The sequence below is a fragment of the Lactuca virosa genome, chromosome 1 (assembly GCF_052849685.1).
Source record: "Lactuca virosa cultivar CGN04683 chromosome 1, Lactuca_virosa_CGN04683_v6, whole genome shotgun sequence".
Lineage (NCBI taxonomy): Eukaryota > Viridiplantae > Streptophyta > Magnoliopsida > Asterales > Asteraceae > Lactuca > Lactuca virosa.
The window spans coordinates 253301461-253373549 of record NC_136426.1 but is presented as its reverse complement, the minus strand read 5'-3'; the positions used below and the strand labels follow the sequence as shown (position 1 = coordinate 253373549).

At 38.5% G+C, this 72089-nt stretch overlaps 2 protein-coding genes and 1 non-coding gene across 3 annotated transcripts; 1 reads left to right on the top strand and 2 right to left on the bottom strand.

Annotated features, from left to right (window-relative positions):
* Window positions 1–29092: 29092 nt before the first annotated feature.
* On the bottom strand, window positions 29093–31039 carry LOC145166111 (two-component response regulator ORR3-like). Its single transcript, XM_079085049.1, has 5 exons — window positions 30836–31039; window positions 30646–30740; window positions 30203–30280; window positions 29745–29815; window positions 29093–29528 (listed from the first exon to the last, which is right to left on the bottom strand). Exons 1-5 carry the CDS (start codon window positions 30942–30944, stop codon window positions 29318–29320), a joined length of 564 nt encoding a protein of 187 aa, XP_078941175.1. The 5' UTR covers window positions 30945–31039; the 3' UTR covers window positions 29093–29317.
* Window positions 31040–37804: 6765 nt separating this feature from the next.
* LOC145151794 (small nucleolar RNA R71) lies at window positions 37805–37911 on the bottom strand. Its single transcript, XR_013732348.1, has one exon. It is a non-coding gene; the product is annotated as a small nucleolar RNA R71 (small nucleolar RNA).
* A 925-nt stretch (window positions 37912–38836) lies between these two features.
* Window positions 38837–55633, top strand: LOC145129134 (uncharacterized). Its single transcript, XM_079063874.1, has 5 exons — window positions 38837–40081; window positions 41272–41474; window positions 41598–42672; window positions 54776–54903; window positions 55285–55633. The coding sequence occupies exons 1-5, from the start codon at window positions 38837–38839 to the stop codon at window positions 55631–55633; spliced, it is 3000 nt and encodes a 999-aa protein (XP_078920000.1).
* Window positions 55634–72089: the final 16456 nt, after the last annotated feature.

Sequence of the window (72089 nt, the reverse complement as noted above, 5' to 3'; positions counted from 1 at the left end):
TGAGAGTGGACACCCATTAAACTGCCATTTTATAGGCAGTAACCTTATACCCCCTTATAGACCGTCTTTGTGAATGAGGCCTACTAACGGTAAGACTGACTTTACTCTTATACATATATATAAATATTAAACCTATAATATTATAATAGTATAAGGGTTGGATTTTAAACTTTTAAAATTCTAGGGTTTGGAACTAAATGTGTCAAAAGAAGACTCTACATTTACAAATTCCAAAACTTGAGGGCAAGTTTTGAACTATTCAAAAACTTTTGGAATCCATAACATATGAGTTTAATATAGGCTTTAATGAAAAGACTCTTGAAAATCCCTTACTTGAGGACAAGTTATGGAGTTCATAAAAATATTTATGAAAAAAAAAAACTCTTCAAGACCATAACCTATGAGTTTAATAAAGTCTTTAAAAGAAAAAACTTTCATTTTTCCATAACTTGAGGACAAGTTATGGAGTACATTAAAGGACATAAAGATCATCAAATAAACTAACAAGCATGTCAAATAATGTCCATGATCTAGATTAAACTCATATGAACAAGATAATTCAGATCAAACAAATTTCATGTAATTAGCATAATCATATAAATTAATACAAAACATGAAACTTTGACAATTATCTTATAAATTGGATAAGCATGATCATTACCACATCAAAAATAGGTTTATAAGTTCAAAAATAGCTTAGGGTAATGATCCTAGTCCAATTCTAGCCAAAAACATCAAAAATATGCATTCTGGAGCACCAACTCGTCGAGTGCAAGAACAAACTCGGCGAGTTGGTCAGAATTGTGCTGGGACTCGGCGAGTCCCCCAGTGGACTCGGTGAGTCCACTGTCCAGAATAGCAGAAAATCGATTTTTCAAGCTTAAACAACAAGTAGCATCAAGTGTAATTGAAAACAACCCTAGGCTCTGATACCATTGAAGGGTTTTGAGCATTTTAACACTCCTATGGTGTACAGTACATGCAACGCTAGATGCTTTGGATCTATGTTTTCTGTATTATACATGCATACGTTCAATATTCCAAAGCATCATCCTAACTAGCATACAATGAAGCATAAACAACATGAAATACAAGTTAGATGACATACCTTTTAGTGTAGTTGGAACCTTGGACCTTTAAGAACTTAGTTCCCCAAGTTTTGCACCTAAAATGGAATCACACAACACCACCAGCAATTTAGGAACTTGAGAAGAGGTCACTTGCACTCATAAAATCGGCTTTCCCTCTTGTGTTTCCACTAGTGTCAATTTCATGAGCTAGAGGGGTTCTTATATAGTGTGGCTTAATTAGGGTTACACCATGCAAACCCTAATGTGCATGACCTTCCATATTCCTCATGCTCCATGGCTTTAAACCTCCATGGATCATCCATGGGTTACCACATGGGTTTAGCCCAACATAAGGATCTATGGATCACAAGCCCACATTATAAGAATGAATGATTTACATAATCAATCCCCATATATTTAATTAGTCTTTTTTTATCACGAAATTAATTCCAAACTAATTCTTGATCAATACTAATTAAATAATATGATTTAATATTAACATATTAGAACTTATAATATATTAATAAACCATACATAACCTCTTCTCGATTATCCATCCTTCAGATTGTTCCGGTGCCATGCAATCCAAATGGACCATGCTATTCTCGGGTCAAGTACATACCAATTATAGTTATGGACTTAGACACTAATCCAACAGTTATGATCTTGCATATGGACCTTTTTGGTCAATGGATTGTCGGCTCATGTTCTTTTTTATTCGGGGGCTACCCGATCATTTGTATCTCTTGCACTCAGCAAGAAGTTTCGAGATGCTCCGGGGACTTTGGATTCCCCTCTTTGAGGTGGAGATTACAGATGACCACATTATGAGTGTTGCGAGGGTATTTTGGAGGAGTATCCTGAACATGTTCGGCGAGAGGTTTCCTATCGATTTGGTACCAATTCCTTTGAGGGGATTGAAAGTAATCAGTGGGATGGACTGGTTGGGGTCCAATGGGGCCGTAATTTATTGTGAGCGACAGCTGATGAGAGTTCAAACCCCAAGTGGGAGAGAACTGATTATTCATGGAGAGAGGGCCTCGTATGGGTCAGCTCTCTGTTCGGCTGTGAGGGATAGGACGCTTCTTCAGCAGGGTTGTGTCGGGTTTTTGGCTTATGTTTCAGATTTGAGAGTGGAGACCGCGGCAGAGTTGAGCGGGATGCCTATAGTGCAAGACTTTCTTGGTGTTTTTCCTGAGGAATAGCCTTAGAATGATCGACTTGGCCTTACTTCCTGTTCCTTGTTTGGTTGTGGACTTAGGGCAGAGTCGATTATTCGACAGTCTATCTAATCTCGTATTATGTACAACAAGCATGCACAAAAGCAACCGGTGGTGCGAGAGCGAGGATAATCCTAGGAAGAGTGCCTAGGAAGTTAGTTGTAGCTCGTAGCTGAAGTGGTGTTAGCACACCTAGGAGTGGTCTACTGCAGAGACTTAAGACCTTGGGATGAATTCTAAATCGACTACGGATAGGTGTGGAAGGTAGTATGGGCCCGTACTGTTGAAAGTACATGATCCGTATGAGATTCAGGAGGAATTTAAAGGCTACTGAGTAACTAATAGGAGTAGGGCCTGGTGTGTTGAGCACTGTGTTGTGATGTCTGATCTTTTCTTTGTATATTTCAGTATTGTCACACCCCAAAACCGGAACGGTGGAAACGTTCGGGGGTGGAGGACGTCATGTTCAGTATCACAACAATGCAAAGTAGTAAACAAGCAACAACATCATCCATTGCATTAATAATATAATTTCATACAAGTGTGTTCTGTCAAGTTATATAGACACCAAAAATATACATCAAAAATAAAAGATGAGTCTTGAACGAGCTCCATCTTCTCAAAACCTGGCACCGGTACCTGTCTACTGGTGACCTGAGAATACAAGTTATTTTGAAAGAGTTTATCAGCTTTAAAGCTGGTGAGATCATAAGTATATTAGTGTATGTATTTGTATGAAAGTGTTTGTAAGTATGTAATGTATAAGTTTTGTAAAAGTTTGTAATTGTTTGAACTCTCCTAGAAAACCCTATGTTTCCTACTAAAAGTAGCCTTCTACCAAGGCATCTAGTGTCTGTGTGTGTGTCTCTTGTAAGAGTATGTATTTTCCCAAATCTGACTATCATTAACCAGTAATATAGTTTCTACATTATTGTTTATTGTGTGAATAACACAAAGTAAATGTAAAGGGAAAATGATATAGTACTGTAGTGTTGTATTAAGTAACTACTGCTGTACTAATTACTTTAAACTAATTGTTATTTTAAAGTACCATGTGATCGGCCTGTATCCTGCTACCGACTCTATAGAAAAACGACGATGTAAGACGTCGTAAGAAATGACGTTTGGCACCCGTAGACTTGCAAGTCCCACTGTAGCGAGCAGCAAGGTGTAGGATAGTCAATCCAGTATAGATCTATACACAAACTCATACGCTCTACACTTAAGGAGATTCTGGATACAAAAACGGGTCATGACAGGTAGTGCCATGCCCCCGTTAAGTGGCTCACATAACTGTAAGTAATGTATATGTATATGTATATGTATGTGCCAACTGTATTGTGTGTTCTTTCTCTGTCTAGCCTATATGTTTTGTTTCTCATCACTGTGTATTATGTTTGTTTCTCATCACTATGTATTATGTTTGTTTCTCATCACTATGTATTATGTTTGTTTCTCATCACTATGTATTATGTTTGTTTCTCATCACTATGTATTACTCATGAATGAACTGACTCCTTGTATGTTTCATTGTTCTAGTAATAGTATCTTCCTAAACTATACCTATTATAGTTTACTAGTAATGTTGTTTGTGTATATGAACATGTTTCTATACCTTTGCTACCCAAAGGCATTGAACTGAATGAAAGAAGTAACCTTTTATATCTATACACATATACATGATATATAACTAGGATTCAAACGACCTTCGGACAAATAACCCGAATACCCTAAGTCCACAACCAAACAAGGAACAGGAAGTAAGGTGAGCTATCAGTCCTAAGTCCTTTCAATCCTACTTATATAATTATATCCATATAGATACACAGAATATAAGTTAAAAGAGTTTAATAAAAGTATTTGATATGTAAAAGAGTTTGTAAAACAGTTTGAAGTAAAACAGTTTGATAACACAGTTTGAAAAGTAAGAAATCCACTTGTTTGGTAGTGATTAATCACATGTGATTGATATAATAACTATAATAGTTCAACTTGTATTCCCCCCCCCCCCCCATAAAAGCATTTAAAAACATTTAAAAACATTTAAAAGGTTAATTAAGGGGTATGAACTCACCTGTAGTGAGTGGTTTGGATGAACAGAATGTATAAGATGCTAGGTGTCAAGTGAAGACTTGTACACACACGATGATCCTAGTTAACATATAATATCACATATATGTATCCAATTAGTCTTTAAACAACTAATTAACAAAGTTAAGACATCCTAGGACATGTAAAACACCTTATTTAAGTGCTATAAGTCCTAAGGATTGCATCTAAGTGTTGTAGGACATTGCTATTGAGTTTAGGGTTCAAGGGAACCCTTTAATGGAGTTTACGGTTTTGTGACCATAACTCATTGAGTTTACGGTCGTAAACCCATGATTTTATGGCCGTAAACTCATGTTTCTTTGACCATTTTGTGTTTTGAAGCCTTAAAGATCACAAGAAGCATTCCTACTTCATGTTTAAGCCTTAGGAAGAGATTAGGGCACCATTTCACTCCTTTTAGGAGTTTACGGTCCTTGGACCATTTCTCTTTGGGTTTACGGTCGTAAACCCAAATGATTTATGGTCTTTTGATGTTTTCAAGTACTAATCACATCAAGGAATGGATCTAGGCTAGTTTCCAAGGCTTAGAAGGGACTAGGGCACACTTTGGCACCCTTTTTGGGGTTTACGGTCCAAGAACATCTTGGACCGTAAACACCCTTGATCCTTGGTTTCTTGGGTGTTTTCTTGATGTTTAGAAGTGTAACAAGCTCTATAATACTCTAAGATAGAAGTACTTACTAGGTAGAAGCTTGAAAAAGGTGATAAAAGTCCAAGAACACTAGTGTGTGTTCTTGGTGTTCTTGGTGAAACTTGAAGATCTACACTTTTGGAATGATTTCACGGATGGAATCACGTTAGATCACTAGATTAAGTAAGATATCAACTTTTTAGGGCTAGAAACACTTACAATGTTGAAGATCAAGAAGAAAAGTCGATGATACTTGAGAGAGAATTGAGTTTTGGATCTTGAAATTGTGAAAAGTGATAAATAATGACTAAGTGTCATATTCATACCCTCTTTTAGGGTTTACGGCCGTAAACACCTTTGTTTAGGCCGTAAACTCCAAACACTTGGAGTTTTGGAATAATATTGTTGCACAACAAACCCTAGGGCATCCTCTCTCCTGTTATCTCCTGAAGTAATAATCTTAAAATACTCAAACTTATTCCAAAAAGCTTGAAAATTAGCAGAAACAATTTTGACTCCTATTGAAGTGAATGGTTGTACAGAATAGAAATTTCGGGTTGTCACAAGTATGATAACTACTGGAGGTTCAGGATCAGGAGCCGGAGCAGGTGGCCAGGATGGTCCAGGATTGACTGAGGACCGGGTTAGGGAGATCATTCGTATGGAGGTTGTTTCTATATTTCGGGATCAGATACCAGAGATGTTTTGGTCTATCAATACCACTATGATGGAGTTCTTCGATGACCGATACACTACACTTTTTGAGACTGTCGCTGCTGCAACTACCGTGGCCGCCGTTGCGGTCGGGATTGGCGCTGGGAGAGTTTCCACTACCGGGACTTCGACAATACGAGGCCCCCGGTGTTTGATGGGGTTCAGGATTCGATCATTCTCATGAGGTGGCTATCAGATGTTGAGGGATGTTTCTTTACTTTCTCTTGCCTAGCTGACCAGAAGGTCAAGTGCACTCTGAACCTTCTTCGGTCTGGAGCGAAGGATTGGTGGACGTTGGTTGCTAGTTCATACACCCCAGAACAGCGACCTGCAGTATCATGGGAGCAGTTCTCTGAGATGTTCCGCTCGAGATATGCCCTATTGGTGGAGCGGGGGAGGTTGGCCCAGGAGTATTTGGATCTGAGACAAGGGACCGAGTCAGTGATGGGGATCACCAAGATGTTCACAAAGAGAGCTATGTTTTGCCCTGAGTTTGCTGCTTCTGAGAAAGCTTAGATGACTCGGTATTTAGGCATTCTCAATATGGATATTCGGAAATTCGTATCCACCCAACGTTATGCTTCTCTCGCTGAGCTTCAGGATGTCGCGAGGAGGTGAGAGATTGAGATAGAGACACGGGCAAGAGAGAAGTGTCAGGCTCCAGATCAATTCCAGCGTACATCGAAGTGGTTCAAGCCCGCCGGCCAGAGTTCGAGATCAGTTGGAGGGAGGCATTCTAACGCCCGTGTTTCTAGGCTAGGCACTAATGATGATGTAATAGTCTAGGTTAACCTTTGTAGCCCGTTTCGAAATAATAGAAATGTATTATTGGGTATTATGTGTTTTGTGCTTAATTGTGTGACTTAAATGAATTAAGGGTAAAAATAAGTGTCATAATAAAATGTAAGATAAACCCGATATCTGTACATAAAGAGGTAGTGGTCGAGACAAGGATTTCGGGTATGTAAAGAATGCCGAAATCCGAGTTATAACGAAGAAGTTATGACCTGTCGAAGTTTCACGACAGAACCGACACGACACTGTGCGACGTAAAAAGTGAATTTACGATAGAGCGATATTTGGCCTTAGCGATCTAAATAAAAGTCGTAGAATACGTTAAACCGAGAGTGTGCATAAAAGAACGTCCAAATCTGACTTCGTATGAGGAAGTTATGATTTTTCTAAGTTTCAGCTTAGTAGTATGCAGCCCAAAACTCGATATTTAGATCGAGTGATTTCTAGCCGAAACAATCTAAACGAGAATCTAAGATCTCGTTAATAGTATTGCAACGATAAAAAGACAGACGAAAACGGACGTCAGATGAAGAAGTTATGAATTTATAACGGACTTTTCCTGTCCCGACCTACTAAAAATATAATATTAAAAATGAATTCAAAATTAGCCGACGGAGTCTAATGAAAGTTGTAGAGCATAATCTCACCTATGCGTGGATATAAAGAACGTCGAAAACGAAGCTCGTATGCGAAAGATATGAATTTCTGAATTTCGGGGCACGAACTTCAACCTGTGTCAGAACTCACGACGTGAACATAGAGTTCACGACGTGAACTCAGTGATTGACACCTTCAGAGCCTAACAGACTGATGTCGCGACAACGCACCTGATGACGACCAAGTTCACGACGTGAACAAGCCTGGTTCACGACGTGAATAGCGAAATTCAGCCCTATAAATAGAAATCGAAGGCAGCCGGTTTTGGTTGCTAATTTCTCAACCTCTCTCCTACTTTTCTCATCATTAAGCCTACTTTTAGCCCCCCGAAGTCCCGATATCATCCCCGATACCCGAAGCAAGTCCCGAAGCCCCGAAGATCCCGAGAAAAAGAGTTTTCGAGCCGAAACTCTGCCCGCGAGAAGCCTGGTTTCATCGAAGAATATTACTTTAAGAGCCGTAGTGCTGTCCGACCATTGTCTTATCAAGTGAGTGTATAGTCACTTTCATCTTACACATAGATATGAAGTATTTTATAAAATATGTGCTATGTGTATATATATTGTTTGTTTATTAAGATGGATCAGACATACCCAATCCGGGAATATGGATTAGGTAAAGAGGTAAATTTTAGATCTGGGAGTACGGACTATGTATTTTTGAACTATGTGTTCATTAGGTGATTTTGAACTAGGTGTTCATCAGATATTTTTGAACTATGTGTTCATCCGATAAGGTATCAAGTGCGTAGTCCCTTTCATGAACATGATTTTAATACAAGTATTGATTAAAGTATTAAATATATATGTGTGTGAAATATTTGTTATTGCTCGAAATATGTGTTAGATATATATTTGATGATATACAACGTGCGAACCAGTTATGGTCCAATATGTGTTAAGATGTGTATATATGATATTATTACTTAAAACTTTGTGTTAAGTATACACTAGTTAGCGTTGCCTAAACGGAGATAGTATCGAAAATTGATTATAAGCATTGTAGGTTTGCCTAGTGATGGGTTAAGACTTAAAAAGGGATGTTTAGTTCAATTAAGTTTGGACATTAGGTAGCCTCTTATTAAGAGTACGTGTGTGGTGAGATTGATGATCGGTGGAGTACGTCCTACGTACAGAAGTACATTTTATGTACGAAGTCCTTTTCAAAGCTCTGTCTCTTAGGTGCTGCTTGTTTCGGGGTATTATTATGTTCTCGGGTACGAGTCTTACGCATAACAGAGTACTATAATGTACCAGAAGTACTATCATGTACAAAGTCTTTTTTTGACACTATTGTATGTCAGGTTACGGGAGTGTACGGGAGTACTTTATTAGTATTTCCCTATACTTTTTATTTTGGAGAGCTTTGGAGTCTTCGTTTCTTTTATGAAGTAATCGGACGAGCTTCATGTGTTAGCGTTTTCTTTCACGAAGTAATTGAGGGAACTTCGTAGACTGCCTAATAAAGCGTGTCCGTAATAGACCACTACCAGGTATGTCTGATGTTGTATTGCCGGATAGGATGAGTCTGGGGGTAAAATACCTCACGATATTCAGACCACTGCTAGGCACAGTTATCTAGATAACCACCACTGATTTAATTGTCTTGTGGTCTTTTTTACGAACGGAGGTTCATGGTGAAACTTATTCCATTCCCCTCATTTGATGTCTTTATTGATCCTCGTTTGCTGCCAGGGAATTTCCGAAGCAGCTTCGTCAGTTTGTTGTTCATATCGATTCCTTAGGCTATATCTCGTAAGATCATTGTATAGAGTCAGTATGTGGGGATCGACGGGATGGGATAGATTGTTTTAGAAATATGATATATATGTGTTAATAATAATAGTGGTCTTGCAGGATTTAGATATACATTATTATCACATTGTTTGAACTAGGTGTTCATTAAGTATTTTCAAACGGAATGTTTACCAAGTATTTTGATTTAAGTGTTCACTAGTTGTAATCTAAATATCCTGGCAGCTGCGCCTAAAGGATTATATTGGCAGCTATAGATTTATTGCCTTATAGATGTACGTTGGAAGTTATGGATTTAGTACCTTAGAGATGTACGTTGAGAGTATGGATTTAGTATTGTATAGATGAATATTGGTAGCTATGGAATTAGTGCCTGTTGTATAAACCCTGGCGACGATGTACTTCATGCCTATTTGACATAAATTGCAGAGGAAAGCAATGTTGTCACCCCTTTGGTTGTCTATTCGACATAAATTGTTGGGGAAAGCAATGTTGTCACTCCGATGGTTGTCCTATTTGACATAAATTGCTAAGGAAACCCCGAAGCAGAGCTGTCGCCCCATTGAAAAATCCTTAGACTAGGTCCCTTATAAATAGATACTTTAGGGACGTAAAGTGAGGAATACGGGAACGGGTAATCGCCTTAGGAGAATCCTTAGGAATGAATGAATGGAGGACAGATGATTATTAAGATCTTTAAGAATAAAGAAGATAATGGGGATGGGAAAATTTGGTTAGATGTTTGATGTTTAAACATAATAAATTACTTATTGTGGGTTGAAAACCTTATATGCTCACCAGGCTCCCAAGCCTGAGCCACTTAGTTTTTCTGTATTATAGGTAGTGGAACAGGATCATAGTTGGACGATGACGAGGGATTTTGGATTATAGGCTAGTAGATATAACTAAATGTTGTAAGGCCTCTATGGTACTGTTTATGCTTTTGGTCTGTATCGGAACATGACACCCCGCGGTTTTATAATATAATGAAAATTCATTTCTTTAAGAAATGCTTTGATAAACTTTTATCATATTTTGTTTTGGGAACAAATTCCGCAACTCTTTTAATCAAAGGATTACTCTGATTTTATTTTAAAAGCATAAATTAAATCGGTCTTTTCTGGACGTGAAATTGGGGATATCACAAGCACATATCTCTTATATGTCGCAGGTGTGGCGGGGATGGCCATTTTGGTAGAGATTGCAGGCAAATTGCGCGAGTTTTTTTCCACTGTAGCCAGGAAGGCCACATTAGGGCTCATTGCCCTTTTCTCGTTTTTGGTGAGGTGTTGTATCCCACACCCTTAGCTTGGTAGTTGCCCAACAGTTGTCATGGGACGGCCGAAGTCCCGAAGACCGAGAGTTGAGTTGGCAGTTCTTCTTTTTAGCAATTGTGGTGGTATTGGTAGTTAGCTATAATTTTTGTTTGTGTTTCAAAATGCAGTTGTAAACTCGGATGATCAGTTAAATGGAAGTATCTTAGTTGGCCTTGATTAATTTAATTTATTGTATGAATGGATTAATTATCTTTGTCATCAGATTGTATGTGTATTGGGATTTATGAATGTTTTGTGGGTTCAGATTCTCCTGTGTGTTTGGATATCAGTGGTTGGGGATCAAGTAGTAGGGTTCAAGATAGTCTGAGTATCTAAGGATTGGAAAGTCATTAAACTCTAGTATATCTCAAGTGGGTGATAATGGTACCTCGCAGTAGGAAGGCCTTGTGCGAAGGTTCAGTTCTCAGTTGGATTTCTCCAAGTTCAAGACTTCTGCGGAGCTGCTGAATCTTTTGGTTTCGCATCAAAATCATCGTCAACCAAGGTGTTTCTGACAATTTTTGAGTTAATACAACTACATGGTGGTTGATTGGCGGTGCGCTTGTTCGCGACCCGTTATTAGGGGTTTGGATACCAAGGCTGGGTATCAATTATGGAGTCTCGAGTCATGAAGTTCTTGGTGAATGTCTCGAGTGTTTTGCTAGGTGGGGGTACACCTGAGCTGATAAGGGTTGGATACAATGTGAAAAATTTTGAATTGGTCATCTTTGCTCGTAGGAACAGTGGTTGGTAATGGCGTGTCACGGAGTCAAGGGTTTATTTTAGGTTTCTGGTTCTACCGAAGGTTTCACCCTGGAGGGGTGTGATACGCTTCAGGAAGAGAGGGAAAATTTAGGCCCCAAGTATATTGAACTGTTTCGTGTGATCGCCACGGTAGGCAGGGTGGCCTACGTGTTGGATTTTCCGAGTGAGCTCATCCAGATCCACAACACTTTCCATGTCTCTCAATTGCGGAGGTGTGGGTTGAACGGTGAGTCAGTAGTCAATTTGGATGATATTCAAGTTGATGGCCGCCTGGATCATATTGGGAAGCCAGTGGCTATATCAGAGAGAAAGATTAAGGTCTCGCGCAACAAGGACATACCTTTGGTAAAGGTTCAGTGGCAACATCGGAGAGGCTCCGAGTGGACCTGAGAGCAGGAGGCTGAGATGCGGAAGCATTGTCCTGAGTTGTTCGTGATGGCCGACTTCGAGGGCGAAGTCTAGTTCAAGTTGGGGATAATTGTAACATCTTGTTTTGAGGTACTTTTTCACTTTTGGCCGTTATATTGAGATCTATTTCATTTTGGTCCTTAAAATGTAAGATTTGTGGCTGGGAGGGGCTAATATTGTCATTTTTGGAAGTGTGGGGCGGAGCCACGTACGTTGGGTGTACGTTTGCGTACGTTGGGCGTACGGGGTGAAGTCCCAAACCCTAATATTTAGGTTTTGGACCCTAATTATTCTTCATTAACTCTCAAACCTGGTTCCTTTCATCAGCCTCCATCCTCTCAAAACGTCTTTGCCAACCCTAACCCACCTTATGAGAATTTTGAGCTTGTGTGTGTGTGTTTTGTGCCTTGGAAGAAGAAAGAAGGAAGTATGGACCATCTTGGAGGAGTGAAGCACTTTGTATCCATGATTCCACCACCTTTTGACACCCTTTGGAGGTATAAAGTTATGAACTTGATGTTGATTTCATTTAGATCTTGTTAACCTTGAATTTGTGGTTATTTTGGTCCCATAAGCTTGGTATTAAGAGTATGAGGTACTCTAATCCTTTTAAGCTGTCCTTTTTAGACACTTTTCCACGTATAGAGTCATAAAAATATGATCTTGGCCCCTTAGTTCCCCCAGGCAAGTTGTTAAGAACTTTAGTGTTTAAGAAAGTTAGGGTTTTTGTTGTTGGGCTTGATTTAGACATGTAGAACCATAAAGTTGGAAACTTTATGGTTTGGAGTGTCATTTGGGAGTATATCTGAGAATGGGGCGAAGTGGCTTAAGGGATTAAGTCCTTAAAAGTAAGGTTGGAAAGACGTCGCGTACGCTGGGCGTACCTGGTTGTATGTTGGGCGTACGCTGGAAGGAGCCCCGATCTGGATCGCGAGTACACGAGGCGTACGTGCCGAGTATGCTGGGCGTACTCAGTCTGAGTTGACTTTCTGACAATTGACTTCTTGACCGTTGACTTTTTTACCAAGTTTGACTTTAGGTCAAACTTGAGGGTTTGTGTAACATCCTGTTTCAGATCATTTGTGATTTAGGGTTCGTGGGCTGCAACCCGGGCATGAGGAAGCCTTGAGGATGCGACGAGTTACTAGAAGCGTAGGGCTTCTCGTCGCCTTTCCGTGGATATGAGGTTCTTTAGAAACGGACTTATAACGAAGAAGCTATGATAGTTTGAAGTTTTGGCAAGTTTAGTCCTTATTGATAAATGGGTGGCAAATGAGTACGCAGGGCGTAAGTATGTGTACGCGTAGCGTACTTATGTACGTAGCATGGACGCGGAGACCACCTAGTACGATGGGCGTACCAGAGTGTACGTTGGGCATACTAGGCAGAGAATGTAAACCCTAATATTTTGAGGTGACCCTATTTAAGGAACATGATGGCCTCATTTTCAGCCACCATTTCCAGCCTCCAACTCCTCTCAAAACCCTAATCTTGTTTCCATGGCTTGTGTGAGTGTGGTGGCTTATTTGAGTGTTTTTGGTGAAGCTCTTGGTGAAGAAGGAGTCTTGAAAGAGGATATCTTGTGCTTCTAGCATGTGGATCTGAGTTCTACCCTTGTTGGTGCATCTTTCAGAGGTATAAAGTTCGAAACTTGCTCATTGTTGTGCTAGATCTTGTTCTAGGTCCATTTTTAGGATTTTATGTCCCAAGATTGGAACTTTGTGAGTTTGGTGAACTCCAGAGCAAATCTCCTGTCCTTTTAAGTGTATTGGGTTGCCTTGATTCATAAAAATGAGAACTTGGTCGTCTAGACTTCTTCATGCATGTGTTAAGAGAATTTAAGAGAGTCTTAATGGTTATTTTGGAAGTTGGGTCCCATTAAGACATGCAAACTGATAAAGTCGCCAACTTTATCAGTTAGGAGCTTGTAACAAAGCTTCCCTGAGGTTTGGATGCTTTGGGCTGAAGTGGTTAAGTCGAAAATGGAGTTTCTAGACCTGAGCATTACGCCCCACGTAGTCCTAGTACACCCCGCGTACTGGTCTAGTTTCCCCGATCAGGATTCATGTGTACGCTGAGCGTACCAAGGGAGGTACGTCCCGCGTAATCTCGCTATGGGCTTTTTGGGCTAAATCTCGTATTGGGCCTTAAGTGTTGGGCCTAGATTTTGGGCTTGCTGTATTGGAGATTTTGGATCAGAGGAATATATATATATGTCTTGGGCCCTTGTGTTGGGCTTGCCATTTGGACTTAAGTTAAGGGTTGGGCCTTGGGAGAGCCCATTTAGTATTGGGCCTTGGTGGGCCCAATGGGCTTGGGTTATTTATGGGTCGGTTAGTGGACTATCTTTAGACCTAATGAGTGATGGTTTGGTCTTAGATCCTAATTGGGTTAATTGTGGGTTTGGCTCAGAGTTAGAGGCCGGTGCGCAACAGCAACATTTATAGGAGCTGTTCGTCATCCGAGGTGAGTCTTCTCACTATACTTACCTGAGTGGTAATCTCGTGCGACCGGAGGGTCTTATATGCTTATATTGAGTATATGATATTATGCATTTTGTCTTCGTGATATATGCTATATTATTTTGTGCCTTACTGAGTTAGGACCGGAGGGTCCAAACCGAGCTGTGAGACTGGAGGGTCTTCACTGAGACACATAACCGGAGGGTCCACACCGAGCCATGGGACCGGAGGGTCCTCACCGAGACGCATGGCCGGAGGGTCCATGCCGAGCTATAGCCATGAGAGGCTTATTATTTGTGTATGTGGTATTTTGGAGAATTCGTTAAGCTTTGTGCTTACCGTGTTGTGTGATATGTGTTTCAGGTACTTCTCAGGATCGCGGGAAGGCGTCGGCTTGATTGTACACACATGTTCGAGATTATCTGTGAGGATTCGGGGATATTATCGGTCATTTTGTTAATTGTGTTTTGATAACTGATACATTGTGGTTTTGAGAAATGTGATATTGAGTTTTATGTGATTTAAAAATGAAAATTTTGTTTTGAAAATTTACAGTGTTACAGTTTGATTGGTGATTAAGATTTTATATGGTTCTGATGAAAGTGGATCCGCGAGAGTAAAAACTGTAGTAGGGAGCGTATCGCGGTGTTCTCCGATTTCTTCATTTCAAGTGAGTTTCGCTTCAATTTACCGTGGGTCGAAGAATATCGGCCCACTAGTTTTGGTTATCGGTTAGTAGAGGGATGCCTTCGGGCTGTATGTGGTCACGTAGGATAGACTGAGGAGTCTTGATCTAGGCTCTCTTACCTATTCCTTGTTTGGTTGTGGTTCTAGAGTAGGATCACATGTCCGGGTGTCAATCTCACCTCTGATTATATACGGTCATGCATGTAACATCCCATTTAAATAGAATAACTCAATAATAAATCCGGAACCCCGATATGTAATTTTATTATTATTTTATATTATTATTGTCAAAAAATTAAATAATAATTAGTGGGATATTGGTTTCGGGGAGCCAATGATATAATTTAGATTTCCGAGGGTTAAAGTGTAAATTCGGTTCTTATTTTCAAAGGGATTTCACAAGTAAGGGCTGATTGGTAAGATTTCGGATTTCATTTGTAAGTATTTTCAGAAGGAGGGTTTAATTGGTAAATTAGGGATTTATTCTGAAAGAGATAATACAAGGAGGGACCAATGGTGTTATTATGGGAAAAGTTTGTGGAACCGGGTATATATATATCACATTACCCGTCAAACCCTAACCCTAAATGCTCCTCATCCTCCAGCCGCCACACTAGCCTCGCCCATCTCCGGCGCCACTACCACCCCGACCACCTAGCATCGCCGAACGCCCCTGTCGCCGGCAGTATCGAACGACGATGGAATCCAGGAAAAACGAGTGCATGCGTATTGATGTCGTTCGCTCGTTGGTTGCTCTCCAGTCGCCACCGCCATCTCCTCCACTGTTGCATTACCCTCCATCCTTATCCCTCCATCTTCCAGCCGCCGCCAACCCCTTCGTCACCGTCATGAGCCACGAACGACCATCTCGTGTCCAACTTCGCTGTCGGGCGTCATGAATGGCCGAGAGGGAACCGCTGAAGATCATTGGAGTTGTTGCCGCCGCAGGTGCTGTTGATGAAGACGAGGACCTCCGACGAGTCCATTCCTCTTCCGTTATTGCTGTCGTTCGAAGCAACCATCGACGTGGGGGAGTTCTGCCGCCAAGGGCCGCCGTTGCTGCCGTTTTCTTGAGCTACTGCCATCGCCACCCACTTCAGTGGGTGTTGGGTTTATTTTTCCGGGCATGTATGTGTGTTAACTGCTGCCGTATGGTGGCAATTTTGTTTCGTATGTGTGGGTGGCTGACTTAGCCGGAATCACAAAAGGGGCCACCGCCACCACCGTGGGAAGGGTGTATTTTAGTGGGTATGTGTGGGTACATTTGATATTTACATTGTAATTTGTAACAAAAAAATGAAATAATGGAAAGAAAGTCAAAACCACCACCTCACGGTGGTGGCTGCCGCCACCGGCCGCCGTGTCGGGTGGCGGTGTGCTTCGCCTTGGTGTGTTTGATTCGTCTGGGATGCATGAAACCCTAGTGGGCCCAATGAAGCCCTAATGGGCCCAAGGAAACCCTAATCGAGCTAATAAAACCCTAATGGGCCCAATGAAGCCCAAAGTGACCTAAGAACCCAACCATTTGATTAATGGGCTAGTATTGGGTTGGAAACCCTAATTAGGGTTTGGAAAACCCTAATGCCATGAAACCCTAATTTTGGGAATTGATCGGGACACACACGGGAATTATTTAATAACTTGAAATATTAAATAATAATCATTGGCAAATTAACCTAAGTCAATATTAGACTTATTGGATTAAGTCCTTAATGGGTTTAGTAAGAAACACTTAACCCTAATCATCATTTCATGTGAAAACCCTAATTTTGGGATTATGGGCTTGGACTTATCGGGACCCACATTTGGGCCATTGGAATGGAATTGTGTATTAAGCCCAATCACACCATATGACTTATTTAGTAAAGTGAGAGACTTAATGGATTAAGTCCTTAATGGGTTAAGTGAGAAACACTTAACCCTAATTGTCACCTTATATGAAACCCTAATTTCTTTTGGGCCTTTCTATTGGGCTTTGGTAATTGGATTATTAATGGGCCATCCAAGAATAATCATAAGGACTAGAATATGTTGATGGGCTTAGGGTAAGGCCCATATGAGGGTGTGGGCCCAATTTGGAAAATTGGGCCATATGTTGGGCTTGGGCCCATTACTTGACTTTTGAGCTTTTGGAGTATGAGTTGGACTTTGAACTTGGAACCCAATTATTAATTGGGTATTGTTTGATGTTGACAGTTCGGGAATCTGTCAATCAGCAACTGGAGTGTATCTGCAGGACCTCAGCAGTGCCAGGTGAGTTCTCCTCACTATATCAACAGGGTCTAAGGCACCAAGGCCGGCCCTTTATGGATTGTATTCGGATTATTGCATGTTATGCTTACTGATTTATATCCTGGTAGTTAGGATGGTGATATGCTATGCTTTAGTGACCCGTTTGGGTCGGTATCCTGGTATATAGGATGATGCTATGTTAGTGACCTGTTAGGTCGATATCCTGGTTATAGGATTGTTGCTATGCTTTTTGATCTGTTAGATCGGTTTGACTGTTATATATATACATGCTAGTGTTATATGATGTCTATGTGCACATGATTGTCCTGGTTATAGGATGATGCTATGTTAGTGACCGATTAGGTCTGTATCCCGGTTATTGGGATGTTGCTATGATTGGTGATCTGTTAGATCGGTTTGACTGTTATATGAAATGAGCTAGCATATGATATTTATGTGCACATGTTTGTTTGATTGGGGGTTGGGTTAAGGCGGTCCTGCTTTGTGCTGTAGGCCAACATACCCGGCGAGCGGTCCGGATAGGTTGTAGGCCCTGCGTGGTGGTCCAGACGTTTTGAAGGCTCGAAGAGCAGTCCAGATAGACTGAAGGCCTGTGAGGCGGTCCAGTCAGGCTGATGACTCATTATGCATGTTGTTCTGTATTGGTTATATAATATGGTTATGTTTGTATGGCGTTGGTATTTTGGGGAAACTCACTAAGCTTCGGGCTTACAGTTGTTGATTTTATTTCAGGTATTTCTGATGATCGCTGGAAGGCAAAGGCGTGATCGTGCACCTCCTCATATTTTCATGATTGATTCTGGGGATACTCTGATGTCTGAACTATTTTGAAACAAACTGTAATAACTTAATGGTTTTAAAATGTATTAAAAAGTTTAAATTTGGCTTGAATTTTATGGGTGTTACAAGTTGGTATCAGAGCCTTGGTTTGAGTGAATTGGAGGAACACTTGTGTGAATCCAGTCTCAAATCAAGGAAAGGATTTTAAAATGAATTTTTAAATGGTTTTCAAAATAAGTAAAGGAGGATGCAGGGTGTACGATCAGCCATAGCCAGTAAGTAGACCCCAAAATACCATACAGTTATTTGATTATGTGATATGTTAGAACAACATGCTAGTACCAGGCTAGGGATCTTCAGGAATTGCATGATAGAATTGCCTGATTACATGATGCCAGCTAGCCTAGTGTTTCCTTATATGAGATTGACATCATTACTGTAGTTACTTGTGTATGCATCACGGCTGTATATAATTAAGATCTTATAGCCTGAGAATGTTTGATTTGGCCTTATGTTCTATTCTTATTGATTAGGGCTTAGGGTAGGATCGAATATTCAAAAGTCTATGGGGTCCAGTGTTATGTATGGCTAGCATACTCTAGTGTTGCAGGGTTGGTGGAAGTTTCATGGATGGGTGGGTTGTGTGAGGCCGGGAGGCCAGTTATGAGATATTTAGCATTCCTCTAGGAGTGAGGATTGAGCGCTCGCTATGTTTATGTATATTGTTAGGGTGTTGTGATGATACTTGAGACAAATATGGGTAGGTGTGGAAGGTAGTATGGGCCCGTACTACTGAAAGCACAGGACCCATATGCGTAGCAAGGAAGTCACAACCCCTAGGGTTTGGTTGGGAATTGGCTCTTTGTCATTATATGGGTTATCAGAGACCTTTCTGGTGTGTTACCAGAATGGTAGTTACGAGACGTCTTAAGAGCGGATTCGAGTTAGGATCGGGAGCTGGCAGCCAGGATAGGCCAGCATTGTCAGTGGATCGTGTCGGTGGGATCATCCGGGAGGAGGTGATCGAGATTTGTCCGGGGTCAGATTCTGGAGATGTTTGGGTCTATCAAGACCGCCATGGTTGAATACCTTGATGAGCGCTATGTAGCCATTGTTGAGACGGCTGCCGCAGCAGCTTCAACAGCTGTAACGACGTCAGGGGGAGGAGCTGGTCGAGCTTTTCAGTACCGGGACTTGTTACTGGGGCATATTCTGATGAGTCGAGGGTTGCAGTTACTTGGGATCAGGGAGATGTTCTGTACTTGTTACATTCCGCAGGTTAAGCGGGAGAGTCTAGCACATTAGTTTCTAGATTTGAGGCTTCGGGGGTTTGCTCGAGGCCGGAATGTGAGTCGCGGGGACTCCGGAAAGGAGTAATGATTATGTTCGGCTGGAGTTATGCAGCTGGAATTAGAATGGTTAATTGATAGGATTGGAATGTTGTCTTCCAGGGCAAGGATTTTGCCCTTTCAGTTTTCGAGCTCAAAGGAGTGAGCATACTTGGGACCCTAGGATCAGGTTGTGTTCCAGCTCGGTTCAGTTGGTCGTCGGGATTGGCGACATTAGTTCAGCGCTGATGATCGCAGGTGGTTCAATGTGGCATAAGTGTGTTTTGAGGTCCGGTTCGCCTTGGATCTCTCGTATCGGGCGGTAACGATTGATTGTGCGATCTATTGCACTTTTGGGATTGTAGACTATGTCTTGGGAGTAGTTGTAGCCCGGTTTGGGGCAAAGGTTGTTTGCAGTTCAGCTATGGGAGGATTGTTGGAGCACTTTGGGAAGAAGGGTATTATGTGGGAGGTCTGCGGACAGGGTCCCACAGGATGGTTATTCAACATTATCAGAATTCAGTGGTTTTAGTAAGCGTTATTGATTGGCGAAGGAAAGCGCCAATGGAAGTAACTTGTGGCTGAGATGTTAGTTGGAGCAACTACCTTTTTGACTTCAGGATTTGAGTGTGGGATCATTCGAGCATTAGGGATTGTCGGTTTCACTGGAATTCAAGAAGTGTTCAGCTAGTTCTTAGAAGTGTGTAATCACTTGTGGTTGGATAGTAAAGGAGTACTAATTGGAAAGGTCTGGTTGTCATCAGATCGATCGTTGGAAAGTGAGAAGGCTTGGGAATTCTAAAATTTTCATGTATTGTGAAGACTTAGTTGAATCTAAGTGGGGGAGAATCGTCCCGGAATGCAGAAGCAGGATCGGTTTTGAAAATGGGATAAGTTTTGCATCGTTGTCAAGAAGGAAGACAACCCAAGTGGCTGTTCAGGTTTGAGAGTTGTGTGAGTGGGAGTCCAATAAAACTCCCCGGCATGTAAATCGCGTCTTTTCGATGCTCGATAGCAGAATTTAGGGAATCAGGTTGGGATTCTAGCCATGAGTTACATTCAGTTGTGTGTTAGGTCGAGTGCGTGTTCGACCAGTATGGAAAATGTTGTAAGACTACGGGGGTAGCCGTAGCATTCACTAGCGATCAGGTAGTATGGAGAGTGTTGTAAGACTGTGGGGGTAGCCGTAGCATTCACTAGCGATCAGGTAGTATGGGGAGTGATTTAAGTCTGTGGGTGTAGTCGCAGCGTTCACTAGGTTAGTAGATAGCATGGGCGCGTTGTTAGGACGCGGAAGGGACTGTAGTAACCACCAGTTTGGGTGTGGCAGTGAGGATATGGAAATCCACGGATGGGTTTAAGGGTTCCAAAGATGGATTAGACCAGGTTAAGCCAGTGATAAGACTGCAGGAACGTCACTATAGTTATGAGATCAAGGAAGCAATGGATTGCTTAAGGTTGCTTGTGATGTAAGGCTACCATTGGTCATATAGCAAATCGCTTTTAGCCTTGGATTTGATGACGTCAGGATTTGACGCATGGATCTGATCGGTTGGATCAAGAGGTTGCTAGAGTCGCAGTGGCATGATAACTAGTGACAATTAGTTCCAGGGAAGGATTTCGCTCGAAAGTCGTGTGAGGCAACTATGTAGGAGTCCTCTAGCTCTGCGACCGGGCCGGAACTCGGTATTTCAGATGAGTGTCACTCGGCTGTGGCGAATCAGATGATTTTTGGATGAGATTCAAGGATAGGTCCTTGGATTTCAAGTTATAGGTTAGACCCGAGTTATGTATATAGTGATATTCCAATCTAGGGTATTCCATCATGAGGATGACCGGACCCTACGATTGAGTGGATCTGACGTGTTTAGTATTCCAACCCGAGGGTTGATTGGACCAAACGTGTGTGTGATACGAGGGTATTCCATCCTAGGGATGACTGGACCCGTCGTAGGCATGCCTGGTATTCCAGCCCGAGGCTGTTTGGGCCAGGTATGAGTATTTGTGCTTATGAGCCGGTTATGATATGTATGTGGTTCGGGAACTAAAGGATCATAGTTAGCAGTGTGGGATTTGTGACTCTGTTTTCTAGTGGGAACCTCAGGTTATCAGAAGTTGAGTAGCCAGTTGGGAGATAAGTGCAATGAATTTGACAATAACTTAGTGTGGGCGATCTGTCAGGGAGCCAGACCATCTCGAGACTTCAGATTTCAGATTTAGTAATGTGATCGTATGGCAAGGAATTCGATTATCTTCAGGTTCCAGAACCCTGATAGGGTTGGTTACGGTTGCCTTGGAAAGGATAGGTATGCTTGTAGTTGTGGCCATGAAGTTCAAGTTGTCGGGCGGGTAACGAATGATAAGAAAACGATTTCGAGGACGAAATCAAATTTAAGTGGGGGAGATTTGTAACATCCCATTTAAATAGAATAATTCAATAATAAATCCAGAACCCCGATATGTAATTTTATTATTATTTTATATTATTATTGTCAAACAATTAAATAATAATTAGTGGGATATTGGTTTCGGGGAGCCAATGATATAATTTAGATTTCCGAGGGTTAAAGTGTAAATTCGGTTCTTATTTTCAAAGGGATTTCAGAAGTAAGGGCTGATTGGTAAGATTTCGGATTTCATTTGTAAGTATTTTCAGAAGGAGGGTTTAATTGGTAAATTAGGGATTTATTCTGAAAGAGATAATACAAGGAGGGACCAATGGTGTTATTATGGGAAACGTTTGTGGAACCGGGTATATATATATCTCATTACCCATCAAAACCTAACCCTAAATGCTCCTCATCCTCCAGCCGCCACACTAGCCTCGCCCATCTCCGGCGCCACTACCACCCCGACCACCTAGCATCGCCGAACGCCCCTGTCGCTGGCAGTATCGAACGACAATGGAATCCAGGAAAAACGAGTGCATGCGTATTGATGTCGTTCGCTCGTTGGTTGCTCTCCAGTCGCCACCGCCATCTCCTCCACTGTTGCATTACCCTCCATCCTTATCCCTCCATCTTCCAGCCGCCGCCAACCCCTTCGTCACCGTCATGAGCCACGAACGACCATCTCGTGTCCAACTTCGCTGTCGGGCGTCATGAATGGCCGAGAGGGAACCGCTGAAGATCATTGGAGTTGTTGCCGCCGCAGGTGCTGTTGATGAAGACGAGGACCTCCGACGAGTCCATTCCTCTTCCGTTATTGCTGTCGTTCGAAGCAACCATCGACGTGGGGGAGTTCTGCCGCCAAGGGCCGCCGTTGCTGCCGTTTTCTTGAGCTACTGCCATCGCCACCCACTTCAGTGGGTGTTGGGTTTATTTTTCCGGGCATGTATGTGTGTTAACTGCTGCCGTATGGTGGCAATTTTGTTTCGTATGTGTGGGTGGCTGACTTAGCCGGAATCACAAAAGGGGCCACCGCCACCACCGTGGGAAGGGTGTATTTTAGTGGGTATGTATGGGTACATTTGATATTTACATTGTAATTTGTAACAAAAAAAATGAAATAATGGAAAGAAAGTCAAAACCACCACCTCACGGTGGTGGCTGCCGCCACCGGCCGCCGTGTCGGGTGGCGGTGTGCTTCGCCTTGGTGTGTTTGATTCGTCTGGGATGCATGAAACCCTAGTGGGCCCAATGAAGCCCTAATGGGCCCAAGGAAACCCTAATCGAGCTAATAAAACCCTAATGGGCCCAATGAAGCCCAAAGTGACCTAAGAGCCCAACCATTTGATTAATGGGCTCGTATTGGGTTGGAAACCCTAATTAGGGTTTGGAAAACCCTAATGCCATGAAACCCTAATTTTGGGAATTGATCGGGACACACACGGGAATTATTTAATAACTTGAAATATTAAATAATAATCATTGGCAAATTAACCTAAGTCAATATTAGACTTATTGGATTAAGTCCTTAATGGGTTTAGTAAGAAACACTTAACCCTAATCATCATTTCATGTGAAAACCCTAATTTTGGGATTATGGGCTTGGACTTATCGGGACCCACATTTGGGCCATTGGAATGGAATTGTGTATTAAGCCCAATCACACCATATGACTTATTTAGTAAAGTGAGAGACTTAATGGATTAAGTCCTTAATAGGTTAAGTGAGAAACACTTAACCCTAATTGTCACCTTATATGAAACCCTAATTTCTTTTGGGCCTTTCTATTGGGCTTTGGTAATTGGATTATTAATGGGCCATCCAAGAATAATCATAAGGACTAGAATATGTTGATGGGCTTAGGGTAAGGCCCATATGAGGGTGTGGGCCCAATTTGGAAAATTGGGCCATATGTTGGGCTTGGGCCCATTACTTGACTTTTGAGCTTTTGGAGTATGAGTTGGACTTTGAACTTGGAACCCAATTATTAATTGGGTATTGTTTGATGTTGACAGTTCGGGAATCTGTCAATCAGCAGCTGGAGTGTATCTGCAGGACCTCAGCAGTGCCAGGTGACTCACTAAGCTTCGGGCTTACAGTTGTTGATTTTATTTCAGGTATTTCTGATGATCGCGGGAAGGCGAAGGCGTGATCGTGCACCTCCTCATATTTTCATGATTGATTCTGGGGATACTCTGATGTCTGAACTATTTTGAAAACAAACTGTAATAACTTAATGGCTTTAAAATGTATTAAAAAGTTTAAATTTGGCTTGAATTTTATGGGTGTTACAATGCATTTCTTGGAAGTATTGCTATTCAGTATGCTGTATGTTGTAGGGATCGATTAGATATGTATTCTGGTATCGAGTATGTCACTATGCTATATTTATCTGTTAGATCGGTATCTTGTTATATAGGATGTTACTATGTTGTAGTGCACTGGTGGATCTGTATGTTATATGTGCTTACTGGTTATCATCTAGTGGAGTGCCCTAGGGACTATATGTAGTCATGTAGGATAGCCTGAGAACTCTTGATCTAGGCTTTATTGCATGTTCCTTGTTTGGTTGTGGCTCTAGAGTAGGATCATCTGTTCGGGTGGTTATCTCACCTCTGGGTACTTATGGTTACGCATTTCATGGAGGTTAGCTGGTAGCGGGATTGTGTGTTGTGAGAGGACTAGTCGGCGGTAGTGAGATGTATGATTATTGTTGTCTGTATTATGTGCTTACTTGATCCTTGTTTGTTTATATGTCGACATATGGTAGTGGTGGGTTGAGGCGATGTTGCTTTTTGCTGTAGGCTAAGATACCCGGTGCGGGCCGGCTATAAGCCGTAGGAACGGAGGCTCTGGAAGAGCGGTTGGGTTGAGGCGGTAGGCCAACAAACCCGGGGTATTCCAGCCTGATGGCTGAGTAGACCCGATGCATGCTTGTATGTTTATCGTATGGGGTATTTTGGGGGAAACTCACTAAGCTTTATGCTTACCCAGTTGTTTATGATTTTAGGTATCATTGGTGATTGTGGGAAGGCGAAGGCGGGACTGTACATACTCATCGACAACATTGGGAAGTTTTACCTTAATAAAAATGAAAACTTTTGGTTGTGAAAAATGGGACGTTACAAGTTCAATTTTGAGTAACACACATTAGATATCTAGCTCTCAACACATAAGAGGAACAAATCCCATCTTGACTACATAAGCCTCTTGCATAGTTCACACCATACCCGCAAATGGCTTTTATAATTTCCTGGTTAAAGATCACCATTTGACCATATCTAAGCACAACACTCCGTACACTTAAGTCCCACTATGTATCTCAGGTGTAAAGGATACAAAGATAGTACCTTTAATCAAGTATCACTCATAACTGTGATCTATGAGTTGATCTTGATGCGGTACATTCAATACTAGTTCTCTGACAAGTACATATGAAACTTGGTTACAACCACTTGCCTACTTTCATCTAGTAAGAATCAACCAATACAATTCATATTAGTCTTACTTCATAATTTCACCCACAATTATAACCAACTATGAACTTTTAGAATAATAAGATTATTCATGGATTAAACATGTTAATATAGAACACAACAAGTATTAATGTGATGATCGTATCCCAATATATCAAAACAATATAATAGTTGTTGTCTTAATGTTACAATATCCAAATACTAAATTCAAATCAAAATCATATTTCTAGAATAATAAAGTCCTATAGTTGAAGTGTGATCATTCATACTTAGCTTAAAAAAAGGACTTTATTAATGGGTTTGACTAAATTTAATTTGTGTGAATTCTACGAATACTATCATCTCCATATTTGACTTTACTCTTAGTTGGTGTTCTTTCGTGACATAGAGTCTCTTAGCTTGATTAAGTATACTCTCGAAGTCATAAAGATCTCTATGTGATCCTTGAATGACAAAATTCAACATAGTTTTCAAAGAACCCATTCATCCAATCATATTTGATTTCAACTTCTAAAGTACTAGTGTATTTTTATTTAGTAGATTGTGCTATTATGTTTTGCTTGGACCTCATCCCATCAAAACTTACTCTTCATTTCATAATTTCATAATTTCATAATCCAATTATAATTCATAATTATAAATATCAGTTTTTAAAGTCAGCATTTTATGTAGCTCTTTATATAAAGATCTTCTTCTAAAATGATTATCTCATGTACATTCTATTAGTTCTTCTTAATTACTCTTAAAATGTTCTCAAATTCATCCAATGATTTACCCATGTATTCAATTGGTATCTCATAATATGTTCATATCATAATCATATACCTAGTCTTGTACATAATATGCCATAAATGATGGATTCATTTGCCAAGAAAATAGAATATAAATCATTTCTTTTAGCCCAAACCTATCTGCTAGGTTCTTTTGAGACATACTCAAAATGGTGTCATGTAATAATGCCAAGACTCCTCAAAAGGAATCTTGTATCTTGATCTCTTTCAAGATATTGTTAATTTATGCAAAAGATTTACAACTTTTATTATTTATCTTTATCTGTCTCTATAGATTTTACATTTCAATAATGTATCTTATCATTCCTAAGTCTTTCATTTTAGAAACACTTTCCGAATCAAGATGACGCGCCCTTGCATAGTCAGAATGTAATTTCAAATGATTAAGTATGTCTCATTCATACAAGATTAAGAATATAACTATCTTCCCACTAGTTCTAAGTAAACACAAATGTTATCTTCATTTTGATATAAAAGTACACCTTGTATTCATATATTAAAATGATGATCAAACCTTGAGATGTTTGCTTTATATCCAAAAGTGGATCTTAAGCTTTACACATTTTGCTACGATAACTAGGATTAAGAAAACCTCAATACTAAGCTATATAGACATATTCAAGTAGGTGTATATTAATAAAAATGTTTTTTCTTGAAATCTATTTGCTATAAATCATATTAATAATATGTAGTTATAGTAAATAATATCCTTGTTGATCTAATCATAGCCACTTGTTAAAATGTTTGATCATAGTCAATGATATGAGTATGAGGAAAACCTTTTATAACAAGTCTTGCGAAATTTATATAGATCTCCATGTATATATTCTTTCTAGAAGAATCTCTTACTCCTTTTAGCCTTGCTATAGGGAGGAAGATTAATCAAGAACATACTTGATTATTATACATGGATTACATCTAAATGTTCATGACTCTAAGTCATTTATCATATTCAAGATTTGATATAGCATTTTGGTAGTTTATGGATTTTCTAGAAACCATCAAGAAGAACTCATCAATGAGAGATTCCACATTTCTTAAGTTAAAGATGATTTCTACCATTAATGTGAACAATTTGTATTTGTGAATAACTATTATTCAAGTTCAACAATTCCTTGTTGAAATTAGTGCTAAAAATTGCTACATCCGGCTATGGTTCTTGAGCTGCTTCAAGTTCCATGTGCATACCACTTGCTTTGTCATTAGAAACTTGTTTTCTGCTAACTCAACATTCAGAGGAATAAGATAACTTATTCTTGGTGGGTTTGTATATAAGAATCTAAATGCCCTTTTAGAGTTTTCTACATACATGTAATTTGTTGGTATTTGTATTCAAGATACAATTAATAGTGATTGAAACATAATCCCAAAAAGATTAAATGGGGATATTTCTACCGATTAGAAAGTAAACTATATCAAGTAAAGTTTAATTCACCATTTATTATCACTAAGGCTTTAGATGGCATTACTGGCTTGTATTTCAACTTTATATTTGAAAACTTCAACAAAGGTTTCACAATTATATTTTAACATGAAAAATATAATTATAACTACTATAGTTGTTAATAAAGTTGATTTGGTATCTTGTGCTTAATCTTAGACATTCATTAGGAAGGAAGCCATACATCACATTGTATAGTTCCTTAATAATTAATTTTTCTACGGTTTAGTGAAAATATCATTAAGAATCTTTTATATATAAACAAGATTCACATATATCAAATAAACTATATTATTTGTCTTTAAAGATCCATTTCTTGAAGTTGTAATATGTGCATTTCATTTATAATGATAACAATATCATAGATAAGTGTGATTTAAAACAAGTTCAAGTCAAAAGTGCTTGATATACATAACTTAATTTTATTTATTAAAATATTGATATTTAGTTTATAATTCTATTAAGAGATCTAGTATCGTAAATAGAAGTTAATCATTTCAAAATATGAATATTATCGTTATGAAAAAATGATCAAATAAATAATCAAACATTTAAATAAAATAACTGAGACATATATATATATATATATATATATATATATATATATATATATATATATATATATTTACTATTTAGACATGCTAAATTTAAAACATACATTGTTCCAAAACAAACATTGTTTTATATTACAAGTAATTTATGTTCTAAGCATAAATAATAAACTATACTCCTAGATTGTTGTTCTAACTTGCTTGTGCTCGATTGGTTACTCTTCTGTAAATATCTGCAAACCATTTAAAAATATTAGATTAACATTAAATACCAAGTACTTGAGTGTTTTATGAAAAATATAAGTTCTAGATAGTAGATACTTGAAGTACTAGTCTGTTCAGAATTTCTTATCAGATAAGAGGAACAGTTCCTCTTTTAATGTTCAGTTTCTACATAAAAGAAACAAGATCCATCTATATAAGTCTTATTGGATCACACAAGGAAAGGTCATAGAAACAAAGGAGGAGGGACAAAAAAATCATTAAAAATCTGCATCAAGAAATAATTGAAACCCAAAAGATATATACTGTGACAAATTAAGGTTCTATAGTTCAAATCTTATTTACACATATATGATAGACACAAACTATATACAAATGAAGATTTTCATTGATGGGGGTGGAAATTGCATATATTTATTTCATTTATGTTGTAAATTGGAGAAAATAAAAAACTTAGTGTCAAAATTGCAAATGATTGAAAACTTAGTGTCAAATCCCAAAAAATAAAAACATAGTGAATTTTGCGCTATTTTTTTTTTTTTTTGCTTTTGAATCGTGATCATGCTACGTTAGCAGTTGCAACCGATGACCTGAAGCAAACAAGTCAACTAATCAGAATTGTAACAAATTGAAAACATAATGATTTAATTATAACAGAAAAAACACGGTATCAAATTTGAAAAATAATAATAATAATAATAATGACTTTTGTATCATTTTACCCATTTTTATGCAAGGAAAAGATTCCTAAGGCCCTTTTAGGCCTGAAATCTTGAAGAAAAACAAACTCGGAAGGAAACCGTTCACTAAACTTTTGATTCCAATAGAGCACACTATTCTTAAATTAACACTTCAACCATCTAAGTTAAGTATGTCATCGTTTTAACCCTTCAAAATAAATTCCATTTATTCAATTTTTGTCGCAATATTCTTCTTTTTCATAAAATAAGCACTTAGTTTTATGTTTATTTTCGTTTAGCCATCCAAAACACTTGTGATGTTGCAAAAAATAGAGACATTTACATAAATCATATAAGAGTTGAAGTACAAGGTAACACACTTGTATTCCAAAGATCCTAGAAAAGTAGAGAAGTTAGTTTTTAAATCCTTGTAATATTCAAACTCGTTGTAGTGCTTTCTCATTGTAAATTTGGAACTCCAAAAAAGCTATTTTAACAAAACTACTGGGCTACTAGCTATAAAGATTCATTAGAGGTTATTATCATGTAAGAATTCACACCTAATACCGAATTGACACACAAACATCCCGAATAAAACAAACAAATAACAAATTAAAGATTTGCAATACAAACAACAAGTTTTACGATTACCAATTTATTTTATGATCAATTGTAAAACCCGAAATGTTCAAAAAGATAACATTCAATCATGGGTTATATCCCAAACCCTAGTTTTTTCCCAACTTAATAACACCTCTCCATGACCTTGATGGAACCACATGAATCTTGAACCTCTCATGATGATGATGTGATGATGTCAGCAAGACTTATCCTCAGAAAACATTTGTCTTTCTTCCTCGGACCATGCTTCAACATCATCGTACTTCACTCTAGATTTGTCATTTGAAACACATTCTTCCTCATTGTTGGTCTTCCTCTTGTTCTTTGAGAAGTAGGGTTTCAACTTGTCAACATCAGACAACCGCACGGGTTTCAGGAAAAACTCCTCAGCTCCTTCTTCTAAGCATCTGTTAGAGAGAAAAATTATATTAAGCATCAAATGTCTAAAATACCCTTCAAACATGACCAAATTAAGGAATATAGGGACTCTCACCCCTCCTTACCGCTATGGCAAACATTCACGGACATAAAAATTTTGAAAGTATGGGACAAGACCGAAATAGTTTGTAAAATGAAAATGGACAAGGGTAAAATGGTAATTTGACATGTAAAATCTAAATCACCTATTTATCCTAGCCGGCTCGTTCTCGGAGGACATGATTACAACCGGTATGTCTTTAAGTGATGTTGATTCCTGTAAATATCACAACATTTTATACATTAGTTCATGTTTTCCCATTACACCAACGAAAGGAAAGGTAGATCAAAATGTCCACAACACAATTCATCTACTTTAAATTTTTTTTTGACTTTTATACCCCCTCATTTTAATTGAAAAGGGAAAATCAAAACAATTTTTTTAGTACATAAATCAAAAACATAAGTGATAATATCGAATCAAGTCAACCATCATAATAACCAAGATTTTGGGCATAGGTCGTGTTTAACGAGCCCTAGATCATACATTAATGACTAGAAATGATAAGTTGTTACAAACATGATCTGGATCATATGCGAAAGATTTTGGAAATGAATTTGTGTTTTAGAACAAATACTAACTAAATAAAATCAAAAACCTCACCTTGATCTTTCTCAAGAGTTCAAAACCGGTCATCCCAGGCATACAATAATCCGTAATAATCAAATTCACCTCCACTTCCTGAAATTAATTGAAGAACAAAGCAAAAATCAATATAACGATCAACAAGAAACACAAATATTAAACATGCCTCTACAATCTACAGTCTACAGAACAAAATTATCATTTTGACTTTTGAAAGTCAACCGTAGACTCGTTCAAATTCAGAATTTATATGAGTGCATTTTGTTTTCTTCATCAAATTATTGATATTCCCAAATCAAATTATCAGTTTTTTCGTATAGCACAAAGAAGTAATTCTTGAAAATTTTCAAAATGAAGTATAATTAGTTTATTACTTCATCACGAAAAGTCAAATATAGAATTTGATTGATTAAAGATTCACAGAATGATATACAAAAACAGAAATGAAAGAAGATTCATACTGGTTGACAAGTGTTAGCAGCAAAAGACGGAAGCTTTTCAACATCTTGCAGACCCAAAAACTCCAAGGCCTTACTTCCAGAATCCACAGCAGTAACTGCAATCACAATCACAAAAAATGGTAAATCGAATGAAAACAAAAGGTTTGAATAAAACCCTATTTTAGAAATAGGTGAATAAAAGATGTTTTACCATGATATGAAAAGGTCTTTAGCAGACGTTCGATCAATTTCCTATCAAGATTGCTGTCATCAACTGCAAGAACATGAAGAGGGGCATTTGCGACTGCGATAACACCCATTTTGAAATTGTTTTGAGGATGAAGAATTGGAAGAAGAAGAATTGGGGTTTTTTAAGAGGACCCATTTGATTTGTGGAGGTGGGATTTGAAGATTTTGACAGTTTGGAAAAGAAGATCCGACCAGATATGATTTTCCGAATCGTTTAGGATCTTTTTTGAGTTGATTTTTCAGCAATGGTGAACGAGCACCGAAGTTTCAAATTGTTTTTTATTTTCTTCTAATTTTAGTCAATTTTCAAAATTTTACCCCAATTTCAACATTTCTTTATAGTTTGACCCCAAAATTCAAATTTTATACGTGTGATGTGCATGTGCATATCATATGGAGGAAATCTTTATCTTTTTCTGGTCAATCTTTAGAAAATAAGAAAAGAATAGCAAAAGATCAATCAAGTGATACTTAGGATTTGTGAAAATATTTTTTTTCGATGCTCATATCTTTCACATTTCAAAGTAGCAATTAATATGGAAAGTATATTATAAATTTTACGAATGTTTGGATTCCCGATGGTTTGAAAATCAAGCAATTGCCAAAAATTGCATAAAATCGTGATATAGACGTCATTTACCAATGTTTACACTTCCAACACTTTTAGTATAAATTAATTATTAAGAAACAAATAAACATAATGAAAAGTATCGTAACATAACAAGAATATCAGCAAATGATTTTTTTCGATCGCTAGTGTATAATAAGTTATAACATGAAGATAAATCCAAATATAATTTTGTTATTTAGTGATTGTACTTCGAATGGATCACAAGGGGTGTGGTTAACATGAATACATGATTAAAATATGACAATGAAAAAATACAAAAGAAAATTGATCATTTTAATTGTTATTGGTACATAATGTTGCATAGTTGATTAAAATATGACAATGAGAATATTAAAAAAAAAATTAACAACAAACACGGACCCAACTAATCATATTCCAAAATCTATATATTTAGTTTATTATGATATTTGATCTTTTAACCACTTGAGAATTAAACACACCCTATCACGCTAGACCAAATGCCATTTCATATCAGAACTAATGTGAGCATTATAGCCTAATATACTATTTATAAGTTTTCTAACAAATTTGTAAAAATATTATATTGAATATGAAATTATTCCAACTAGATGAAGGTCACCCGTGCCATTGACACGGGTTTGGTTGGGTCAAGACATTTTTCGTTTTTTAGAGTATCGAATAAAAGGTTGGTACATTAATAGAGTTATAACATCTGCACGTTTAGAGTCATTGAACAGAAGGTTGGTACATTGATAGAGTTATAACATCTGCATGTTTATAAAAGCTTTCTATGAGAAGGTGTATAGACTACAGATTTCTTATTCATAAAACTTGCATAATGACGAACGACTTCTACGTGCATATATGGATCTTTGCATTGGATGCATCTATTAATGTTCTGATTATTATACCCATACAATAACATATTCTATATAACATCAAAAGGGTAAAGTTGGTAATGTATGTAAATAATCAAAGAGAAGAGAATTATTACATGTATAACTGAACCTAAAAAGCTTACCATGAACTAGACAATGAAAACTGACATTTAAGACATAGTTGCCAAGATATACAATTTCCATCTTCAAACAGTCCATCACCAAAGTTTCCCATCTACCTGTTAAACGTTTCACTAAAATCGGACTTTCATAAACAAACAAATCGTTATGTTTTATCAAATTGAATGCATATGCGAAGGTAGTGTTTAGGTTCAGTCAGCTTGGGTGAGGAATCAGTGTAGTCAGCGAAATCAACTTTGGATTGCCTTTTTGAACAACAATTTGTGATCAGATGTCAAGGTTACCAGATTATATTGATGGTGAAAATGAATGTGTTGAATATGTTAGGAGAAATAGTTTTAAGTACTTGGTGTCCTACAACATATTTTGAGCTAACGAAAGTATTCATGTGGAAAGTTAGAGACGAATATTATAGAAACGGTAACTTTTTTTTATAAAAAAATTTCAACAATGGTCCCTGTAAAAAAAACTAACAAAAAGGTACCTAAAATGGAATAAAACAAAAAATGAAGCTGAAACAACCCAAAATTTATGACCAAAAAAATCATTTTTAATTATTAAATAAAACCATAGTTATCAAAACATCCGTAAAAAACATAAGTCATAGCATCTCAAAACATCATAATTAGAGTATCCATATCAAAAACATATGTCAATATATCAGAGTAAACATCCCAGGCTAAAACATCGTGGTGTGTGCAATGCAGTCATCCCGAGCTCTTCCCCTTGCTACCAGAAGTACCTGAAACCAAAACTGAAAACCGTAAGCACAAAGCTTAGTGAGCTTCCCCAAACTACCACATACCATACACATAATCACATAATCACATATCGTGGGCCCCGCCCGACATCGGGCCCCACCCGACATCGGACAATGTCCGGCATCGGGCCCCGCCCGGCATCGAGCTGAGCTCGGCATACATATAAACATATCAACAATACACATATAATAATCACATAACATAAGCATACAAACATTCATCGGGTACAGCCCGACATCGGACCGAAATCCAGAAAGCATATAAACATTCATCGGGCATCGCCCGACAGCGAACCTTAGTCCGGAAAACATATAAACACAGACACATGCAAGAATCACGAAGACATCAAGCATACAAACATTCCTCGGGCATTTCCCGACATCGAACCGTAGTCCGGAAAGCATATAATCATTCCTCGGGCACCGCCCGACATCGGATCGAAATCTGGAACATACAATCATACATACGGGCCGACATTGGTGCCTTCGAGCCGTTCCTACAGGAGGAAAACTCACCTCAAATGTCGGATGATAGCTGAAACGTCTCTGCCCCGGAATCAGCTCTACTCAAACCCCTAAACAGAACAACCCCTTAGATACCAGTTCATACACATAACCCCTTAGGGTCAACTATGGTTAAAGTCAAGTCTAGGTCAAAGTCAAAGTTAACGCTCCCAGTTGACTCAACTCGTCGAGTTTGCCCTTCAACTCGCCGAGTTCCCATGAATCACAGAATTGTGATTTCGTGAGCCAACTCGTCGAGTTCTTCCATGAACTTGTCGAGTTCTCCCCTATCAACAGAACCGGGACACTTCCATTCAACTCGTCGAGTTCCTTCATGAACTCGACGAGTTCTTCAGTATGTTAACCCCTTTTTAACTCATTATGCCATTACTCTTCAGACCTAGACCCTATACTTCAGATCTCGACTGGAAATGCCTTTGGAAGGGTAAAGTTTCCAACTTTACCCATTAATACCTTTCCTAAATGGATTAAGCTCAAACCCTAACCCAAAATACCAAAGTCTTAATCCAAACATCACCAAAACTACAAGATAGACCATGAGGTCATAAATCTGGACTCTAGGGACTAAAAGATCACGTAATGTTCAAGCTTTCTCTTCATGCATGGCCATAATAAGCTCCAATAGGCCAAAATGATGGTCTAAAGGTTGCATGGGACTTCCATGGCCATAAAGTTGGCACCTTTATGCCATGAAAACCTCTCAAGACCCTAGATCTATAGTATTCTCTATTTGGGACGTCCAAATCCCAAGAACCATATCATTTGGACCAAAAATAAGCAAAATAACCCTAAAAGGAGATCTAATAAACTACAAGGCAAGGTTCAAGCTTTATACCAGAAACGTGACGTGGATGAGGCAAGGATTCTGGATCTATATGCTCCTTCTTGTGTCTCTAAGCTCTTCCTTCTTCCAATAGCTTCAAGTACACACCAAAACACTCAAAAATTGCTCACAAACACTCAAATGGCTTTAGGGTTTTCGAGATTTAGGGTTTGGGACTTGGAGGCTGGAAATGAGGTCAACATGAAAGGTTTAAGACGTTTAAATAGGGTGTAAACCCTGGACATTAGGGTTTCATATCTGCCAGCCTACTCGTTGAGTTGAGGCCTCCCAACTTGTCGAGTAGGTTTCTCAACCCACGGTCCTAATAATATCAACTCGACGAGTTTGGGGCTTCCAACTCATCGAGTTGCTCTGTGAACATGAATAAATTATAAGTTTAAATGCATACCAGGAACCAGGTGTTACAGTTCTCCCTCACTTGTCTCAGACTTCGTCCTCGAATTCTGATGTCTCAAATAACTCTGGATAATGCTCTCTCATCTCCTCCTCGGGTTCCTAAGTCCACTCTGACCCCTTGCGGTGCATCCACTGCACCTTCACCAACCGTACAACCTTGTTCCTTAAGGTTTTCGTCTTCCGATCCAGAATCGCTACTGGCCTCTCAATGTAGTTCAGGTGGTCGTCCACCTGAATATCCTCCAAAGGCACAACTGCGGAACCATCCACTAAGCACTTCCGCAGATGGGAGACATGGAATGTACTGTGGATTTGACCAAGCTCGGCTGGAAGATCAAATCAATAAGCTACACGGCCTACCCGAGCCAAAACCCTGAACGGACTGATGTATCTGGGGCCCAACTTTCCCCACTTCCTGAACCGGATGACACATTTCCAAGGTGACACCTTCAGGAGGACCATAACTCTTTTGCCGACTCTGAGCAGTCTGGAGCCTGCGCGGACCTGCTGGATCATATCAGTGGTCTTGAGTACCACTTCGGTACTCCCCACGACTCTCTGGCCAATAATATGGGCATATTTAGTTATAAAATTCATGCATTATCTTAATACTTTATGTTGTTTTTATATCATTTTATGGACAAAAGGTACTTAATTAGCTTAATATTTCAATTTCAGCAATAAAAGACATGCTCGGTGAAAAAGGAAGAGGACTAAGTGATTGGAAGCTTGGAGATTGAAGATTAAAGAAAAAAGGCTGAAAAATGAAGAAACTCGACGAGTTGGTCAGAATGTTCCCGATTCAAGGATACCTTGTCGTACACGTTGCATACGCGGATTATCGAAAAAACTCATCGAGTTGGTCGTAAAAACTCGACGAGTTGGGTTGATTTTTGGTAACTATAAATAGATAACATCTATGCCCGAAACCCTAACACTTTCTGGAGGCTAGCTGCGATTATTGAAGATCAGAAGGGTTCTTGGAGCTTCAGTTTTCGAGATTGCAACCTAAGAGACAATTTAGAAGAGATCAAAGGCAATTAATTATTCTTCTTTTCTTAATCTTTGTTTTGAACCATGTTTGAATCATTAGATTTTGAGTTTAGGTTATTACTTGTTGTAGATATGAGCTAAAAGCTTTATACTTCTGTTTGGATAAGATAATCTTATGAACATGGTTTGATTGAGTGGTTGGATTAATATTGATTTGGTTATTCATCTTGTTAAGCTTGTTAAAGATCCTTATGTATTGATGATAAATATTTTCTGTTAATAAGTAAGTTATTGAGTTGCATGAACATCTTCTTGATTACTTGAATCATATAGTTTTGTGAACACAAGATTGTATGCCTAGGAATAGTGAACATGGAACTAGGGTTAACTAGAAAATATTTAAATCAATGTGTGAGCATGTGTGATGAACAACCACATATGAGTTGATTAAATTGAACAAATTTGATTAGCTATTATTACAAGTCTTACTTGATACGAACTGAACACTAGGAAACTTGTTGGTTTAATCACTTGATCACTGTTTGAATTAATATGTCTACTAAAGGATTGGTAATAGTGAACATGAACCCAATCACATTAGGAATCGGTAACCATTGACATATTGATCCATTGCACTTGCCACGAAATCAACCATAGGAATAAGTGAATCAAATCTGAACAGAAGTCTCTTTTATCATTGAATCTAGTTGTCATTTCTTGTTCTTCTTAGTCGTTAATTGTCTTTGTTTGAGTGTTAAATTGATTGTTTAAGTTTCTAGTATTGCAAAACTAGAGAACCCCCCCTCTTTTATTAATTCTTTTATTTAGATAATATTAGTATTAATTTTAACTGTTACCGTTCCCTGTGTTCGATACCCTACTTGCTTGAACTAAACTGCTATCGATAGGTACACTGCCTGCGTGTGTTTGTTTTTATTTGAGTTTGTTAGGATTAAAACTAGTTTGTTTCACGCACATCAAGTTTTTGGCGCCGTTGCCGGGGAACGGTTCTAATAGTTATTTTATTTGCTAGTGTTATCGACCCTTTGTGTGAGATTTATCTTGCATAAAGTTACCTGTTTTCAGTTTTTATTTTTAGTTTTTTGCTTGTTTTCGTTAAACTCGTCGAGTTTATTACTGAACTCGACGAGTTGGTCGCGTTTTCAGTTTCATTACTTCTTCGTTTTTGTTCGTTTTACGCTTGTTTTTCTGTTTTGTTTTAGGTTTTTATGACCCGAGGCTCTAGTTCCACACTAGTGCCACCTGTGGAAGATCCGGAAATGATTATTCGCCAAAAGAGGGGAAAAGCAATCGAAGAACCAAATAATCTCAACAAAATCCACGACGAGAAGGTAGAAGGTTACGAATCCGACATACCCACGTTTGGTGAAGAAAGCAATTCCGACCAAGAAGACGACATGGCCGACATCGCCGACATACCAATGGGGGACTATAAGAAGCGCATAAGAGATGGTACCGGGCCGGGACTCGTGCAACCCGCAATCCCAGCCAATGCCAACTTTGAGCTGAAAGATCACATACTCGCCCAACTAAAAGACATTCCACTCTATGGGAAGGATCACGAAGATGCTTATAAGCATATTGAATAAGTCATGGACATTGCTGACTATTTCCACATGCCAAACGTACCTCGTGATACCGTTTTACTTCGGATGCTACCGGTTACATTCAAAGGAGCCGCGAAGGAATGGTTGAAATCCCTACCCCCAGGATCCATTACAACATGGCAAAAGATGTGCGAAGAGTTCATTGATCGGTTCTGTACACCTTCCAAGATAGCAAAATTGAAGAAAGCTATTGCCGACTTTGAGCAAATGTCAGGAGAATCACTCTCTGAGGCGTGGGAGAGATACACGGGTTTGCTAAGAAATTGCCCTCAAAACGACCTGAACGTGCAACAAGAGGTTTCCATCTTTTATGATGGTGTGAACGTCATAACTAGGCAATTACTCGATTCCCAAGGACCTCTCACGAAGAAACCACCGGCCGTTATTAAAACTTTGGTGGAAGAATTCTCCAAACATTCAAGAGAGTATCATAACCCAAGGAACGACACGACTAGAGGTATGGTTAACTCAGTTTCCGATGATATGGATGCAATGATGGCCAAGCTAGAAAGTATGGATCGTAGGATGATAAAGATGGACCAATCCATCCATGCCATTTGGGTGGGCTGTGACAATTGTAGCGGACCCCATCTTACTAAAGATTGTGATCTTGATGAGAACGGCAACCGAAAGGCACAAGTTTGTTATTCAAGTGGCGATAGATTTGATGATGATTGGCGAAAACCCAAGAAGGAGTGGCATCCCTACGATGAGTACAAGAAGGCAAAGGAGGAGAGATATAGGCAAAAGGCGCACATATTTTATCAAAAAGAGGAACCAGTACAAGAGAAAAAGACGGATCTTGAAGCTATGTTAGCCCGATTTGCTAGTGCTTCCGAAAAAAGGCATGACGATTCCGACGCGGCCATTAGAGATCAACAAAAGATGATGAAGGAGCACCAAGCAATGATGATGGATCAACAATCTCTACTCCGGAATCAACAAGACTCAATACCAAATATTGAAAAACAACTTGGGCAACTTGCCAAGCAATTCAACAAAAGAACACCGGGCGGACTTCCGACCGATACCGAGAAAAATCCAAAGGGCGCACACATTAACATAGTAACAACAAGGAGTGGGAAGATAGTCACCCCCATGAACCCAATCCCAAGTGAAGATCCTAAGGAGGTACAAGAAGAAGACCAAGAAAACCCGGAATCACAAACATCGGAAAAAACTCGTTGAGTTCCTGACAAAAACTCGATGAGTTCCCTACCTGATGAGAAAAATAAGACGCCAGTTAAGCCATATAAGCCACCATTGCCAGTTCCAGGCCGAGCTCGACAAGAGAAGCAGAATGAAGACTACCAAAAGTTCCTGGAGCACATAAAGGCCTTGCAAATAAATATTCCTTTCATCGAGGCGGTCGCACAAATGCCCAAATATGCCAAGTTCCTAAAGGACCTTCTCACAGATAGAAAGAAGATGGAGGAGGCATCCAAAGTGGTACTAAATGAGAATTGTTCAGCCGCAATGTTAAACAAATTACCAAAGAAAATGGGTGACCCGGGTAGCTTGACAATACCTTGCCAATTCAGAAACTTAGTCACTAGCTATGCATTAGCCGATTCGGGGGCAAGTGTGAACCTCATGCCATATTCTTTCTTTAAGAAACTAAACCTTCCGGAGCCAAGACCGATCCGAATGGCGATCCAATTAGCAAACAAGACGGTGACATTCCCGAGAGGCATATGTGAAGATTTATTGGTAAAAGTCGATAAGTTTGTCTTCCCGGCAGATTTCATTGTACTAGATATGGAGGAGGATCATCAAGTACCAATAATTCTTAGTAGACCATTCTTGAAAACCGCTAGTTCCATAGTCGACATTCGAGAATCCAAGCTTACCCTTCGGGTGGGAGAAGAATCGGTTACCTTTGGAGTAGATCAAGCCATGAAACATTCAAAGTTTAGTGATGAAACGACTTTTTCGGTGGATATCTTGGAAGAGTTATTGGAAGAATGGCAAGAAGACAAATCAAGTGAACATATTTTCGCCTCAGAAGATGAATTTGATGCTGAGAGAGACCTGAAGGAGCTAGAAAGACTACTTGAAGAATCCGAATATGAAGAACTAATTAGAAGCACTGAACAGAAAACTCGACGAGTTTATAGCTATAACTCGACGAGTTGTGATGAAAAATCGCGATCAGAGGAAAATTTTGGCCTAAACTCGACGAGTTTATTTCCTGAACTCGACGTGTTTAGTGTACAAAGCACAAAATTAGAGCTGAAAACATTGCCGGGACACTTAGAATACGCATTCCTCGAAGAAGGTGAACAAAAGCCTGTTATCATTGCGTCCGATCTTACCCAAACTGAAAAATACGAATTAGTTAAAGTTTTGAAGAAAAGGAAAAATGCCATCGCATGGAAAATCACCGATATAAAGGGAATAAGTCCTTCTTATTGTTATCACAAAATAAATCTTGAAGAAGGAGCAAAGCCGGTAGTGCAACATCAAAGGCGATTGAACCCGAACATGCAAGAAGTGGTCAAAAAGGAGGTAGTCAAGCTCTTGGATGCTGGGATCATTTATTCAATTTCCGATAGTCCGTGGGTTAGTCCTGTTCAAGTAGTACCAAAGAAAGGAGGGATGACAGTCGTGACGAACGAGAAGAACGAGCTCATACCTACACGAACAGTAACCGGTTGGCGGGTGTGCATCGATTATCGAAAGCTAAATGATGCCACTTGCAAAGACCACTTCCCTCTCCCTTTTATTGATCAAATGCTTGAGAGATTATCTGGCCATTGCTATTATTGTTTTTTAGACAGATTTTCAGGTTAGTTCCAAATCCCAATTGACCCAAATGATCAACAGAAGACCACTTTCACTTGTCCAAGTGGAACATTTACATATCGACGCATGCCTTTTGGGTTATGCAATGTGCCTGTCATCTTTCAACGATGCATGATGGCGATATTCCACGATATGGTGGAGAAGTTTATGGAAGTATTCATGGATGATTTTTCTGTTTTTGGTTCTTCTTTTAATGATTGTATTTCTATCCTTGATTTGATGCTTGCTAGGTGTGAAATGACCAATTTAGTTTAGAATTGGGAAAAGTGTCACTTCATGGTAAAAGAAGGCATTGTGTTAGGCCATAAAGTGTCCAAAGCGGGGATTGAGGTGGATCGGGCAAAAATTGATACCATTGCTAAATTACCTCCACCAACCAATGTGAAGGGCGTTAGGAGTTTTTTAGGTCATGCGGGTTTTTACCGTCGTTTTATAAAAGACTTTTCTAAAATAACTAGACATTTAACTTAACTACTTTTGAAAGATGCACCTTTTAATTTTTCTAAAGAATGTCTAAATGCTTTTGAAATATTGAAAGAAAAATTAACTAACGCCCCGATCATTATCGACCGAATTGGAATTTACCATTTGAAATAATGTGTGATGCAAGCGATTTTTCCTTAGGTGTTGTGCTTGGTTAAAGGGTTGATAAACATTTTCAACCAATTTATTATGAAAGCAAGACCTTAAATCCCGCCCAAGAAAATTATACCACAACTGAAAAAGAATTATTGACCGTGGTCTATGCTTTTGATAAATTTCGTCCTTATCTTATATTATCTAAAACCACTGTTTTTACTGACCATTCTGCAATTAAATATTTGTTTGCTAAGTAGGATGCGAAATCTAGGTTGATCTGGTGGGTGTTGTTACTTCAAGAATTTGACATCGAGATCAAGGACAAGAAAGGAACGGAGAATGTAGCGGCCGACCATCTTTCAAGATTAGAGAATCCAGAAAGGGATGAATCAGACAACAAGGGTATTGGGGATAGTTTTCCAGAAGAGTACTTAATGGTGATCATGGGAGAAGAACCATGGTATGCAGACATTGCCAACTTTTTGGCTGGAGACTTTCTTCCAAAAGGTCTAACTCATCAGGAGAAAAAGAAACTCTTTTCAGAGATTAAATATTAGTTTTGGGACGAGCCCTACCTTTTTAGGAGTTGTGCAGATGGGATCATTAGAAGGTGTGTGTTTGGCAAAGAAATCCGCGACATTCTAGAGCATTGCCACAATGGACCTGCAGGAGGACATCATGGAGTGCAATACACTGCTAAAAAGGTGTTTGATGCAGGATTTTATTGGCCCACAATTTTCAAGAATGCTGCCACCTATGTGAGAGAGTGTAATGCTTGCCAAAGATCAGGAAATATTTCTGCAAGGAATGAAATGCCTCAAAGAAACATACAAGTGTATGGAGTCTTTGATATGTGGGGTATAGATTTCATGGGGCCATTTCCATCATGTAAGGGGCACAAATACATACTTGTGGCGGTGGACTATGTATCAAAATGGGCAGAAGTGCAATCATTACCAACAAATGATGCAAGGGTTGTGGTAAAGTTTTTAAAGAAGTTATTTTCTAGGTTTGGAGTGCCAAAAGCTTTGATAAGCGATAGGGGAACCCACTTTGCTAATGAACAACTAGCAAAGGTATTGCAAAGATATGGTGTACGCCATAGATTTTCAACACCTTATCATCCACAAACGAATGGGCAAACCGAGATCACGAATAGAGCACTCAAAAGAATTCTAGAAAGGTCGGTGGGCAATCATCGGAAAGATTGGGCAGATAAGTTAGATGATGCACTTTGGGCGTTCAGGACTGCATTCAAACCACCCATTAGAACCACACCGTATAGATTAGTTTATGCAAAAACTTGTCATTTGCCAGTAGAACTTGAGCACAAGGCATATTGGGCTTTGAAAACATGCAATTTCGAACCAAATGAGTTGCGTGCCAATCGACTCTTGCAAATGAATGCCTTGGAGGAATTAAGAAACGAGTCGTACACTAACTCGTTGATTTATAAGGACAAGACCAAAAAATGGCATGATGCAAGATTGAAGGGTAATAAGGAGTTTGAAGAAGGGCAAAAAGTTCTTTTATATAATTCAAGACTTAAACTTTTTCCGGGCAAACTACACACTCGTTGGACCGGGCCCTTCACAATTAAGCATGTTTTTCCATATGGGGTAATCGAATTATGGAATAAAGATGGGTTAAGTTTCAAGGTAAATGGGCATAGGGTTAAGAAATATGAAGAAGGCATGACCAAGGAAGCATAAATTGAAAAAGGACTAGATTTGGAGAAGACCGCTACAACGTAGGGCAGGAAGGAGTTGTCACACCCCCAAACCAGAACGGCGGAAACGTTCGGGGGTGGAGGACTTCAGGTAAGTATCACAACACATGCAATATAGTAATCAAAGTACAAAAAACCATTGCATTAATAAGTATAAGTTTTACATAAGTGTTTAAACATTACATATTCAAACACCAAAGTAGGTACAGTAGAAGACAAAAGTCGCGGTACGGTACTAGGTAGTCTTCTCAAAAGCTTCGGGAGTGTACCTGTCTACTGGATTCCTGAGAATACAAGTTATTTGGAAAGAGTAGATAAGCATTTAAGCTCGTGAGTTCATAAGTATTTTAGTTCTGTTAAGTATACTCTAAGTTCTTTGGAAAAGGTCACTGGTTCCTCCAGAAAATCCTATATTTCCTGAGGTGATAGATTGATAACCTCAATAGTTTCCCTCTGTAATTACTTAGTTTATACTAATTATATATAACCCAATATCGAATGGACAGTTAAATGGGTGTATCTGCCCTAAGCCCACAACCAAACAAGGAACAGGAAGTAAGGCGGAAGTCACACATTTCACTGTCAATCGGATATTACTTATGTATAACTCTGATGTAAAAACTAAGGAATTATAGAATTAACCACTAAAGGTCCTTTATGTTATACTAGTTTAGAGAAAGTGAATGACTAAGTTCCCATTTGTAAAAGCGGTTTAATCCCATAAACCGTTTCATTTGTGAAAGTGGTTTAATCCCATAAACCGTTTCCTTTGTAAAAATGGTTTAATCCCATAAACCGTTTCCTATGTAAGAGTAGTTTAATTCCATAAACTGTTTCATTTGTAAAAGTGGTTTAATCCTGTAAACCGTTTCATTTGTAAAAGTATTCTAAGTTATATCCGTTCTACAGTAAAACCTTAGTATTAATCCTGGAAAATATTATATTATCCATAATACTGCCTTGTGGTTTTAAATGTTCAAAACCAGAAGTACAAGTATATTTACCATACTTGATTTCATGATACGTAGTTTTTACTGTAAGTAAAAACTAACAAAAGGTATATTTGTCAGGATGTAATTATCTTTTCTTACTGTTTTAAGAGAAGTATATTACTTAGTAATTTACTCGTTGTTTTATCCATGTGAGTTCTATTAACCATACTAATATGACTGATATGCCTGCTGCGACGTTCTTCAGGCGTCGGAAACGATATGATATTTGACACCCTAGGCCTGGCGGCCAAACTGTAGCGAACAGTAAAGGTGCGGGATTGTCAGTCCCATATAGATCTATACACAAATTCACGCTCTCCCTACAAGAGACCCTGGTTAATAAGTCAGGACTTAAGGTCGTACTTAGATAAGTACACCATGAAGAGTCTCACAAATTTATTGTTTCAACGAGATTAACGATGTATTATTACCCCGTGATTGCTAACCCTGGTACTCTGTATTGTACCTTTGTTAATGCAAACCCGGTATGATGTATTATTACCCCGTGATTGCTAGCCCTGGTACGTTGTATTTGTACCTTTGTTAATGCAAACTCGGTATGATGTATTATTACCCCGTGATTGCTAACACTGGTACGTTGTATTTGTACCTTTGTTAATGCAAACCCGGTATGATGTATTATTACTTCTTTAATATGTTGTTCATATATTAAAGGTATTATACATATCCTGGTATAGTTAAATGAATTTTGGTAATTTTCTTGGAAAGTATACAATCGTGAATCATACTTGTATATTTAGTTTTGAATCATAAATTATACCTATTATAATTTATATGTTCTATCTGATTAGCATGATTTCTCATGGATGAACACCTTTGCTCAACATGATACAAAGGTGATGATACCGAATGGAGTAACCTTTTATATTCATATATGTTTAATATATATATATATATATATATATATATATATATATATATATATATATATATATATATATATATATATATATATAAGAAGGAAACAACCTTCGGACAAATAACATCACCTTAATTCCACATCCAAACAAGGAAAATGAATAAGATAATTCATTAGTCCTAAGCCCTTCAAATCTTATTTATATATTTATACATATATAAACCTGATTTTGGCAATTATAATTTGAAATAGTTTATAAAACCTTTTTCAAAGAGTTTAACGGAGTTTACATGACTTTAAAGATTTAACATGACTTTAAGTCATTTTGAAAGTATTTGGTAATTCTTAAAAACATACGGAAACCCTTTGTGTGATTATTATCACATACAGTTATTAACACAATTTATTATTGTGTTAAACTTGTATTCCCCCCTAAAAAGCATTTAAAAACCATTAAAAAGGTAAATTATAGAGGTATGAACTCACTTTGATAAGTGGTGATTTGGGCAGCATTTCGTTTCTATAGATGATCTTTCTCGAAGAAACCGCGAGTTTTTGAGTAAAAACCGGGCTTTATGCGGGCAGCACTTCGACAGGAAAGAGGTTACATTCTCGAGAATTCCGGGGCTTGCTTCGGGTTTTAGACACGATACCGGGGCCTTGGGGGGTTATAAGGAAGTTTACGGGGGTGGAAAATGTGAAAAAGGGTGAAAAATGGGGTGAAAATGGTGAAGGAGCCGGGAAGTCTCGTATGCATTATATAGGCCGCAACCTCGGATCCGAAGCAAGGAGGGTGCGACGCGTGTCTGGGACAGGTGGCGAGGGAGAAGGCAGGTGGCAGCTTCGCATGTGAGGGGGAGGCTTCGGTTCGGATACCTGGCATCGCGCGCCGGATCAGCAGTGGACCGAACCTCGGTCCAATCAGGAGATGCCACGAGTGTACGAGGGGTGTCTCCTGCGAGGGTGTCCGAAGGTAAGTGGAGCGCGACTTTGGTCGAATCAGAAGGCGCCACGCGATACTGCGGTCCATTCAGAAGGTGACACGTGGAGGCTCGCATGCGAGGTGACGTGGCCGAAGAGGGTCCATGCGAAATTTCCTGGTTTTCTAGATTTTTCGATTTTCGTGCCAAAAACTTGCGAAATGCATAACTTTCGCATACGAGCTCCGTTTTTGGCGTTATTTATATGCACGCATAGGAAATCCGTTTTTTGGCGTTATTTAGACTTCATTGGCTAATTTTGACTTTATTTTTAATATTATTATTTTTAACAGACCGGGACAGGAAATCCGTTAAAAATTCATAACTTCTTCATCCGACGTCCGTTTTCGTCTGTCTTTTTACTGTTGTACTAATTTTGAAGAGACCTTCGATTCTCGTTTAAGTTGCGTCGGCTAAATATCGATCGATTTATATTTCAAATTTTTAGTTATCTACTGCTAAACCAAAACTTAGAAAAATCATAACTTCCTAATCCGAAGTCAGTTTTTTAAGTTCTTTTTATGAACGTTCCCGGTTTAACATATTCTACACTTTCATTTAGATTGTTAAGGCTAAAAAGCCTTTTATCGAAAATTCACTTTTTACACTGAACAGTGTTTTGCCGGTTTTGTCGCGGATTTTCGATTGGTCATAACTTCTTCGTTATAACTCGGATTTCAATGTTCTTTATATTTTTGGAAACCTTGTTACAATCTCTACCACTTGGTTCATCCCAATTACAATTATTGATCAATTTATTTTTGACCTAAATTTGACTGGTGTCACATTATCCCCCCGTTAGAGGGAATTTCGTCCCGAAATTAAGTCTAAAGTGATACTCATGGACTAGGTCTAATCTTCCCTTTCCCAAGTGAATTCAGGTCCCTGGTTTGTAATCCAACGAACATTCACTAACGGAATAAGACTTTGTTTGGTTCTTTTGATTTCCATATCCATGATTTCCATTGGTTCTTCTACAAAGTGTAGACTTTTATTTAACTTGATTTCATTGAGTGAAATAACAAGTGTTTCATCGGACAGACACCTCTTTATATTAGATATGTGAAAGGTGGGATGAATGTTATTAAGTTTTTGTGGTAGTCTAAGTTTATAAGCTACACGACCGATTCTGATAAGAATATCGAATGGTCCTGTGTACCTTGAATTTTGTATTCCACGCTTTTTCAAGCGTATCTTGTCCTTCCGGGGTGAGACCTTCATATGACAAGGTCATCAATCCTGGAATTACAAGGGTTTTCTTTTATCGAAGCCGTAGCTTCTCTGATTAACTCTGGAAGCTTTATGTTGCTTCCTGATTCGTATATTGTTTTTGGTAGTTTCTCGGATGAATTCCAGATCAGCGAAGGTGCTGTGTGGAACTTGGATCTCTAGCTAGTTGCATATTACCTAATTTAGTCCAGTGCAGATAGGATTTGCACTTGTGACCACAAAAGGTTTCGAATGGAGCAACTTGAATGCTAGCGTGATAAAGGACTCGACTAATTGGTGAATGAGTATCCCATTCTTTACCATAGTCGATCACATAGGCTCATGACTACTCTAGTTCCCAGAGATTTTTGAGTGACTGCCTGAACTGGGAGATGATTCTATTATCTCAGCGGAGATAACAGATATTGGAATACCGTGCACTCACACGTTCTAGTTATCTTCTCTACTTGCCACATTTTCAGGTTTCAAGGCTTCTTGTTGAGCCTCCTTACTTTGTGTAGACATATTTGAATGGGTTATCATAGTCAATGATTGGCTCTACGACCTGGGTACTCTTTCCGACTTAGGGTGTCAGCTACTATATTGGCTTTGTTGAGATGATAACGAATTCCAAATTCGTAGTCATTTAGTAGCTCGACCCATTGTCGTGGTCTCACGTTGAATTCCTCCTGGTAGAATATATGATGAAGGCTTTTGCTCCGAAGTTCATGATCAGACTCATACTTGGCTCATCCACCATCACCTCGTGTATACAAGTCATATATAATTTAGATCTCACAAAACGTTCGGATGGGTGACTCTGCCCCAGGCCCACAACCAAACAAGGAACATGAGATAGGGCGGAATTACACATCCTTAATCTTGTTAAGTCTAAATTATATACCACTCTCGTGTATACACTTAGCAGCGATATACTAACTTAATGAGTTCTTAGTCTCTATTCTTGAACTTGACCTGCGGTACAATGATTTTCCTATGAGATCTATTGGGGTACTTCGGTAGTTACTGACTTCTAAGACTACTTTGGTGCTTTTCGTTTGAAGTTTCCTGTCTACTGAGTAGGCTAGAATGACGTGGTACCCTTCGTATGGGTACTTATGAAGTTTTGAAATGAGAGACAACCTAAGGGTTTTGCGTTATGGATTGGAAGAATTTTATCTTACGGCTGATTAAGGAAAAAAGTTCTCTTATACAGCATAAGAATTTTCACATGGTAACGGCCAGGCCAAACCATGTCGAATGAGGATGTCGGAATTTTCTCGACGAAATAGATATTAAGTCGTTCTGGGAGGAATGATTACTAGGATGATATCCTATGTACCTAAGTTTTCAGCGCTTCTGGTTTTATTATGTTATTATCGCTACGAACCCCTTTTTGATTCGAAATTGGCGGGTACTACCAATACGAGGGTTCTGATAATTTGAAATTATGAACTTTCATGAAAGGATCCTTACTAGGTCTCTCTATAATCGCTTGGTGTATACAAGTCATGTATAATTAAGATTGGTAAGACCTTTGACTGAGAAACCCTGCCCTAAATCCACAACCAAACAAGGAACAAGAAATGAGGCGGGATTACTCACTCTAAGTTTACAAATCATAATTATAAATGACCCTTATGTATACACTAAGTCATCATAGCTTACCTGTTAGGGTTTCAAATTTTATATAATTGTTGTGATTTAATTTGAACGGGAGAGTAATCATAATTATAGATAGTTATCGGGGTTTGGAAGCGTACCAAAATATAGCAGGGTTCTTTGATGCTTTCCCATGTATTGGGGTCAAACTCCTCCTGCTCCCCCGTCGTTCTTCTCTGTTAGACAATCCTTCTTGTAATGTCCTATTTCACCACAAAGGTGACATATGGGAATGGTTCCAACATTGGTAGTTGAAGTGATGAACTCAACCGGAGTTCTACAGATGCGGGCGGTATGCCCCTTCAGGTTGCATCTATTGCAATGCAGCTCTCGGCAACCTCCACGACGATGGTAGTTGCACTTGCTGCAGTGTGGGAGGTTTCCTAAGTATGGCGTGGTCGGTGCTAGAATAACAGGGCGGATGGGGGTATTGACTGCCCAAGTTCGTTGCCCTCTGTTAGGTCTTTGAGTTGAACAACTCCCTTTTTTGTTTTCGAACTTTCGTTTCAGGATATTAGGCTTAAGGTTCAAAGTGTCCTTACAAGTAGGTGCTCGTTGCTGTACATGGCCATCACCACGATCGGGGTTACTGATAGCATTGCTACTAACATTTGCATTGTTAGCATTAATGTGTGCCATGACAGCTGCTACAGCTGTTGTGACCGTAGCTTGAAACGTAGTCGCATCTATTTGAAGGATTGGTGTTTTGCCGGTGGGTTGGTTACATTCCTTCGGAGACATGATTCTGTTTCATGATAAGAAAATGAGCTCGTGAGCGACTATCATTGTCTCTAGATGTATTCTAACTATTTGTATCTATGTATAAATCTTTCGTTTTGTTATATTGTTCTCAATGATTCGACCTGCATCCCCATGATGCAGTCCTGGTAAGGTACAAAAATAAGTTTCTAGACTGGTTATGAACCAAGTATCATCCGAACTAAGTTACCTTCGATTGGTGGATATCGTTTTCCAACTTTCGAAAATATTCGAAAACAATTCATAAAAGTGTCTACATAAAATAGACTTATGAATTTGAGAAGTAATCACTATCAATTAAGATTTCGTGATCTGATTTATTGTTATTAGCCATGACAGGAAAAGAGGATAAGCTCAAAACCTAATGTGAGTAATGAAATCACTAACTCACTAGGTTGAATCGATTTACTAGTTATTACTTAGATGAAAAGGCGCTCAAACACTTCACATAAATCACACGTGGTTTTCTTTTGTTCTCTGTTCTATTCTGGGTGGTAATGATTTGTTTCCTCCTGGTATCTATAGGGTGTCCTTCTCCTCTGTAGGTATATTGAATTCCCGAGCTGTCTTACTTCCAATTCTGACACTGATCCCCATTACTTCGTAATGAAGTTTTGAATCTCGGATGTTCATGCGAATCTCTCATTGGTGTCCTTAATAGGGTAAGGGCAGTAAATGATTTCTATAGTTTATTTACTTATCATCTGTTTCTTTCTCGGAATTCTCTTAATGAAATTTTGTTGGATCCTCCTTGACTCTTCTATTGATTGCTGGAGTAACTACGTTTATCTAAGGGGTCTACACGAGAATGGGAATGTCTAAAGAATCTATGAGAAAATTTAAATTTTTACGAAGGTGATTCTTTCTAGTCCTTCTATAATCACATGGTGTGTACCGATTATATATAATCCAGATTAAATAGACCTTTGAATAAGTAATCCTACTCTAAAACCACATCCAAACAAGAAAAAGGAAGTAGAGTGAAAATCACATATTCTAAGTCTATAAAATCTCGGCTATATATAACCTTAACGTATCCACTTAGTAATTATAGACTTATCAGAAAAGATCTTTTTAACATTTCCCCAAAGGTATGTAAAATACCTCCATGTTATTTTAGTTATGAGTTTGATTCTTGGACTTCTAGATATAAGAACTTGACAAGTTTTCAGTTTTCTTGTTATAGCATCCTAAAATACTCCCATAGTATTTTAATCTTTATGTTTTGTTCTAGAATTCTTCTGGTACTTAGGTAAGTTTTAGACCTGTTGCAACACTACAATCACTCCCCAAACACATGTTGGTCATATCTCAAATGAATATAGTTGATCAGGCTATATTGATCCCGGATATGATTACGTCATTGTCTGGGTTTAACTGTAATGTCCAACATCCAAATACTTTTGTTTTGTTCTTCTTGTGATACTCATTCTAGTATATATATATATTCTGCATGTACTTATACTTTTATAAATTATTGTTATATTTTTAAAGTATAACTCTTGGTCAGAGTGTTTTTATCCCAATGGATTTATAGTTGTATATCTTTTATGACTGATATACTGAGTTCACTATAAACACTGCTCTGATACCAATCTGTCACACCCCCAAACCAGAACGGCGGAAACGTTCGGGGGTGGAGGACTTCAGGTAAGTATCACAACACATGCAATATAGTAATCAAAGTACAAACAACCATTGCATTAATAAGTATAAGTTTTACATAAGTGTTTAAACATTACATATTCAAACACCAAAGTAGGTACAATAGAAGACAAGAGTCGCGGTACGGTACTAGGTAGTCTTCTCAAAAGCTTCGGGAGTGTACCTTTCTACTGGATTCCTGAGAATACAAGTTATTTGGAAAGAGTAGATCAACATTTAAGCTGGTGAGTTCATAAGTATTTTAGTTCTGTTAAGTATACTCTAAGTTCTTTGGAAAAGTTCACTGGTTCCTCCAGAAAATCCTATATTTCCTGAGGTGATAGATTGATAACCTCAATAGTTTCCCTCTGTAATTACTTAGTTTATACTAATTATATATAACCCAATATCGAATGGACAGTTAAATGGGTGTATCTGCCCTAAGCCCACAACCAAACAAGGAACAGGAAGTAAGGCGCAAGTCACACATTTCACTGTCAATCGGATATTACTTATGTATAACTCTGATGTAAAAACTAAGGAATTATAAAATTAACCACTAAAGGTCCTTTATGTTATACTAGTTTACAGAAAGTGAATGACTAAGTTCCTATTTGTAAAAGCGGTTTAATCCCATAAACCGTTTCATTTGTGAAAGTGGTTTAATCCCATAAACCGTTTCCTTTGTAAAAATGGTTTAATCCCATAAACCGTTTCCTTTGTAAGAGTAGTTTAATTCCATAAACTGTTTCATTTGTAAAAGTGGTTTAATCCCATAAACCGTTTCATTTGTAAAAGTATTCTTAGTTATATCCGTTCTACAGTAAAAACCTTAGTATTAATCCTGGAAAATATTATATTATCCATAATACTGCCTTGTGGTTTTAAATGTTCAAAACCAGAAGTACAAGTATATTTACCATACTTGATTTCATGATACGTAGTTTTTACTGTAAGTAAAAACTAACAGAAGGTATATTTGGTCAGGATGTAATTATCTTTTCTTACTGTTTTAAGAGAAGTATATTACTTAGTAATTTACTCGTTGTTTTATCCATGTGAGTTTTATTAACCATACTAATATGACTGATATGCATGTTGCGACGTTCTTCAGGCGTCAGAAACGATATGATATTTGACACCCTAGGCCTGGCGGCCAAACTGTAGCGAACAGTAAAGGTGCGGGATTGTCAGTCCCATATAGATCTATACACAAATTCACGCTCTCCCTACAAGAGACCCTGGTTAATAAGTCAGGACTTAAGGTCGTACTTAGATAAGTAGACCATGAAGAGTCTCACAAATTTATTGTTTCAACGAGATTTACGATGTATTATTACCCCGTGATTGCTAACCCTGGTACTCTGTATTGTACCTTTGTTAATGCAAATCCGGTATGATGTATTATTACCCCGTGATTGCTAACCCTGGTACGTTGTATTTGTACTTTGTTAATGCAAACCTGGTATGATGTATTATTACTTCTTTAATATGTTGTTCATATATTAAAGGTATTATACATATCCTGGTATAGTTAAATGAATTTTGGTAATTTTCTTGGAAAGTATACAATCGTGAATCATACTTGTATATTTAGTTTTGAATCATAAATTATACCTATTATAATTTATATGTTCTATCTGATTAGCATGATTTCTCATGGATGAACACCTTTGCTCAAAATGATACAAAGCTAATGATACCGAATGGAGTAACCTTTTATATTCATATATGTGTAATATATATATATATATATATATATATATATACATATATATATATATATATATATATATATATATATATATATATATATATATATATATATATATATATATATATATATATATATATATATATAATTAAGAAGGAAACGACCTTCGGACAAATAACATCACCGTCATTCCACATCCAAACAAGGAAAAGGAATAAGATAATTCATTAGTCCTAAGCCCTTCAAATCTTATTTATATATTTATACATATATAAACCTGATTTTGGCAATTATAATTTGAAATAGTTTATAAAACCTTTTTCAAAGAGTTTAACGGAGTTTACATGACTTTAAAGATTTACATGGCTTTAAGTCATTTTGGAAGTATTTGGTAATTCTTAAAAACATACGGAAACCCTTTGTGTGATTATTATCACATACAGTTATTAACACAATTTATTATTGTGTTAAACTTGTATCCCCCCCCCTCCCCCCTAAAAAGCATTTAATAACCATTAAAAAGGTAAATTATAGGGGTATGAACTCACTTTGATAAGTGGTGATTTGGGCAGCGTTTGGTTTCTATAGATGATCTTTCTCGAAGAAACCGCGAGTTTTTGAGTAAAAACCGGGCTTTATGCGGGCAGCACTTCGACTGGAAAGAGGTTACCTTCTCGAGAATTCCGGGGCCTTGGGGGGTTGTAAGGAAGTTTACGGGGGTGGAAAATGTGAAAAAGGGTGAAAAATGGGGTGAAAATGGTGAAGGAGCCGGGAAGTCTCGCATGCCTTATATTGGCCGCAACCTCGGATCCGAAGCAAGGAGGGTGCGACGCGTGTCTCGGACAGGTGGCGAGGGAGAAGGCAGGTGGAAGCTTCGCATGCGAGGGGGAGGCTTCGGTTCGGATACCTGGCATCGCGCGCCGGATCAGCAGTGGACCGAACCTCGGTCCAATCAGGAGATGCCACGAGTGTACGAGGGGTGTCCGAGGGGTGTCTCCAGCGAGGGTGTCCGAAGGTAAGTGGACCGCGGCTTTGGTCGAATCAGAAGGAGCCACGCGAGACTGCGGTCCATTCAGAAGGTGACACGTGGAGGCCTCGCATGCGAGGTGACGTGGCCGAAGAGGGTCCATGCGAAATTTCCCGGTTTTCTAGATTTTTCGATTTTCGTGCCAAAAACTTGCGAAATTCATAACTTTCGCATACGAGCTCCGTTTTTGGCGTTATTTATATGCACGCGTAGGTAAAACTATATTCTACGAATTTCGTTTAGACTTCGTCGGCTAATTTTAACTTTATTTTTAATATTATTATTTTTAACAGACCGGGACAGGAAATCCGTTAAAAATTCATAACTTCTTCATCCGACGTCCGTTTTCGTGTGTCTTTTTACCGTTGTACTACTTTTGACGAGACCTTCGATTCTCGTTTAAGTTGTGTCGGCTAAATATCGATCGATTTATATTTTGAATTTTTAGCTGTCTACTGCTAAACCGAAACTTAGAAAAATCATAACTTCCTAATCCGAAGTCAGATTTTTAAGTTCTTTTATGAACGTTCTCGATTTAACATATTCTACAACTTTCATTTAGATTGTTAAGGCTAAAAAGCCTTTTATCGAAAAGACACTTTTTACACTAAACAATATTTTTCCGGTTTTGTCGCGGATTTTCGATTGGTCATAACTTCTTCGTTATAACTCGGATTTCAATGTTCTTTATATTTTTGGAAACCTTGTTACAATCTCTACCACTTGGTTCATCGCAATTACAATTATTGATCAATTTGTTTTTGACCTAAATTTGACTGGTGTCACAGAGTCCAGCTAAAGACTCCTAAAAAAGAAGCGCTTGTGGGAGGCAACCCGACATTTCAGTTTGCTTTCTTGTTTCTTTTTCTTTTTAGTCTTTTATTTTATTCCTTTTTGTGTGTTCTATTAGGATTTTCATTCTTTATCTTCCAAATTCACTTAAAATATTGCTGGGAGGATTAGCAAAGTTGAGTGTGGGGTGGTGCTTTATTTTCATAAAGAAAACAATTTTTTTTTCAATCAGAGGAAGAAAACTCGTCGAGTTCCAGGTCACTACTCGACGAGTCCATTTTAAAAATCCCGACATTTCGGTCAAACCTGTGTCAACTCGACGAGTTGTGTTTTATTTCCGAAAAAAAATATTTTTTTAATTGCTGTAAATTAGGGTTTTTACCCTAAAAAGGTAAACCCACAATTCACAGCCGTCCCCTCCCCCCCATTCCAGTCGACCAAGAAAACCTCACAAGCAAGTTTTTCTAATTTTGTGATTTCTCCTTCAAATCTCTTCAAAAGGTAAGATTTTTTAAGACCATTATTGTTAAAGTTTCGATTTTTAGTAGTTAATGGTCCCAATTTGTTTTAATAACCCGATTTTGAGTTTTCATATGTGCATTAGGGTTTACATTTTGACTAAATTAGGATGTTTCTGCTAGTTTTATCCATGGATTCTTGCCTATTTTGCTCTCCTAGACAAACCCCTGAGTGAAATTTTGTGTTAAATGGTTCGATATATTGACACCGAGAAAACATTTTTCGCACCTGTTGCAGAACTCGCCGAGTTGTGCATGAACTCGACGAGTTCATATCGCTATGTTGCAGTTTTATTTTTTATTTTTTTTATTTTTTTAACATTTTTTTGTGTTTCTTTGGTTTTCTATGACTTTGATTTTGCAGAATCATGTCAATAAGCAGGAACCAAGGTTCTCAAAGAGGCCAAAGGGGCTTTCCTTGGCTTGATTTCCCTCGAATTGGCTCAAAGGCGACATTGGTGGCATGGAGGAAAAAGTTGGAGAAGCTGAAAAAGAAAGACTTTTATTTGCCAAATGAGTTGGATTGGCTATGTTTGGAACAATGGGGATTAGTGGGAGAAATGAATCCTTATCTTACTAAGGTTTTCATTCAAGATGAAGTGAGAATTACATGTGATTCTTGGAGGAGAATTTTCCAACTCCAAGAGCCGGTATATCAAGAATTGTGCTGGGAGTTTTACTCTACTGTCACATTCCGTGGGGGTGATAATTAGTTTGACAATAATGTGCTCACTTTTATGCTTGGGGGCGAGTTTAGAGAGTGCAATATGGCAGAATTAGCATGGCGAATGGGCTTATACGAGCAAAATGTGGCTATGACAGAAGCTTTTGGGATATTTTTGGAAAATTGTCACAAGGATTTTCCAAATGGTGAAGATGCAGCGAGATGGTGGAACACGATTGCTAATGGGGTTTATATTCCATCCGCGGCTCAAGAGGCTAGTATCCGGTCACCTATCCATCGCCTTATTCACCGCTTTATTTCGAGTTCCATAAACATGCGAAAGGATGACGATAAAGTACCAAGCCGAGATGTCTTCTTCCTATGGTGCATTCTTACACCCAACATATTTTGCAACATTCCATATTGCTTAGCAAAGTACTTGGCAGAAAGTGGGGTAAAGAATATAACAACTTCAAGAATATGTGGTGGAATGTTCTTGACTACATTAGCATGGTCATATGGAGTCCTTGGTGGGAGAGTTGGGAATCAATTGACAATGGTGCCACAACCCGCTTTTAGTCCCCTTCTTTATAGGAGGGCTAGAATTGTTGAAGATTATGGCGGGGGCAATTTTGGTATTCCCGGGGTAGACGAAATAGTGACACCCGAACAACCGGGAAGGCGGGTTCGTCCAAGACAAGAACACATGCAAGAAGATCCTCCCGTCATCCCGATACATGATGAACTTCCCATGGACCCTTATAATGTTGAACTAAGGGCATTCCAAGATGAATTGGCGCGAAGCATGAATTATGGTCATAGAAATTTTGCCCATATGATGAATCATTTGAACATTCCAAGGATGGATGATGAGCCCGACTATCCATATGTGAGGAGCTAGAGCGAGAGATGAAATGCGCGACAAGGTGGAGCCGGTGGAAGTGGGCTAGGAGGAGAAGAGAGTGAAGATGAAGATTAACTATCCTTTCCTTTATCTTTTATTTTGTGTGGCTTGTTTTAAACTCTTTTTAATTGTTTGGTGTGTTTTTTTTATTTGTGTGGTTGATGTTTAAACTTTAAGTAATTTAGGATTTTTATTGGTGTGTTTTCCTTTTATTACTTGGTGTTTGTTTTTTTTTGTTCTTTTCAGAATATAGGGCGAGGGATAGAATGAAAGAATAAAGCGTGAGGGATATAACGTGAGATCGAGTCTAAAACGAGAAGAATGAGAGAATTGAGTCTATTTACAAGTTCGGTGATTAAACAGCTGAAAGGATGTGCTTTTACTGAAGAAAAATGAGGGGGAATATTACTACAATCATTTCCTCCAAATCCAGAAACGAACCTAAAGCTGGACTTATTTTTGTTCACTTAGTGAAGAAAACTCGTCGAGTTCCCTCTATAAACTCGACGAGTTCTTGTGGAAAAACCCGACTGTTGCCATCTTTAATGATTCAACTCGGCGAGTTATCTATGGACTCGACGAGTTACTCTTTCTCTTACCTTCAAGTTGGTGATTTGATTACATTTGACAAAGGCAATTGGCTATACTATTAAGGATTATTTTCCAAGCATTTCAAGATCTTTTTCCTCTATATTTTGGAGCATAACCACACGAGATTTGACACCCAAGGCATGGATGAGCTGTTCCCATGTCTAAAGTTAGCTGAAGATGGAGCTTAATAAGAAGAATATCAACCTCGCAACTACTATCCCAGGGGAGTTTGTTCTAATTCTCTCTTTACTTTTATATTCTTTATCATACATAACATGCAATGGGGACATTGCATAATTTAAGTGTGGGGTAGGGGGTTGATTACATTTAGTGAAAAAATTGAATCCGTGGTTTGAAAAAAAAAATTGCTAGGGTTAATTTAGAAAATTTTGGTAAAGTAATTAGGGTTCCATGCTATTATTGTGTTTGATGATTCTATGAGGACCCAAATGTTTAGTTGAGCCAATATACGTTATAGTGCATTTGTGGCCCCTTTATTCTAGTGAAATCATGGGACAAAAACATAACCTCGCTTAGTTTGAGGATCGCAACATGTTTAGCATCGTGTACCAGAAATGTATCCAGGAAAGCTCAAGTAGTCATTGCACACTAGACTAATGCCTTTAACCAATAAATGATGAAGTTAAATTCCCTTGCTTAAGCATATGTTTTTCTAGGTTTTTAGTTTTGAGTGGAAAAAGTGAGTTAAAAAAAAGAGTGATGAAATGTTTGAAAGAATCTACAAAGCTATGAAGACAAATAAAAAATACATAGAAGAAAAGCTGCTAAATATTGAAGATTCAAGGCAAAAAGTTATAAAGTTATTTATTTTTATTGTAATTTTCTTTTCTAGGTTATTTTTTCATATGTATGCTTGGGGATTTAACCAAAAATGACTTGAGGTTAAGAAAGTTTTCTGGGGATGGATTCGGAGTGATGCATAAAATGAGCGTTGTTCAAAAGAAGTAGGCGAGTGTTTATGAGGATTGTAAGTATTTAGAATTGAGGGGGGTCCTTAGGAAAAACTTTTGACACAAATGCATGTGTTGCGGTCTTGGCATAATGGCTGGGTTCGATTGGGATTGTCTTATATGATATTGGTGTGATAAAATTCAGTTCTGCTTGGGGGTAAGCAAAAGTCAAGTGTGGGGTATTTTGATATGGGGATATTTAGTTATAAAATTCATGCATTATCTTAATACTTTATGTTGTTTTTATATCATTTTATGGACAAAAGGTACTTAATTAGCTTAATATTTCAATTTCAGCAGTAAAAGACATGCTCGGGTGAAAAAGGAAGAGGACTAAGTGATTGGAAGCTTGGAGATTGAAGATTAAAGAAAGAAGGCTGAAAAATGAAGAAACTCAACGAGTTGGTCAGAATGTTCCCGATTCAAGGATGCCTTGTCGTACACGTTGCATATGCGGATTATCGAAAAAACTCATCGAGTTGGTCGTAAAAACTCGACGAGTTGGGTTGATTTTTGGTAACTATAAATAGATAACATCTATGCCCGAAACCCTAACACTTTTTGGAGGCTAACTGCGATTATTGAAGATCAGAAGGGTTCTTGGAGCTTCAGTTTTCGAGATTGCAACCTAAGAGACAATTTAGAAGAGATCAAAGGCAATTAATTGTTCTTCTTTTCTTAATCTTTGTTTTGAACCATGTTTGAATCATTAGATTTTGAGTTTAGGTTATTACTTGCTGTAGATATGAGCTAAAAGCTTTATACTTCTGTTTGGATAAGATAATCTTATGAACATGGTTTGATTGAGTGGTTGGATTAATATTGATTTGGTTATTCATCTTGTTAAGCTTGTTAAAGATCCTTATGTATTGATGATAAATATTTTCTGTTAATAAGTAAGTTATTGAGTTGCATGAACATCTTCTTGATTACTTGAATCATATAGTTTTGTGAACACAAGATTGTATGCCTAGGAATAGTGAACATGGAACTAGGGTTAACTAGAAAATATATAAATCAATGTGTGAGCATGTGTGATGAACAACCACATATGAGTTGATTAAATTGAACAAATTTGATTAGCTATTATTACAAGTCTTACTTGATACGAACTGAACACTAGGAAACTTGTTGGTTTAATCACTTGATCACTGTTTGAATTAATATGTCTACTAAAGGATTGGTAATAGTGAACATGAACCCAATCACATTAGGAATCGGTAACCATTGACATATTGATCCATTGCACTTGCCACGAAATCAACCATAGGAATAAGTGAATCAAATATGAACAGAAGTCTCTTTTATCATTGAATCTAGTTGTCCTTTCTTGTTCTTCGTAGTTGTTAATTGTCTTTGTTTGAGTGTCAAATTGATTGTTTAAGTTTCTAGTATTGCAAAACTAGAGAACCCCCCCTCTTTTATTAATTGTTTTATTTAGATAATATTAGTATTTATTTTAGCTGTTACCGTTCCCTGTGTTTGATACCCTACTTGCTTGAAGTAAACTAGTATCGATAGGTACACTGCCTGCGTGTGTTTGTTTTTATTTGAGTTTGTTAGGATTAAAACTAGTTTGTTTCACACACATCAAGTTTTTGGCGTCGTTGCCGGGGAACTGTTCTAATAGTTATTTTATTTGCTAGTGTTATCGACCCTTTGTGTGAGATTTATCTGTTGGATTAGGTGTCTAAGCCCATAACTATAATTGGTATGTACTTGAATTGATAGCAGCACAGTCCTTTTGGGTTGCCCTCAAGCTAGCAACTGGACAAGGAAATTATGAAAGGAGAGATATTAATTTATAAGATTAATAAATTAATATATATATATAATTGATTTATTAATATGTTAATGGATTAATATATTAATTAGAAATCATTATGTTTAATTAATTGTTAGCCAGAAATTAATCAGAATTGATTTTGGGGTTAAAAGAATTAATTATAAAGTGCAGGGACTAGTTTGCAATTAACTGATAGTTGAATGGAAGGATCCACAACTCCCTTGGAAGGGGGTGGATGAAAACCCTAGGGGAAACCCTAGAGAATTCGTCCAAGGGGTCCAAGATAAGGCCTTGGGTCTTGCTTAGGCCCTAAGCAAAGGATAACTAGGGTTTTCCCTAAACCCTAGTTCCCTCAACTATTTAAGGAGCCTCCTGGCTCACATTTTAGGGTACTCATTCTTTGGAAGAATACCTTGGCCGAAATTGCATACTCCCTCCCCTCTCTCTTCTTCTACTTTCCTTATTGCTAGTCATTGGGTGTGATTCCATTAGAGGCATTACACTTGTGGTGCTAAAGCATCCAAGAAGATCAAGATCAAGATCAAGGGAATATCAATTGTTTGCTATAACAATTGAAAGGTATGTAAACCCTAAACCCTAGTTTATTAATTTCGAAATTCGCCTCTCTCCTCTAGGGTTCTTGTTTTGCAATTCAAAGTTGTATGTTCAATAGTTAAAACATAGATCCAAAGTAGGTTGCATGTGAACTTAGGAATTGTTTTCTAGTTTATTTGTTGTACCTAAATCCCATCAGTGGTATCAAAGCCATTGTTGTTTTAAATTGAATTGCTACAATTGTTGAATTGCAAATTAGGGTTTATAGCTATTAAACCCTAAAGGCCAAAATTTTCGATTTCTAGGGTTTTGGATCAAAGGGTTTTTTCGAAAACCCTAGCCTCCAAAGAACCCTAATCGAAATTAGGGTTAGGGTTTTGAAAACCCTAGCCTCCTCCCTTGTAAATTTCGAAATTTGCTTAGAAGTTTTAGGGTTTCTTGTTTTGGATAATTGTTACTTAATTAGATTAATTGGATAATTATACTTACCCTATTTTTCAAAATTAGAGGGATAAGGATTAGGATTAAATTAATTGATTAATTTAATTGGATAATCCTTACAAGATTTAATAATTTGATTAATAGTTAATTAAAAGATAAATATTAAATCTAGTTAATTGGTTTATTTAAATTTGAATTTAATAGTTTAAATTTCGAAATTTGTATAAACCCTTGAAGTTTTAAAATGTTTTAAAACACACCTTATATATGTATTATGGTTAAAAGTTTAATATTATATATGTATAAGAATATGGTCAGTCAAATCGCTAGTATGCCTCATTCACGAAGCTAATCTATAAGGGGGGTATAAGGAAACTGCCTATAAAATGGTAGTTGAATGGGTGTCCACTCTCACCACCGCTTCCTTGATTATTGGAGGGTCGTTAGCAAAATGGATTTGATAGGACAACTACTTCTCATTAAAAGTATAATGATATTAAAGAAAGTACTAGAACATTATTTTCAAAATCCCAACTCTAGTTACTTTAGGAAAAATGTGAAAAGTATGTTAATCCATGAAATTGCACATTGTGCTTTATTGGTCGTTAGTGGAGCGTGTGTGGTTAACCAGCACACTAAAAGGCACCAATAAAGAGTAGTAATGGGTATCTCATAATTGTCATTTTGATGGAGCGTGTGTGGTTTACCAGCACATCAATAGTTAATGATAAAGACAATGAGGTTACCAAGCACATTTGCATGGTTATTCACATCTTGTTTGTGATCCTCGACATCCCAGTCACAAATAGAAGAGCATAATCTGAGATCAAAACATGCCATTGAATAGTTTCAATGTATCTCAAAAGAATTAGGAATTTCACTTCGTTTGTTTCGTCTAATGGTGGAATTGGTGAATCGTCATTCACCTACCTTTATGAAATTTGCACTTGGATCTCGGCATCCCATTTCTAAGTTGTGAATCTTCATAGTTGGATCCTAACCTTGATATTATATCTTTGGGTTATTTTATTAAGGTATCTTGAAATCTAACTAAAACTTTCTTTCTTTTCAGATGTCTACTCCTGGAAACACTTCTGCTTCGTCCTCCTCCAACCAAAACTTCTCTTTGCTCAATATCTGCTCCAAAGTCGTTATGGATGGCTCAAACTATAACGATTGGATGCACAACATCAAGATGGCTCTTCGTTTCGAGAACAAAGAATATGTTCTTGAAAAGGAGCTCAAAGAGCTTGATGAGAATGAAGCTACTCCTGAAGATCTTGCTGCCTACAAGAAACATTACGATGATGCTACCAAAGTGGCATGCATCATGGTGGCAACTATGTCCCCAGAACTGCAGAGGTACTATGAGGACTACTGGCCTTTCGAGATGAACAAGGACCTTATGGAAAAGTACCATAAGCGAGCTCGTCAAGAAAAGTTCGAAGTAGTCAAGTCACTCATGGCTTGCAAGATGAAAGATGGGGAGTCGGTTGTGTCACATTTGCAAAGAATGCAACGCTACATAGAGCGTTTGGTCAAGCTCAATATTCACTTTGATGAGGAATTGGCCATTGACATGGTCTTGAACTCGCTTCCTGAATGTTATGGTCAGTTTATTCTAACTTACCATTTGAACAATACTGAGCAGACCTTGGCCCAATTGCACAACTTGTTGCACACAGCTGAGGCAGGGATGAAGGGTAAAAGTATACCCTCCACACCTACGAGTGCCCCTGTTTTGGCTATTGGACAGGGAAAGGGGAAAAAAGAGGAAAGGTCCTCCCAAGCAAAACTGGAAGAGGAAGGCTCAAGCTGGGTCATCTAGTAATGGCCTAAAGGCTAAGCCCAATGGTTCCACTCCCCATGTTTCTGATCCAAAAGAGGCAGTTTGCTTTTACTGCAACCAAAAGGGGCATTGGAAGAGATCTTGCCCACAATATCTGCAAGATATCAAGGATGGCAAAGTGAAGCCATCTTCGGCAAGTATTTACACTATTTATGCTAATAACTCATTATCTTCTCGTTCATGGGTCCTTGATACATGATGTGGTTTTCATATCTGTTCTGATTTGCAGGGTCTAAAGGAAAGTGAGGAGATAGAGCGAGGAAGGATAAACCTGATCATGGGAAACATAAAGTCTTCACCAGTAACCAAGATCGAAGTTTATCAGCTTCTGCTTAGTAATGATGTTAGATTAGATTTAATAAATTGTTGCTATTCGTCTGAGATGACGAGAAACATTATTTCATTTCATGCATTGTTCAGACAAGGTTTTACATATTCTTTTAATGATTTGAATGGTTCAATTTATGTTTATAAGAATGGTGTTTTTATGTTTGAAGCTTTGCCTTGTAATGGTGTGTATGAAACAGTGACTTGTATTGATAGCCTAGGAAATAGTGTACTTAATATTGACTTGTCTAATAGTGTAGACAAGGCATGCTTGTGGCATTGTCGTCTTGGACACATTAACAAGAAACGCATAGCCCAACTCCAAAAGGATGGAGTGTTGGAATCATTTGACCTAAAGTCATATGATATGTGTGAATCTTGTCTTTTGGGAAAGATGACAAAATCACCATTCACAGGGTCTTGTGAAAGAGGTGAAGGTCTGTTGGATCTCATACACACAGATGTGTGTGGGCCCTTCAGATCAACTACAAGAGATGCTAATCGATTCTATGTGACTTTCACTGACGATTATAGCAGATATGGATATATCTACTTGATCAAGCATAAGTCAGAAACTTTTGAAAAGTTCAAAGAGTTTAAGCATGAAGTCGAAAATCAATTGGGCAGAAAGATAAAGATACTTAGATCCGATAGAGGCGGGGAGTATCTTAGTATCGAGTTTAACGACTATCTGAAAGAATGTGGGATAGTCTCACAATTGATTCCTCCTAGGACACCACAGTTAAATGGTGTAGCTGAGAGGCGCAATCGAACCTTGTTAGACATGGTTCGTTCTATGATGAGTCAGGCTTCGCTTCCTATTCACTTCTGGGGGTATACCTTAGAGACAGCCGCCCACATCCTCAATCTTGTCCCTACAAAGAAGGTTGCCAAAACACCTCACGAAATGTGGACATGGAAAGTTCCCTCGTTAGCACATATTAAAGTCTGGGGTTGTGAAGCTTTCGTAAGACGAGAGACTCACGACAAGCTAGCAGCTAGAAGTGAGAAATGTGTTTTCATTGGTTACCCAAAGCAGTCTTTTGGATATTTGTTCTACAGGCCTAGTGAGAACGTGGTCTTTGTAGCACGAAGAGGAGTCTTTCTTGAAAGAGAGCTCATATTCAAAGAGGACAGTGGGAGCACTATTGACCTTGAAGAAATTCAAGAGTCAGCCAATGAAGGAACCTTAGATGACACTAGCACTCAACCAGAGGAAACAGTTCCTGTTGAACCAATTGATAACTCATTACCTCTTAGAAGATCCACTAGGGTGAGTGTGCCACCTGAGTTGTATGGTTTTCATATTACTTCAGATGGTGACACATTCATAAGTGACAGAACACTGGTAAACTTAGATGAACCAGTCACTTATAAGGAAGCAATGGCAGGCCCAGAGGCTTCCAAGTGGAAAGAGGCAATGGACAGCGAGATTAAGTCCATGTATGACAACCAAGTTTGGAATTTGGTTGATAGTGCACCAGATCGCAAGACAGTTGGGTGCAAATGGATCTTCAAGAAGACGACATACATGGATGGGAATGTGCACACATTCAAAGCTCGACTGGTTGCAAAAGGTTTCACTCAAACCCCAGGGGTTGACTATGATGAGACCTTCTCACCAGTAGCTAAGATTAAATCTATTAGGATATTGCTCGCCATAGCTGCCTTTCATGATTATGAAATCTGGCAGATGGATGTCAAAACTGCTTTCCTTAATGGGAAGTTGGCTGAAGATGTTTACATGAGTCAGCGAGAGGGTTTTGTTGATGCAAAGTTCTCCAATAGAGTGGGCAAGCTTGAGAAATCCATTTATGGATTGAAACAAGCATCTCGCAGTTGGAATCTTTGCTTCCATGAGAAAGTCAAAGAGTTTGGTTTCTCTAGAAGTGAAGATGAGTTTTGTGTGTATATCAAGGCTAGTGGGAGTATAGTAACTTTTCTGGTGTTATATGTCGATGACATATTACTCATTGGTAACGACGTTCCAACCTTGAAAGAAGTTAAGTCTTGGCTTGGAAAGTGTTTTGCCATGAAAGACCTTGGAGAAGCTGCCTATATTCTTGGGATTCGAATATTGAGAGATAGAAAGAAGAGACTAATTGGACTTAGTCAGAGCACATACTTGGATAAGGTACTAAAGAGGTTTAGTATGGAAAATTCCAAGAAGGGAGAGCTACCTATCCAGAGCAATACCAAATTGAGTAAGACTCAATGCCCGAGTACAGATGTTGAAATAGATGACATGAGTCGTGTACCTTATGCTTCCGCTGTCGGATCGATCATGTACGCTATGACATGTACTCGCCCTGATGTGGCATTTGCTTTGAGCATGGTCAGTCGCTATCAGGGAAACCCAGGTAGAGCTCATTGGATAGCAGTTAAGAATATACTCAAGTATTTGCGAAGGACAAAGGACTGGGTTCTTGTGCTTGGTGGCAGTGATACTTTGAGAGTAGATGGTTACAGTGATGCCAGCTTGCAGACGGATAGAGATAACTTCCGTTCTCAGTCGGGCTGGGTATTTTTACTGAATGGAGGAGCAGTTACTTGGAAGAGTTCCAAGTAAAATACGGTGGCTGATTCTACTTGTGAATCAGAGTACATAGCAGCAAGTGAAGCGTCGAAAGAAGCAGCTTGGTTGAGGAACTTCATCGGGGATCTCGGAGTTGTTCCAACCATCCAGGAGCCTATGGAACTATTCTGCGATAATGAAGGAGCGGTTGCCTTGACATAGGAACCGAGAGATCATGGTAAGACCAGACATATCGACAGAAAGTACCATTTCATTAGACATAGAGTTGAAGAAGGCCATCTTATAGTAAAGAGGGTGTCATCTGAAGATAACCCAGCAGATCCCCTCACAAAGGGTCTGAGTAGGGCTAAGCATATTCAGCATGCTCGGAGCATAGGACTGAAAGATGATATTAGTTTTAGTAGTTAGATTAGTTTTTGAAACTTGTAACAAAGTAAATGTAATTGACTTTTGGTGATTAAATAATAAAGTATTATTTATAAGTTTGGCTACTACCTTTTGTCAATTGTTTATTATTGTGTTTCATATTTTGCATGTTTTACTTCCTGAATAACGAGATTATTCAAACTCCACAGTCGCTCGTACTCTTGGAAGTAAGTAGTGAATTAAGACTGTCATGAGTACTCAGAAATTGCTGCAACGTTCATGAGTACTCAGAAATTGAGATTTGAGTATTGGATATACCCTCGCTCTGAGTATTACTTCATGGAATTCATCACGAGTAATACTGAGACGATAATATCTTGTAATCTTGAAACGAAGATATATGAGTTGTGATTTACAAGTCGGTCATGCATTGGGGATACGAAAATGCATCAGTAACTTTGTGTTATAAAACGTATTGTCATGCATAATTTGATGAGTAAAAGATACAAGCATATGAGTCAACGTTTATTCGTTCCTTTTGCCCTAACCGGAAAAGCGATATCTGTGGGCCCCTCGATGATTTGGTGTTGACTTATGTGCTGGGCCCAGCCAGGACTAAATTGATGTGTTCGATTAGAAGTCCTACATCATCACAAATCAGGAATCGGGAAACATAGATTCTGGACAAACAGATTGATTACATTCCATGTCTTTTGTCTGGGGATATCAAGCAGAACGAAGGGTTATATGATCACTTATCTTAGGACACGTAACTGACTGGGTCAGAGTTCGGCAGCAGCTTTTTGGAAGCTACAATTTGCTGGTCAAATTTAGAAGGCATACTAGCAATTATAGTTACAGACTTATCCAAGTGGGAGACTGTTGGATTAGGTGTCTAAGCCCATAACTATAATTGGTATGTACTTGAAGTGATAGCAGCACAGTCCTTTTGGGTTGCCCTCAACCTAGCAACTGGACAAGGAAATTATGAAAGGAGAGATATTAATTTATAAGATTAATAAATTAATATATATAATTGATTTATTAATATGTTAATGGATTAATATATTAATTAGAAATCATTATGTTTAATTAATTGTTAGCCAGAAATTAATCAGAATTGATTTTGGGGTTAAAAGAATTAATTATAAAGTGCAGGGACTAGTTTGCAATTAACTGATAGTTGAATGGAAGGATCTAGAACTCCCTTGGAAGGGGGTGGACGAAAACCCTAGGGGAAACCCTAGAGAATTCGTCCAAGGGGTCCAAGATAAGGCCTTGGGTCTTGCTTAGGCCCTAAGCAAAGGATAACTAGGGTTTTCCCTAAACCCTAGTTCCCTCAACTATTTAAGGAGCCTCCTGGCTCACATTTTAGGGTACTCATTCTTTGGAAGAATACCTTGGCCGAAATTGCATACTCCCTCCCCTCTCTCTTCTTCTACTTTCCTTCTTGCTAGTCATTAGGTGTGATTCCATTAGAGGCATTACACTTGTGGTGCTAAAGCTTCCAAGAAGATCAAGATCAAGATCAAGGGAATATCAATTGTTTGCTATAACAATTGAAAGGTATGTAAACCCTAAACCCTAGTTTGTTAATTTCTAAATTAGCCTCTCTCCTCTAGGGTTCTTGTTTTGCAATTCAAAGTTGTATGTTCAATAGTTAAAACATAGATCCAAAGTAGGTTGCATGTGAACTTAGGAATTGTTTTCTAGTTTATTTGTTGTACCTAAATCCCATCATTATCTTGCATAAAGTTACCTGTTTTCAGTTTTTATTTTTAGTTTTCTGCTTGTTTGCGTTAAACTCGTCGAGTTTATTACTGAACTCGACGAGTTGGTCGCGTTTTCAGATGGAGACCTCGGAACCTCCCATCTCATCACGGCCTTTACCTTGGCCGGATCGACTAGTATACCATTCCGGTTGACGAGGTGTCCTAGAAACTGCACCTCCCCCAACCAAAACTCGCACTTGGAGAACTTTGCGAAAAGTCTCTCCCTCCTCAATGTCTCCAGCACCTCTCTCAGGTGCTCATCGTTCTGCTCCTATGTCTTGGAGTAAACCAAGATATCATCGATGAAAACTATCACAGACCGGTCCAACATCGGTCTGTACACGCGTTTCATGAGATCCATGAACGCGACAGGAGCATTGGTGAGCCCAAACGGAATCACCACGAACTCGTAATGACCATATTGAGTCCGAAAGGCTGTCTTCTGTACATCCTTGTCTCTGACTTTCATCTGATGATAACCTGATCATAGATCAATCTTGGAGAACCAAGATGCACCTTGAAGTTGGTCAAATAAGTCATCAATCCTTGGGAGGGGATAACGGTTCTTCACCGTTACTTTATTCAACTCCCGATAATCTATACACATCCGATGTGACCCGTCCTTCTTCTTCACAAACAGGATCGGGGCTCCCCATGGCGAACTGCTCGACCTGATAAATCCATTATCTAACAGCTCCTGTAGTTGTGTAGATAACTCATGCATCTCGGGAGGAGCCAACCGATATGGTGCCTTGGCTATCAGAGCCACACTAAGAACCAGGTCAATCCTGAACTCTACCTGCCTCTCTGGAGGCACCCCAGGAAAATCCTCCGTAAAACATGTCCGGGTACTCCCTTATGACCGGTACATCGTGCACAGTCACCTTACCCTTCTCCCCGGTATCCATGACATAGGCGACATAACATGCGCAACCCTGCTAAAGGTAGCGTCTCGCCCTCGCTGTCGAACACAAAGTCGGTCCACACTGCAGCCTCTCGCCCTGAATCACCAACCTTTCCCCACTTGGGGTCCGAACTCGCATTAACTGATGCTCGCAGTCGATCACTGCCCCATTGGGGCTCAACCAGTCCATACCCACGATAACCTTATTCCGTCGCAAGGGAATAGGGACTAAATCCACAACAAACTGCTCATCGAATAATTGCAGTGTACATCCCCGATGAACCCTCGCAACCCGAACGGTCCTATCATTCGCTATCTCTACATCAAGGGGACAGTACAGCTCTCCTAGAGTTCCAATAAATCGCTTGCTAAGCGTGAGCGATATAAAAGATCGGGTACCCCCGAATCGAATAATACCAGACCAGATATACCGTTCACTAAGAACGATCCTATAACAAAACACATAAATATAAGCGACAAGTCAATATAAATAAAGAGATAAGGAGAAGATACATACCCGTCACAACATCGGGAGCTGCACACGCCTCCTCTGCTGTCAGCTAGAAGGCCCTGCTCTTCGCCATAAGCGCCTCCGTCCGGCCCTGACAGCCGTCGGTAATCCTCAATGTAGCAGGAGCGGGTTCCGCCACCTGTCTTGTTGCTGCGAAACTCAGACACTGGGACCTCTTGTGGCCCCTTTGAATGCACTGAAAGAAAATCAGATCAGATACTGTATTGGTGGTGGTAGCAGTACAATCCCTGATGACATGACCAGTTCGGCCGCACTTAAAGCAGCCTGAACTACCCGCCCTGCACGCCCCCTCATGCATCTTGCTGCACTTGCCACAACGGATGCAGCCCTGCTAGCTCCTCGATATGTGATCTGATACATTAAGCTTCTTGCCCGAACTCCCTGTCTGAACCCCATCTGGTTTCCTATTCCTCGCCATCTCTAAATCCAACTCCCTCTCTCGAGCCCTAGCAATCATATCTTCCAGCGTCTTGCAGCTGGATTGGCTCACAAACTGGCGGATATCACTCTGCAGCATGTCATGGTACCGGGACTTCTTCATCTCCTCGTCCTCCATATACTGTGGAACAAGAAGGGCCCTCTCCCTGAACTGTTGGAGATAGTGTCTAAGTCCATAACTATATTTGGTATGTACTTGACCCGACCCGGCATGGTCTATTTGTGTTGCACTTCACCCGAACAATTTACGGATAATCTTTTGAGAATAGTATAAGTTATGATTTATTAATGTATTATAAGTTCTAATATATTAATATAAAATCATATTATTTAATTAGTGTTGATCTATAATTAATTTAGAATTAATTTAGAGATAAAAAGTATGACTAATTAAATATGGGCTCTTGTATTTATATAGTGTGGGCTAATGCTTATTTGGAATGGGGTAGACTTGCATGGAAAGTCCATGGATACTCCATGGAGCTTTAACCCATGGATCTCATGGAAATGAAAAGACATGGGTATTAGGGTTTACATGGATGTAACCCTAATCCACCACACTATATAAAGGAGGCTTTGGTTCTTGAAATAACACTAGTTGATGTGTGTAAACCAAGAGGGCCGATTTCAAGAAGTTTGTGACTATTCTCTCAAGTTTCCAAGTTTGTGGTGATTTGTGACTTCCATTTGTGGCATCCACATTATTGGTGCTAGGCTCTCAAACTCCAAGCAATCAACTACTACTACAAGGTAAGTAATTCTACTAGTTTTATTTGATTCAAGTATCCCATGCCATGCTAGTTAGGATAAGAACCTTGGAAAAATAATTATTTGCATGTATCTTAGTCAAACATAGATCCAAGGTTTCTAGGGTTGCATGTACACCATAGGAGTGTTAGAATGCTCAAAACCCATCAGTGGTATCAGAGCCGGGTTTGTTTATTTGATACTTGATGCAAAAAAAAAAAACTTGAAAATCGAAGTTTTGTTCAAAAGCTCGTATCAAAATTTCAAGTTTTGTATATGTACTTACGATTCTTGAAATTTTTGATATGAACACTCATAAACATATGAGTTTAGAAGATCATAGAAATTATGTGCTAATAATTGATTAGATTAATTCTTGATCTTTATGTGTTTTAATGGAGTCCATAACTAATTCTTAAGTTATGGATAACCAAAATTCACATTTATAAATAACCATTAAAAGAACACATATGTTACAAAAATGAAGAGTCTTCATTTTTAATAACCATTAACTCATAAGTTATGAGAAATGAAAAGTTTTGAAAGTTTACAAAACTTTCCCTCAAGTTTTGGAACATGTAAAGTCATATTAAAAACTTTAGTTCCAACCCCTAGAATTTTAAAAGTTAAAATTCAACCCTTATACTTTATAATATTATAAGTTTAATAATATTTATATATGTATAAGATGAAGTCGTCTTACCGCTAGTACGCCTCATTCACGAAGCCAGTCTATAAGGGGGGTATAAGGTTGTTGCCTATAAAATGGCAACTTAATGGGTGTCCACTCTCACTCACCGCTTCCTTGATCGGTGGAGGGTCGTTAGCCGAACGGGTAGGACAAGGACTTATAAATTCTCATTAAAAGTATAATGATAATACTAAAGTAACTAAACTTTATTGAATTCCCAATCTTAGTTATTTTAGGAAAATGTGAATAAGGTGCTAATCCATGAAATTACACTTTACACTTTGTTTAAGTCGTTAGTGGAGCGTATGTGGTTAACCGGCACACTAACTTGAACTTAACAAGGTAGGTAAAGGGTGACTTAATGTTTATCATAGTATCGATGGAGCGTGTGTGGTTAACCGGCACATCGATTGAGGGGTAATACATTAAGGGTACCAAGTAATTTGCATGGTTACTTCACACCTTGTTTTGTGATCCTCGGCATCCCAGTCACAAAACTTGAAGGGCACACTCGAGATTGAAACATGCCATTGAAGAAAGTTCACTGAATCTCAAAGAATCTAGGAGTTTCTAAACCAATTAAAACCTAATTAAATATTTCATTTTCATGGTGGAAATTGGTGAATCGTCATTCACCTACCTTCAAATATCTTATAGCTTAGATTACGGCATCCCTCTTCTAAGTTATAAAATATTGTGTTGGGTCCTAGCCTTAATATTACATTTGGGTGTTTTGTTAAGGACTATCTCTATATCTAATCTAATCTATTGCCTCTTCTCTTCAGATGTCTTACAATAACAATGCTTCTGGCTCAAACCCTACTAGCTCCTTCTCTCATGAATCTTTGTGGGAGAGTTATCTTTGATGGGTCCAACTTTACAGATTGGATCAGAAACATCAGGATGGTCACTCGGTATGAGAACAAAGAATATGTTCTCGACAAGGAGCTGAAGGTACCCGAGCCAACTGCTACTCCTGAAGAGCTTGCTGAATATGAGGTACATGAAAGAGATGCTACAAAAGTGGCATGCATCATGATGGCCACCATGACAGCCGAGCTCCAAAAGACCTATGAGGACTATTATCCTTTTGAG

Coding starts and splice junctions, on each gene's coding strand:
- LOC145166111 (XM_079085049.1), bottom strand. CDS start 30,944: ATGGGTGTTATCGCAGTCGCAAATGCCCCTCTTCATGTTCTTGCAGTT. Junction 30,741..30,835: donor AAAGACCTTTTCATATCATG/GTAAAACATCTT, acceptor TTGTGATTGCAG/TTACTGCTGTGGATTCTGGA. Junction 29,529..29,744: donor GAGCCGGCTAGGATAAATAG/GTGATTTAGATT, acceptor TCTCTCTAACAG/ATGCTTAGAAGAAGGAGCTG.
- LOC145129134 (XM_079063874.1), top strand. CDS start 38,837: ATGAGTTCCCTACCTGATGAGAAAAATAAGACGCCAGTTAAGCCATAT. Junction 40,082..41,271: donor TTGAAGAAGGAGCAAAGCCG/GTAGTGCAACAT, acceptor TTTGCTAAGTAG/GATGCGAAATCTAGGTTGAT. Junction 54,904..55,284: donor CCTTCAAATCTCTTCAAAAG/GTAAGATTTTTT, acceptor TTGATTTTGCAG/AATCATGTCAATAAGCAGGA.